This window comes from Nicotiana tabacum, chromosome 2, assembly GCF_000715075.1.
Source record: "Nicotiana tabacum cultivar K326 chromosome 2, ASM71507v2, whole genome shotgun sequence".
Taxonomy (NCBI): Eukaryota; Viridiplantae; Streptophyta; class Magnoliopsida; order Solanales; family Solanaceae; genus Nicotiana; species Nicotiana tabacum.
Window position 1 is genome coordinate 69353490 of NC_134081.1, and position 72089 is coordinate 69425578.

At 38.3% G+C, this 72089-nt stretch overlaps 2 protein-coding genes and 1 long non-coding RNA gene across 3 annotated transcripts; 1 reads left to right on the forward strand and 2 right to left on the reverse strand.

Moving 5' to 3' along the window:
* The first annotated feature begins 20597 nt into the window (after positions 1-20597).
* LOC107790688 (mitogen-activated protein kinase kinase kinase 20-like) lies at positions 20598-21835 on the forward strand. Its single transcript, XM_016612641.2, has one exon. The coding sequence runs from the start codon at positions 20603-20605 to the stop codon at positions 21566-21568; it is 966 nt and encodes a 321-aa protein (XP_016468127.2). The 5' UTR covers positions 20598-20602; the 3' UTR covers positions 21569-21835.
* A 1106-nt stretch (positions 21836-22941) lies between these two features.
* On the reverse strand, positions 22942-39790 carry LOC107790687 (coatomer subunit delta-like). Its single transcript, XM_075233769.1, has 12 exons — positions 39608-39790; positions 39161-39219; positions 38884-38923; positions 35574-35797; positions 35093-35335; positions 34805-34985; positions 27277-27581; positions 25209-25401; positions 24951-25104; positions 23957-24019; positions 23766-23862; positions 22942-23390 (listed from the first exon to the last, which is right to left on the reverse strand). The coding sequence occupies exons 2-12, from the start codon at positions 39161-39163 to the stop codon at positions 23301-23303; spliced, it is 1593 nt and encodes a 530-aa protein (XP_075089870.1). The 5' UTR covers positions 39164-39219; positions 39608-39790; the 3' UTR covers positions 22942-23300.
* A 10667-nt stretch (positions 39791-50457) lies between these two features.
* Positions 50458-52937, reverse strand: LOC107798200 (uncharacterized). Its single transcript, XR_012700977.1, has 3 exons — positions 52589-52937; positions 51461-51796; positions 50458-50934 (listed from the first exon to the last, which is right to left on the reverse strand). It is a non-coding gene; the product is annotated as an uncharacterized LOC107798200 (long non-coding RNA).
* Positions 52938-72089: the final 19152 nt, after the last annotated feature.

The following is a 72089-nucleotide window of genomic DNA, read 5'->3' on the forward strand; positions in this document are numbered from 1 at the left end:
TCTTTTTAGTTATTTACTGTTACTGTCTTTAATATTATGAGTTGTTATTGATTTTTGGTGTTGGACACTCACTTTCTTCCAAGTTCGTTACTGCTTTTAGACCAAGGTTAGGTTTGTTACATATTAAGTACATGGGATCGGTTGTACTCATACTATACTTTGTACTTTATATGTTGATCCAGGTACTTCCGGACGTGGTGATTGCTAGAGTTCGCACTGGTACCATCTTGTGGAGACTATGAGGTGGCTGTTATGTCGCTCGCACACCTTGAAGTTCTCTTTTGATTATTTCTATTATCACTGTTCTATCATTCAGACAGTTTGCATTGAGGATTTAACTATGTATTTTGAGATTCTGTAATGCTCATATACTCATTGACACCAGATCTTTGGAATGGTTGTAGTTGTGTTATTGTTGATTTTCTTAGATATTTTATGATATTACAGTTGTTGAGATTATTAAGTTCTGTTGTTCGAGTTTATTGCTATTGTGAAATTATTGGCTTGCCTAGCAAGCAGTGTTAGGTGTTGTCACGGTTCCAGTGGGAGTTTGGGTCGTGGCAGTTGCATTGGCATACCCAAAGAACCATAAGTGGAATGCACATACATAGAAGGACCAACATCAACCATCATAATATAAACACCATCTTCCCCTTTCCTTTTGAACTTAAAGTCGGGCGGACATCTCACTATCTTATAGCAATTTTTCTTACTGTGAAATTTTATCTTACAAAACTCACGTTGATGATTATAGTTATTTTGTGTTTCTGATGCACACCTAGATAAGAGTTATATAAAGGAGTAGATTCATAGGTTTTGATATTAACAGTAAGAGCAAAAATGGGTGCAACTCTCTGACTTTCATCATTCATAAGCATAGCATAAGCATACTTCACCATTGGTAAAGGTTTCACCATAAGAATTTGACTGCGAGCTTAAGAATAATAATCATTCAAGCCCATGAGAAACTGGCATAAATTCTTATGATGATCCAATCGGTCGTCTTGTGTATTGTAGCCTCGTTCCCCTTGTTTATTGCTTATTATATGCTCACTTGTGGTTGCGTGACTTACCGGGATGATTGGTTTTATCGATATCGAGGTCAAATTTTTGTTTCGGAAGTTTGAATAGGTCTGTTGTGTCATTTATGACTTGTGTGCAAAATTTGAGGTCATTTGGAATTTGTTTGGTATGATTCGGCAAGTTTTAGAAGTTGGAAGTTCCTTAGTTCATTAGGCTTGAATTGGGGTGTGATTCATGATTTCAATGTTGTTTAACATGATTTGAGGCTTCGACTAAGTTCGTATCGTGATTTACGAACGTGATTTGAGGCTTCAACTAAGTTCGTATCGTGATTTATGACTTTTTGGTATGTTTGGTTAAGGTCCCGGGGGGATCGGGTGTATTACGGATGGTTAATAGATTGAGAGTTGGACTTAAAGCATTGCTGAAGATTTTTGGTTGCTGGTGTAATCGCATCTGCAGTGGGCTTGGCCGCAGATGCAAAGCCGCAGGTGCGGCTGGAGGGTCACAGTTGGGGAATAGGGCCTGGCTTAGAGAATCTCGGAGATGTGTGCAAAGGCTCTACATAAGGGAAGTCGCTTCTATGATGGGAGTTCCGCAGAAGTGGATTTTGGACTTGAGGGGCTGGGACCGCAGATGCGGGAAGGGCTTGTTAGCGGAGTGATTTGGTTGTCTTGATATAAGTATCTTATCTAAACTTGGTTAAGGCACTAGTTGCCTGATTTATTCGTGATAGCTACGTGCTATAGGTGCATGCATATGTGGGGTTTGAACCCATGTGCTAAAACTGGGGTATTTATCTATGCCCGGGTTGTGCTAAGGCTATGATATGCCTAGAATTGACTGTTAAGCTTTAAGCTATGATGTTTCTCATGTTTGTAACATTGTTGTAAAATATTTGAGTCATGTTTGAGGCTACATGGAGGTTTAATCCCTGAAAGAACTTGATAAATTCTACTTCTGTGATGAAATTGCTGATTTGTGCTATGATAGTACACTCTGCACATGCCTACACTTTAGCATGTCATTTATACCAGTCCAGGAGCATGAGATATGTTATTCATTCATCACATACATATATTCTTATTTATTTTCTCGTGTGATATGATTAGACTGAATGATTGTGACCACGTCGGGCGGATTGTATTGTTATGCATGTGACCACGCCGGGCGAATTGTATTTGTTATGCATGTGACCATGCCGGGGGGATTGTATTGTTATACATGTGACCATGCCGGGCGAGTATGGATCCATCCCCCTCGGGTCACCCTCTCATATTTCTCTCTTGATGGTGTATACGTGGATATTGAGGAAAACTGATCAGTGGTTTGGTACGGATATGGAAAGGTTGAGGAAATCTGGCCAGTGGTTGTTTGGATTTTGCATTTCATCTTTACTTGCAATTTCCATGATTAGTTACCTAATTTAAATGTATATCATCTATATATGATGAATATTGATTGAACAGAGTATTTGAGTAACTATACACATATACATAGATGCTTCTTCTTGTGCTTTATGACTTGATTTCATTATTGTTTTGTACTTGTTAAATGATGAAAATGTACAGGTTATAGCTAGTATCATTTATAATTCGTGCTTCTTTTACCTCGCCGGGGTTAGTTACGATACTTATTGAGTACATTGGGTCGGTTGTACTCATACTACACTTTGCACTTAATTGTACAAATCCAGGTATGGGGACTAGTTATCAGTAGTAGATTTATCTGTTGGACCCACCTTCGAGAGGCGAGGTAAAGCTGCATCCTTGGCCACAATTTTGACTTGTTTTTTCTTCTGTACTATTGTTTCAGTTCAAACAGCATTGTTATTTTATTTTCCAGACTTATTCTCTATTGTAGGAGCTCATGACTCCGTATTTACCAGCTTTTGGTGGATTTACCTTGTATTGGCAGTATTTTGTTAAATTGCCGTTTTAGAATTATGCTATTTCTATAATTTATGTGTTCGGGTTCTTTGTTGTTTTGTTTCGGCTTGCCTAGATAGAGTGTTAGGCGCCATCACGTCCGGTTGGGATTTTGGGTTGTGACAAGTAGGTATCAGATCCCTAGGTTCATAGGTATCACGAGTCATGAGAAAGTTTAGTAGAGCCTTGCGGATCGGTACGGAGATGTCTGTACTTATCTTCGAGAGGCTACCGAACTGTTATGAAACTTCACTTTCTTGTATTCTTGTCGTGCAAATTTGTTATTTCCGAAATTTGAACTTGACACTTCTATTCTCTCACAGATTGTGAGGACACGTGCGATCGGATCAGGCGAACGACCACCAATACCACTAGCTAGGGCCACGAGAGGTTAGGGTCGCGGTAGAGGTCGAGGCGTGGCTCATACTACAGCCAGAGCAGCACCTATGCAGTCACCAATTGCTCTAGCTTAGGAGAAGGTACCAGATGTGGTTGAGATGGTGGGACCAGCTCAGGTACCAGCAGTGCCCATTGTGATTCCTGGCCTTTAGGAGGCCTTAGCCTAGATTTTGACTGTGTGCACGAGTCTGGCTCAGACAGTCTCAGTTCCAGCTGCACCAGCCATTTCTCAGGCCGGGGGATGTGCTCAGACTCGCCCGTACCCCAGAGCAAGTAGCTGGGGGGCTCCAGACACCGGGTGTATTGCAGTTCAACCGGTTTCTACTTCTATGGCCGAGGTTGATCCTCATATGAGTGATGAGGAGCAGAAGAGACTTGAGCGATTTAGGAGCCTTAAGCCTCCAGAGTTCAGTGGAGGAGAGTCGGAGGATGCTTAGGATTTTATAGACATGTCAGTGGATTCTTCGCACAACGGATATTTTGGACACCAGTGGAGTTTCATTCACTATTTTTCAGCTGACGGGGGCAGCTTATTGATGGTGGCAGGCTTATGAGTTGAGTAGGCTAGCCGATGCAGTGCCACTTACTTGGCATGAGTTCTCATTTCTTATTTTAGAGAAGTTTATTCCACAGACTCGCATAGAGGAGTTGCTTAGGCAGTTTGAGCAGTTACGCCATGAGGGTATGATAGAGATTTAGTATGAGATGAGGTTTTCAGAGTTGGCTCGTCATGTGGTATGGTTGGTTTGCACTGAGAGAGATAAGATTAGAAGGTTTATTGATGGCCTCAACTATGGATTGCGCTTCATTATGGCTCGAAAGGTTGCGACGGGTGCGAGATTTGACGAGGTGGTTGATATTGCCAGAAACTTAGAGTTGGTTCACAGGTAGGAGCATGAGGAGTGGAAGGCTAAGAGGCCTCATAATTCAGGTGGTTTCAGTATTGCCTTATCTGGACCAGAAGTCATTCTTCTAGACCAGTTTAGGGAGCTCGCCATGTTCCTCGTGGTTCTTCAGTTAGCCATTGTTCCTATAGTGCCCGCTCAGCTCAGTCATCATTCAGTGCATTGACGACATAGAGTTCTCTAACGTGCCCTATTTGCTCAGGTTTCCACATGTAGTGCTTTGGGCTATAAAGGTCAGCAGCATGTCATGAGGGGTTGCTATGAGTGCGGAGACTTAAGTCATCTCAAGAGAGATTGCCCTAGACTATTAAGTAGGGTCCATAGCAGAGCTCTCAGCCTATGATTCCAACATCATCAACTACACCACCCGTACAGCCAGCCCGGGATGGAGCCTAGTCAACTCGAGGTAGCCTTAGAGGGGGAGGTTGATCAGGTAGTGGTTAGGCCCGTTGTTACGCATTTCCAGCTAGGCCAGAGGCAGTTGCCTTCGATGTCATAATCACAAGTATTGTTTTAGTATAACACAGGGATGCTTTGGTATTATTTGATCATGTTTCCACTTATTTATATGTGCCATCATACTTTGCTCATTATTTGGATATGCCCTGTGATTCTTTAGTTAGGCATGTGCATGTATCTACGCCGGTGGGTGATTCTATTATTGTGGATCGTGTGAACCGGTCGTGTGTAGTGACTATTGGGGGATTAGAGACAAGAGTTGATATTTTACTGCTTAGCATGGTTGATTTTGACGTGATTTTAGGCATGGATTGGTTGTCACCATGTCACGTTATTCTGGATTATCACGGACGTTGGCAATGTCGGGATTGCCTAGGGTTGAGTGGAGAGGTTCTCTGGACTATGTTTCCAGTAGAGTGATTTCATATTTGAAGGCCCAACAGATGGTTGGGAAGGGATTTCTGGCATATTTGGCCTTTGTGAGGAATGTTAGTATTGATTCTCCTATCGTTGAGTCAGTTCCGGTAGTGAGATCCTTTCCGGATGTGTTTCCTGCAGACCTGTCGGGTATGCCACCCCACAGGGATATTGATTTTGGTATTGACTTGGTGCCGGGCACTCAACCCATCTCTATTCTTTCGTATCGTGTGACACCAGCAGAGTTGAAAGAACAACTTCAGGATTTACTTGATAAGGGATTTATTAGTCCTAGTGTGTTTCCTTGGGGTGCACCAGTTCTATTTGTGAAGAAGAAGGATGGTACTATGTAGATGTGGATTGATTACAGGCAATTGAACAAAGATACAATTAAGAACAAGTACCCACTACCACGTATTGATGACATATTTGACCAGCTTGAGGGTGCTAGAGTGTTCTCTAAGATTGATATGAGGTGTAAGTATCACCAGTTGAAGATTTGGGATTCTGATATTCTGAAGACGGCATTCAAAACTCGCTATCATCACTACGAGTTTCTTGTGATGTCTTTGGGCTGACCAATGCCCCAACAACCTGTATTCACCTGATGAACGGTGTATTTGAGCCATATTTTGATTCTTTTGTCATAGTATTCGTTGATGATATATTGGTGTACTCCCATAGCCAGAAGGAACATGAGCAGCATCTGAGGATTGTACTCTAGACGTTGAGGGAGAAGAAGCTATATGCAAAATTCACCAAGTATGAGTTTTGGCTTGATTCTGTAGCGTTCTTGGGGCACGTGGTGTCTAGTGAGGGGATCAAGGTATATCCGTAGATTTGGCCCAGATCGTCTTCAACTAATGAGATTCAGAGTTTTCTTGGTTTGGTCGAATATTATCGCTGTTTCATGGAAGGTTTCTAGTCCATTGTTGCACCTTTGACCAAATTGAACCAGAAGGGTACCCCATTCAGGTGGTCCGATGAGTGTGAGGAGAGATTTCAGAAGCTCAAGACTTCCTTGACCACAGCTTCAGTTCTAGTTTTACCTTCAACATCGGGTTCATATACGATTTATTGTGATGCTTCTCGGATTGGTATTGGGTGTGTATTGATGCAGGAGGGTAGGGTGATTGCCTATGGTTCACGCCAGTTGAAGCCCCGTGAGAAGAAATACCACGTTCATGATCTAGAGTTGGCAGCCATTGTCCATGCATTGAAGATTTGGACGCATTATCTCTACGGCATGTCTTTGAGGTATTTACAGATCATCGGAGTCTACATCACTTTTTTAAGCAAAAGGATATAAATTTGCGGAAGCGGAGGTGGTTATAGTTGTTAAAAGACTATGATATCACTATTTTGTATTATCCCGGGAAGGTCAATATAGTGGTCGACGCCTTGAGTAGAAAGGCTGAGAGTATGGGAAGCCTTGCATATATTCCAGTTGCTGAGAGGTTGCTAGCGTTGGATTTTCAGGCTTTGGCCAATCAGTTTGTGAGATTAGATGTTTCGGAGCCTAGTTGAATTCTTGCTTATATGGTTTCTCAGTCTTCTTTGTATGAGAGCATCAGAAAGCGTCAGTATGACGACCCGCATTTTCTGGTCCTTAAGGACACGGTGCAGCACGAGGATGCCAAGGAGGTTTCTATTGGAGATGATGGGGTGTTGCGGATGCAGGGTCGGATTGCCTGCCCAATGTGGATGAGTTGATTCTTGAGGAGGCCCACAGTTCGCGGTATTCCATTCATCTAGTTGCCGCTAAGATGTATCAGGATTTGAGGCAGCACTATTGGTAGAGAAGAATGAAGAAATATATAGTAGAATATGTGGCTCGGTGCTTGAACTATCAGTAGGTGAAGTACGAGTTGTTGCACTCTATTTTGCACTAGTCAAGACGGGATTCAACTTGTGATTTCTCTGTTGTTGATGAAAGAGAGTCACCACCTAATATTTAAAGGTATACTAGGGTACCTATTTAATTACTAAGTTATGTTCATTAAAGGTCTGCAAACTGGTGAGATTATGGGTAAGTGTTTTTGTTCTTCTAAGGGAAAGGTTTTAGGCACCCCTTAAAATCTACCTGAGGTAGCTCCATAAGACTTAGACTAATTTTTAAGGATTTAGTTATTTACACTACGCTTTGATTATCACTACGGTAGGGCTCGTCATATACTAAAGGAAATGTGTGTGTAAGACTTAAGAAGGGGATAAGATTACAAAAGAGTTATTGGAGGCTATGAAAGTTTTGAAAGTAGTTTATATTTTAAAACTTGAATTGTTAAGTTAGGAAAAGTGATTATTTTTTAAGAATAAATGCTAGAGTAATCTTAAGAGTTGTTTGTAAGAAAACTCCTGTAACAATATGATATGAGACTTCTGTTTCTCTTCTATATGTCAGCCCCCTTTAGGTTTACCTGATATGTATTCTTTATTTGGTATCAAAGGTAGTCTGTGTTCTCTTATATTTTTCTATTAGGAAAGAAAGTATATTTTTTGTGGTAAGTAATAATCTAATTTACATTGGAAGGGCCTCATTGGCATTTAAACCAGTAAGGAAAATATTTCGTTAGTGTTTAAGGGTATTTGGGAGTGGAGTTCGACTCTAGGTTGGGCTGCCCTCCCCGGCACAAGCATTGCCCTAGGGCTTGAGTCCCTTGGGAACTTTGAAGTTTCGGGGGATCCAAAAGGAGCATCGACCTCGAGTGGAGCTCCCTCCTTAGCTCTTAATTCATTGACACATTCAGTTATTTAAGGGTTTAGTATTTAATGACAAAGAAAGGTTTCCAATGTGAATTATCTGCTAAGTAAAACCACCACATTAATATATATAATATCCCTACAATATTAATCATATCCTTGTTTCAACTATCTATTTGTATACCTGTCGTGTACATTAGAATGTGACTTGTTATGTGTATTAGAGTATGTTGAGAACATGAAGTATATTTCTAATGACTTTCTTTCTCTTTTGGACATGTACATCGGCTTGGGCCGTTGAGTTCCTGATGAACTCAAGCCCAATCCTAGCCTTGTTGCATTTCGCCGGGAAGTTCAAAATCAGTTGTATTCGCATCTCTTTACTGCTGGGCCTGCCTTCTTGAGGCCCAATTACCAGAGTCCATTCTTTTTTCCCTCAACTCCTTTATCATTGTTATTGTCTCGTTAATTCAGTTTATTATTTTTGCTCGTTTAGTTTACTGCTGATTGCATTTGTTATGTCTTTGTTGTTATTTTATCTCTCATGTATTAACACTCATATATTAGATCATGTGTTTTTATTTTATGCTTTAGTATAACATAAAACTTAGGCAAACCTTAATTAATATAGGATTTAAAAGGAAATAGCTAGTAATTGATTCTCCGCCTCCATTTAATTTCAATCTGTTGCACTCATAATTTCAATCTGTTGCACTCACTCTTCTTTAAGGTTTTGAAGCTCAGGTCTTTAATCAGAATGGCCACCAGTTTTCAAAGAAAATTAGGAAAAGAATCACTGACTTTTCATCAACTGGGAATGAAATCAGATTTTTCATAAAAAGGGAAACGACTGTAACGAACAGTCTCAAATGAATTTCCAAAGACTCGCTTCTTCAGAGTTTTTGAAAACCAAGGTACATTTAGAGAAACACATTCAAAGAGAAAGTGGGGGATACATAAATCATATGGACAACATTACAAGAGATGTAGATACCCCTGCCCAGGCAAACTAACTGTGAACTGCTTAGTTTGTTATTAACACATGCAGGGATTGATAACACTACTTAGCACCATAAAGGTCATCAGTAAAGATTCAGACAAACAGTCATGGCTAACCATTTTTACATGGGGGTTATCAACGATATCAAGAATATGATTAAACTCTCAACATGACTACAAATTCAGAGATTCAAATATGGGATTCCTAAGGACTCAGCAGAGTCATGCTCCTAACAGTATTAACAGGTCATCATGTTCAGATAATATCAACAAAGGACTACATAAGGTTTAAGAATCATATTTAGTTTCAAATTATCAATAGGGGAAGGACTGAGCGCAATTGAAGACAATAACATGGTATTATAGAGTCAAACAGGGATACTTATAATATTCAGTCAACTATACATAAGCAGGGTAAGTGAGGTAGTGACCTCATATAAGCAGGGGAACTTTGCACATTACAGGATCAAGTTAAACATGTCATTGAAGAGGGGAATTACAGGTAAAGGAAGCATTATATCAAAACAAGTTTAACTCAAACATAAGTCTAGCTTAGTATCTAAGTATGAAGTGGTCATGCTTCAGCTTCTAAAAATTGTCACTTGATTATAGCATAATAACTAAGTCTTACTTTATGGAAGATAATTTAATGATAGATGCATGTATGCTTCACAAAATCAACAGTAGTTCAAAGAGATTAAGGACAAGGAAATACTACACAAGCAAGTTTTGAATTAAATATGTATCTGAAGATATCAACCAATCATGAGACAACCAAGTTCAGTTATACAGCAATTACCAATTGGCTATAACCAGACATGATCATGACCTGTTCTATGAAGAGGAAGATAGCTTAATTTTAACAGAATATGTACATTAAAGGCTTACGAAAAGAAGACAGTCTAACTCAAACAAAATGGTTTCTTGCAAATGCATCCAACAATTAGGTATACCATGAGAATGTCATAGTGATAGCCTTGAAGTTGCCCTCAGAGCTAGCAGATATAGACATAGAGAAGGAGAACATCTAAACACTTAGATTTTTATACCTTAGTTAAGTGATATAAGCTTATGAACTTTCAGGCTCACCCCAGTTAAGATTATCAGATAATAAACACGACCATAAGACAAATAGGATGCAGGGAAAACAATATGTAGAGGTGAAGATCACATCAGAATCATCGGTGAAAGAAAAACATGAAGTTTAGGTAAACAAGATTAGATTAACAGAAATAATAGTAACTAACAGAGTAAAAAATAGTCTAACAAATATAAGCAGAGAAGAAAGCATTTAGACACTTAAAGTTCATGCTTAAGGTTAAAAGACATGAGATATAAACTTAAACAATTTCAGATTCATCTTAGTTATAATTATCAGGTAGTAAACTCAACTTCAAAGCTCACAAGACTACAGAGATACAACAAGATAGAGATAAGCTTACTGCAAGTCAATGAAAGCTATATTCATGTTGAACATAAACATATAATAACATATGCATGGAGACTGTTGGAAAACGCAGAACAAAGATCAACATGTATTAATTATGGTTTAATCAACCATCACTTAAGGGCTCATATCAGAACAAGCTAATCGCAAGGAGTCGTTAAACTAACATAGCATAAGTATTAACATGTTAAACACATATAGAATAGTTGCAATATACAGAACATATCTTGTCATACTTGTATTATTCAGAGAAACAAACAAAAGAGAAAAGTGAGAGAGGTGCTGGCCATTTTGAGAGCAGCATACCAAACGAGCTCTTTTCAGTTGCTCAAAATCCCAGAACCTTCAAGTTTAGACCAGCAATAGAACTCAGCAAAAGAAGAGAAAATCAGTAAGAAACCTAAGGCTTGGAACCCCAAATCTCTCAATATTTGTGTATGTCTTTCTCTTAGATAGTAGGATCGTGATTTTCTCTTGTTAGGTGGTGGTTGGTGTGTTTTTAGAGCATTTAAGACTAATATTTATAGTAGCCATTGAGGCTCTAAGGTTCAGAGAGTTTGAATTGAATAGTGGAGAGTTATATCATGGTAATGATGATACCAAGTCGAATGAAAATCAAAAGACTGGGGGGAAAATCAGCATTGAGTTTACCTGAGTGAAGGGAGATTGATCGCAGAAGGCAGAGGACCATCGGTTAAACTTAAAACCCATAGGTCACTGTGTTTGACCTCTGGGTAAAGAATCCTCATGACGAACCCTCTGAAAATCTTTATGCATGCTCCGATTTGACGAAGCGAGAGAGGATTTAGACGATTTGAAGTTACATCTTCAAGCTAGGGTTTTCAGACTCGAAGGGTTTTAAATTTTATGATTAAAAAAGGAATTTTCAGCAGGAATCGTGGTGTAGTAGGGACAGGGAGATGATTTCAGGCTTTGATTTGAAGGATTGTAATAGAGCTCAGGCGATTTGAGCTTTCACCTTTGAGCCTGGGGTTTCAGAATTTGGGTGCTTTGAATTTGTGATTGAAAAAGGGAATGTTATGTGAGAATCATGGATAAAGGAAGACAGGATGGATGATTTATTGATGGGTTCATGGCCTTGCACGAATTTGTGCAAGGCTTGGTGATTGATGGGTCTGTAAGTTCAAGTGAGAAGAGAGAAGAAGAGGAAAGGGGGAGGTGAGGCGGCTGAGTGATGTGAGAATGATTTAGGGTTTCAGGGTATTGGGGGTAGTCTCTAGTTTTAAGGGTGGAAGATAGGATATGGACCGTTGGATCTAATTATCAATGACCCTGATAATTCAATCATTTAGGATTTTTAGGGAAATTTTTGGTGGCCGTTGGATTAAAAGATTTTGGACGGTTAAGATTGAGTCTTTGGGGACGGGTATTTGAATTAAAATAGGAATTAGAGAATAAACGTGAGATGTTGATCAGATGTATCAACGGCTCAGAGGAGGGTGTGTTTGTTCTGTGAGTTGAGAGTGAGGGTGGAGTGGCGCGTTATGATTGTTGCAAATGGGATCACTTGGATTGCCAACAGAGATGAGATGGGGTTTTTGGACTAGGTTATTTCCGTTTGGGCTTGCACATTTGGGCCAAAAATGATTTAAAAGGTGGCCATTTTGCATTTAAGTGAGAATTGCAATTGTAGCCTTTTGGTTTTTAATCCCTTTTGAAATTAAGTTAAATAGACTTAATAATTTTTTAATAAAATGTAGTAAAAATTATAGTTGTTAAATACTACTTAATTATCGTAATTAATTGATTGTTTGAAAAAATACTTCATAGGACATTAATTTTGAATTATTGAAATGGTAAACTAATTAACTATATTAAGGAATTAATTATGAAACTTACGTATAGAAACTATTTTTTACAAACCTAAAATAGTAAATATATTTATAATTACATAATACTAATGCTAAATGATTAATTTTGAAACTAACACTGAATTAATTTGTAGAAATAGGTATTATATTTTCTACAAATTATTAAGTATAAATAAATTAATTTTAAAAGGGGAGGGCCAAAATTGGCCATCAACAAGAGCATCAGAGGTCGGGCGGTTTTGCTTCAGAGACTTGAGATTTTCGAGTGGAAATGAGAGCATGTTACCATGGATTTTGTTGTTGGGCTCCCACATACTTTGAAGAAATTTGATGCAGTTTGGGTGATTGTGGATCGGTTGACTAAGTCCGCATATTTCATTTCGATTGTGACTACCTATTCATCAGAGCGGCTGGCTCAGATCTATATCCGTGAGATTTTTCAACTTCATGGTGTGCCGATTTCCATTATTTCTAATCGAGGCACACAATTTACATCGCAGTTTTGGATAGCAGTGCAGCGAGAGTTGGGCACACGGGTTGAGTTGAGTACAATATTCTACCACTAGACGGACGGACAGTCCGAGCGCACCATTCCGATTTTGGAGGATATGCTACGCACTTATGTTATGGATTTAGGGGGTTCATGGGATTAGTTTCTACTGCTTGTAGAGTTTTCCTACAACAACATCTACCAATCGAGTATTTAGATGGCTCCTTATGAGGCCTTATATGGGAGGCAGTATCGATCTCCAATTGGTTGGTTTGAGCCGGGGGAGGCTAGGTTGTTGGGTACTAATTTGGTTCGGGATGCCTTGGAGAAATCCAAGTTGATTTAGGATCGTCTTCATATAGCACGGTCTAGATAGAAGAGTTACACTGATCGAAAGGTTCGTGATGTTGCATATATGGTGGGAATGAAGGTTTTGCTTAGAGCTTCACCCATGAAGGGTGTGATGAGGTTCGGGAAGAAGCGCAAGTTGAGCCCTCGGTATATTGGCCCTTTTGAGGTGCTTGAGAAAATTGGAGAGGTGGCCTACAAGCTTGCATTGCCACCTAGTCTATCAGTTTTTCTCCAGTGTTTCATGTTTTAATGCTCCGGAAATATTATGGTGATCCATCACATGCTTTGGATTTCATCACGGTTCAGTTAGATGGAGATTTGACTTATGATGTGGAATCGGTGGCCATCTTGGATCGGCAGGTTTGAAAGTTGAGATCAAAGAATATAACTTCAGTAAAAGTAAAGTTGAGAGGTCAGCTAGTCGAGGAGGCTACTTGGGAGACCAAGCGGGATATGCGGAGCAGATATCCACACCTATTTGAGACTCAAGGTATGATTCTAGACTCATTCGAGGACGAACATTTGTTTAAGAGGGGGAGAATGTGATGACCCAGCTGATTATCTTGTGTATTGTAGTCTCGTTCCCTTATTTATTGATTATTCTATATTCATTTATGGTTACATGACTTGCCGGGGTGGTTGGTTAAGTTCGGGGAATGTTTCGGAGTGAATTGGGACACTTAATCCCAAGGTTGGAAGCTTAAGTTGAAAGAGTTGATCGGAGTTTGGCTTTTGTGTAGACGACTCAAGAATGGAGTTTTGATGGTTCTGATAACTTTGTATGGTGATTTTGCACTTAGGAGTATGTCCGAATGTTGATTTGGAGTTTCGTAGGTTGGTTTGATGCTTTTTGGCGAAAGTTGGAAAGTTGAAGATTTAAAAGGTTGAGAGGTCTAACCGAGAGTTGACTTTGTCGATATCGGTGTCAGATTTTGGTTTCAGAAGTTTGAATAGGTCTGTTGTGTCATTTATGACTTGTGTGCAAAATTTGAGGTCATTCGGAATTGGTTTTGTATGATTCGACATTAGTTTTAGAAGGTGAAAGTTCCTTAGTTCATTAGGCTTGAATTGGGATGTGATTCATGATTTCGATGGTGTTTGACGTGATTTGAGGCTTTGACTAAGCTCGAATCATGATTTAGGACCTGTTGGTATATTTGGTTGAGGTCCCAGGGGCCTCGGGTGAATTACGGATGGTTAACGGATTGAGAGTTGGACTTAAAGCATTGCTGAAGATTTTTGGTTGCTGGTGTAATCGCATTTGCGGTGGGTTTGGCTGTAGGTGCAAAGTCGCAGGTGCGGATGGAGGGTCGCAGGTGCATAATAGGGCCTGCCTTAGAGAGTTTCGCGGTTGTGTGCAGAGACTCCACAGAGGCGAAGTCGCTTCTGCGATGGGTATTCCGCAGAAGCGGATTTTGGACTTGAGGGGCTGGGACCGCAGATGCGGATAGCTTTCGCAAGATCGGACTTGCAGAAGCGCGAGTAGGACCGCAGAAGCGGACCCACAAAATTGGGGTTTTGGCCGCAGAAGCGGTAGGTCGGGATTTTAGTTGTTTTCGCAGAAGCAAGACTTTTTTCGCAAAAGCGGAACCGCAGGTTCGTGAATTGAGCCCGCAGAAGCGAGATCGCTGGGCAGTGTTTTTAATCGAATGGTTAGTTGATTTCTCATTGTTAAGACTCTGAAGTTTAGACTGGGGCGATTTTTGGAGAAGTTTCTACCTAGATTGAAGAAGTAAGTGACTTTTAATCACTTTTGTCCATGATTATTGAATACCCATTGATTATTACACCTAATTTTCATGAATCCGAATTGGAATTTGGGAATTTTTGGACTATGTTATTGGAGAGTGAAATTTGAGGATTTGAGAAGCAATTTGTTGTTGGAATTGGATGATTTTGGTATGGTTGGACTCGTAATTGAATGCGTGTTCGGAATTTATGAATTTTGTCGGGTTCCGAGGTGCGAGCCCGGGGTTGACTTTTTGACTTGAGTTAAATATCTTAGCTTTATCTTTTGGAATCACTTCATATGCCTCTTATTGATAGTATTGTGTTATTTTGGCTAGATTCGAGCCTTCCGAAAGTTGATACGCATGGGAAGGGCTTGCTAGCGGAGTGAGCTTGAGGTAAATATCTTATCTAAACTTGGCTGAGGCACTAGTTGCCTGAATTGTTCATGATAGCTACGTGTTATAGGTGCGCACATGTGTGGGTTTGAACCCATGTGCAAACACCGTGGTATTTATCCATGCTCGGGTTGTGCTTGGGCTATGATATGCCTAGAATTGACTGTTAAGCTTTAAGTTATGATATTTCTCATATTTGTAACATTGTTGTGAACTATTTGAGCCATTTTTTAGGCTACATAGAGGTTTAGTCCCCGAATGAACTTGATAAATGCTACTTCTGTGATGAAATTACCGATTTGAGCTATGATAGCACACTTTGCACATGCCTACACTTTAGCATGTCATTTATACCAGTCCAGGAGCATGAGATCTGTTATTCATTCATCACATATATCCATTCTTGTTTACTTGTTCCTGTGTGATATGATTGGACTGGATGTCTGTGACCACGCCGGGCGGATTGTGTTGTTATGCATGTGACCATGTCAGGTAGATTGTGTTGTTATGCATGTGACCATGCCTGGCGGATTATGATATTGAGCATACGACCACGCCGGGCTGGTCGCATGTTGAATTAGTCGTGCTTACATGTGGATATGGATCTATCCCCTTCGGGTCACCCTCTCATGTTTCTCTCTTGATGGTGTACATGCAGATATTGAGGAAAACTGATAAGTGGTTTGGTATGGATATGGAAAGGTTGAGGAAATCTGGCCAGTGTTTGTTTGAATTTTGCATTTTATCTTTACTTGCAATTTCCGTGATTAATTACCTAATTTAACTGTATATCATCTCTATATATTGAATATTGACTTAACAGGGTATTTGAGTAATTGTACATATACACACACAGGTGCTTCTTCTTGTGCTTTATGACTTGATTTTATTATTGTTCTGTACTTGTTAAATGATAAAAATCTACAGGTTATAGCTAGTATCATTTATAATCCATGCTTCTTTTACCTCGTCGAGGTTAGTTACGATACTTATTGAGTATATTGGGTCGGTTGTACTCATACAAGACTCTGCACTCAATTATGCAGATCCAGGTGTGGGGACCAGTTATCAGCAGTAGATTTATTTGTTGGACCTAGCTTCGAGAGGCGAGGTAGAGCTGCATCCTTCGCCGCAGTTTTGACTTGTCTTTTCTTCTGTATTGTTATTTTAGTTCAAACAGTAATGTTATTTAGTTTTTCATACTTGTTCTCCGTTGTAGAGCTCATGACTCTGTATTTACCAGTTTCTAGGGAATTTACCTTGTATTGGCAGTATTTTGTTACATTGAGGTTTTAGATTTATGCTATTTCTATAATTTATTATGTGTTCGGGTTCTTTATTGTTTTGTTTCGGCTTGTCTAGCCGGTGTGTTAGGCGCCATCATGGCGGGTTGGAATTTTGGGTCGTGACAATTCTGGTGTCGCAGATACCCTACAAAATCATTGGATTTTGCACAGTCACACCCAGATGTGAGCACTAAAGACTCAGACTCATCCCAAAGGTCTTTAATATTGGAGTAATACACTGAGATAGAAGAAGTACATTGACTTAAGGTTGTAATTTTCTTGTGTAAGTTGAAGCTACGAGTATCATTCACCTTGTCAAACTGCCCATGTAGATCCATCTATACAGTGTGAGCATTAGAGGCATATGCAGTGCCACTAATGAGAGCGAGCAAATAAATTCATCAATCAAGAAAATACAATCATGTTTCACCTTTCCCACTTATACTAATATTTCTTATTAAATTGCTCATTTTTCCTTCTGTCATCGACCAGCCCAAGCTTATTGCAACCAAGTAAAGCAATTCACATAGATCGATATCACAATAAAAAATTAATACCATTCAACTCAAATAAAATCATAGAAACTCCACTAGTATCACCGAGCCTAAATACAATGGATGAGTGACTGCAATAATGACTCATTTAGATTTATCATCAGATGACACTTGTGAGGCAACATCAGTAGTAGCAATCGTATTCCCCTATCTAAATTGTCACCCGCCATTAGTGAACAACTCTAAATTTTAGAGTGAGAATTGAGAAAAATTAAGACGAAGAGGATGAACAAAAATGAGAAAAGAGGTAGAAGAGAAGAATCGGATCAATCCACGAGCTAGAATGCGAAGCTCGTGGCTCTGATACCATGCTGAAACTTAGAGATTGAGGAGAATAGAACCCTAATCATGGGTAAGAAGAAAGAAAATGAGAGTTGTCATCTATTAGAAATGGAGAGGCAAAATAAATATTATTTTGATCCACTAACTTTTACATCACTTACACACACACATACACTAATCCACTATCATGTGTTAGCTAACTACCAATCAGCTACAGGATTAACTAACTGCTAACCACCTAACTAATTCAAATGTACATTAAATAGATAAAAATATTCCCACGCTCAAGTCACTCTTTTTGTCTTAACAAGCAGAACTTGCAGAAGTGAGCTATACATTTTTGTGAGGAAGAGAAACTTAACTCAGAAGGAAAAAAGAGAGATTTCAGAAAATTCATAAATGGTAATATTGAGGTAAGAAATTGTATATTGATTTTCCTCTTCTAAAAACTTGCATGAGTATGTGTTGTTCCACAACTACTCGTATTACGTCATCATATATAGAGGTGCAACTCATATTAAAGCATATTTTGACTTACTATCCATTTAAAACCCTTTTGTGAAGGATGAGATTAAACGAATTGATTATGGCGCTTAATTAGGCTTGATTTGGATTAATTTTATTAAAGTTACATTTGTAGTAGTGAAGTAATGGATGAAGAGGGAAAGAGAGGAGTTACCACTTACCAAGCCATCTAATTAATATTAGTAATACAAAATATAAGAATTTTGTGTTTATGATGGAAGCTCGTGTAACAAAAAGTTCACATATGAGTACATAATAATTTCTGAAGTCTTTTACACATCTTAATGATTATGAACAATATGTAAATAAATTCCACCAAACCAAAGGAAAATTAAATAGTGATATCTAGAAGCAAAATAACCACCTCTTTTTTAGGAAGAAAAAGGAACCCTTAGATTTTAATTTGTGCCGAGATCCATAAGGATTTACGTTATATGCAGTGTTTTAAAAGGCGTTTTTGGGGTGAGCCCTGGGGCGAGGCGCACTAAAAACGCCTCGAGGTGATAGTGTGGGGCGAAAGTCTCAAGAGGCGTACGGCCAATAATTCGGAGCGTATGCCCGGGCGTTCAGGGCGTATGCCCGGGCGTTTGAGGTGCGTTTGTTTAGTGATGCGTAAGACCCAAAGACCTTTTCAAATTAAAATAAAATTTGTTGAATAAGTCCTTCATATAATACCCAAATTCTCAAAAGTCGGCTTGGTAATTACTCAAAAATTTTAAAAAGAAACTGAAATGTATTAAATTTAAAAGTCAAGACCTTTTTTTATTGATTGAAGCCCTAATTCATGGTCTTTTCCAATTTTTTATCTTGTCCGCTAGTCTGCTAATATCTCCCAAAAGCAACAAATATTCATTTTATTTTACAAATACAAATAGAACTCCATTCCCCTTCATAGCAGCAAGTTCAAAGTTCAAATTACAGGTTAGTCATTATTTTTGTTCCTCCATGTAGAAAACTTTATTCTTTTCGACTCAAGTTACTTGTGTTTCTATAAATAGCGTATAATAGATTGTTTTGACTAGTTTTTTGTGGGGTTAAAACATATCTCTCTCTCTCTCTCTCTCTCTCTCTCTCTCTCTCCATATATATATATATATATATATATATATTTCACATATTTATAGTTTTCTTTAATTTTTATGCAATTTTACCTGTTTATAAATATTTACTATAATTATATTATTTTATAAAATATTAAAAATTAAATACTTATGGGGATTACGCCCCGTGCCTCGGGGATTACGCCTCGCTGAGGCATATGTAAAATGTCTCGCCTTACGCCCACGCCTTTTAAAACACCGGTTATATACACTAATAACATTAGGTTAACTTAACTAATAGTAGTAGGCCACTTTTCTATTTTCCAGGCTATCATATCAAGTTTGCTATGAAGATTAACTATTGTTATAGTTAAACTTAACCGGATATTTTTAAAATTTTATACATTGACAATGCACATAACTTACTCATAAAAATCTCAAATTTCTGAAAATAAAAGTACTATACGGCAACAACACATATAGGAGTAAATTGCAATAAAAATTATTAACATTCAAAAGGTTTGGAACTTGTGGCATTTTTTAATCTTAAATATCTTTGTAATTAGAGAGCAAAACATATTGATATGACCAGAATTAAAGTTGAACGAGTTCCAGGCAGTGTTTTAAAGGGCGGGAGCCTGAGGCGGGGTGAGGCATAAGCAGAGGCGGACTCAGGATTTGAGCGCTACGGGGGCGCCACCGCCTTTAGATATGTCAACTATACCAGATCGCCTGCAGAACTTTCATGTTTTGAGCGGGCCAAGTAAAATATATTAGGGGTCCTCACTTTATATATACATATACTATATAATAGATATATACAGGGTTTTTGCCTAGATTAACGGGGTCCCGTGACCTCTCAACTACTAGGGTAGGTCCGCCTCTGGACATAAGCCCGAGATAGGGACGCAAGCCTCATGGATAATAACATAAAAAATTTTAAAAAGTACATTAAATTTTTTAATAAAATTAAAGAAATAAAAAGAAAATAAAATATCTAGCATGTTGTTTACAAGTATAAATAATGCAATAATATTAAAGTTATTATGGGATACAAATCAACTATAACATCGTAACTTTTAAACAATTCAAAAAAATTACAATTTCTTAAAAAAACATTATCGAACTACACATTTTACTTCCCTAAAAAAATAATCAATATCAATATTATAATTTAAAACATTACTCCTTCATGAATAAATAGACCATTACTTTCAAGTATCAAAATAGTAAAAGTCTATAATTTTGAGAAATATATGAACTAAGACGTGACCCATTAAAGAGCTGATTCGGGCTTGAGTTCTAACTGGGTTATATTGTAGGACAGAGCTCGACTAAGCTCGGCTCAGTAGTGTAACAAGGTTGAGTTCGGCATAGGCTTGGGTCGGGTCGACGACCAAGCCACATGTACATCCATATATATTTATATTTTAATAATTTTAGGAAAGGTAACTGTAATTTGCCGTTTTGGAATCATGGCTGGAGACGGAATTAATTAACTAATGGAAAACAATACTTGGAGACCTTTTTTCGTAATTTGGAAACTTTCCTAAAACCTATCCTAGACCGTATGGGAAACAAAAATAACGAGTCACAGTTTTCATATTAAAAGAGGCCGTTGTTATTCTGCTCATAACCGGAGACAGAATTAATTAACGGAAAAAAAAAAAAAGAGTTTGGAAACTTTCCGATATTGTGAAAATATAGGAATCCTATACCGTCTAGGAAACAATTTTCCATATTAAAAAGCAGTTGTTATTCTGCTTATAAATAAAGGAGACAACCTGAAGCTTTGCATTTATACTTCGTTCTTGGAAAGTAGAAAATTCACAAATTCTAATGGCCGTTCTAATGGGCGAAGAAATGTTGTTGTGGAAGAGAGGCAAAACTGTGGGCAAAGGCAGCTTCGGTATTGTTTCATTAGCTTCCACGTCCAACTTGCATGATCATTTACTTAATGGGGTTCCTCTTCCTTTTCAGATTGCCGTAAAATCTTGCAAATTCAGTGGTTCTCGATATCTACGTGCAGAAAGTGAATTCCTACGCATGTTTCAAGAATCTCCTTACGTAATTCGCTCTTTCGGAGTTAATGTCACTCAAGAAAATGGCGTGATTCTTTACAACTTATTGCTCGAGTATGCCTCCGGCGGAAGTCTAGCGGATCGTCTTGAAGCGGACATGAATTCAAGAAAAGGGCTTGCAGAGTTTGAAGTTCAGAAGCACACGAAGAACGTCCTTTTGGGCCTAAGTCACGTTCACAGCAAAGGAGTTATCCACTGTGACATAAAGCCACACAATATTCTTGTTGTGGGCACCGATAGAATTGCCAAGATCGCAGATTTTGGACTTGCCATGACTTTGGAAGAGAGGAGGAAAAAAAAGCACGGAATCAGGGGAACATACAGGTATATGGCACCAGAATCCGTGATTTACCACGAGTACGGAACAGAGGTTGATATTTGGGCTCTTGGCTGCACTGTCTATGAGTTGCTTACAGGGACACCGCTGTGGGAAACAAGTTCAGACATCAATGATGTAAACGCTGATGTGTTATATAAAATTGAGTTTGAGAAACCCAAATTTCAGAATGCAAAGTTGTCAAAAGAAGCACAAGATTTTCTGAAAAGGTGTCTAGTCAAGAATCCTAGGTCACGTTGGACTGCCGAGATGCTCTTGAATCATCCTTTTCTGAAGTCTTCCTATGTCCAGCTAACAAAGAAGCAAAGTGACATGTCCCTTTTACGCAGAATATTTAAGACACTGCCACACATTCGTGATTTGATTAAAGCAAGATTGATACAATAATGAGAATGTATCTGAAGAAATTAGAGAGGAAACGGCTACTAGGTAGGGACAATAGATAGATTGATGAATTGAAAACTGATTTGTAATATATGTAAATAACTAAGTCTGGACTAGATCACTCTTAAGGATTTGTTGGGGGGCACCTAGGGAGCCTGTGACCAAAATGATCAGGGTGTAACCCCTTGTTAGTTTAGTAAAAAGTACTGTATATATGTTTATAGTTGATCAACTCTCCCTACAAAGATAGGTGACTTATTGTGTGTTGTTCTTGGCCATCAATCAATTTTGCAATTCATGCCTCAGTAAACTGATATGTTGAGCTATATTCTACTTCTTTGATTATGTAAGTATGTCTTGCGGTCCTTTGCCTGCATATGAGGTTTCCAGTGCATCGATATAATCCACTAAATTAGGAGCATTATCTTAATGCACGAATCTCAGGTAGAATGTTAATACTTGAGCATGGAACTTACACTTTCAATCTCTTACTGCCAATTAGCAGCATACCCTTCTTATTTTATTCAAAACGCCTACTTGATTTTTCTTTTTCTTTTTTGGGGGGGTTGGGGGTGGGTGGGTTTGGGGGGGGGGGGGGGTTCAAAAGTAAAATGGTCCTGATTCCTTATTTACTCAATCTTTGTAAATGTTTTCCTTCAATTAGTAAAATGCTATTGCTTGGAACATATGAGTAAGTGATAGTTTAAATTTTAGAGGACGAAACATTTCTCAAGCTCTTTGACATTGACATCCTCATTGCTTTGTAGAGCTCACTGTTATCACTCCGAAACTCTTTGATATTCATGGCTTTGCGGTCCTAATGATTTGTTTTTTCTATTATGCTGCTTCGACTACCCCTGTTCAGATCAGCTGTAAAATGTGATCAAACTGGTGGGTTATGCATCATATTATTTGGAGCTTGCTGACTGCTGAGACGTATTGCTGAACATTTCACAACGCTGTTTTGACTAAGGAGATTTTGCACATTAATCGATCAAAAAAGGACAAATGAGGCTTGCTCAGTTGGTAAAAAGCACCTCCACCCACGACCGTTAGGTCCTGGGTTCGAGTCACAGTGGAGGGGAAGTGTGAAAACACTATAGATCCTCCTAATTTGGGAGGGGTTAAAAAAAAATACCCATATCTTGTAATCTTTTCAGATTACTGTTACTTATAGACTTGAAAGTGTGCATTATTGCCAGAGCTCATTTGTATAGGCAGGAGAACTTCGCGAGGTTGAGTTTTGAAACTGAGCGTGTTTTATATATCTGTTTTTCGTTCTCTTGATTTCACTTTTACGCGCTCTACTTTGCTGGTTTACTGGAGATCTGGGGCTAAGTTCGATGATTATTTTGGCAAATGCTAACACAAGAATATGAACCGGGGAGAAAGGGAATTCTGATGTAATAGAAGAAACAGTATTTCATCAAAAGACATTGTTAGCAATAGAAATTTATCTAACATAGTGAAATTGGTGTTAAAATCAATTGGCCTAACCTTTATTCTCTGGAGCCCAGGTAAATACTCTTAAAATCGATTGGTCAACGTTTATTATCCTTAAGCTATGAATGCACAAGAACTTAACGTCATTTCTATCTCTCAGCATGACCACGTTCCAAAATTTTCCTAAGGACAAAAGGAGACGTCGTACAAACCCCTCTTTCCCCATACACTGCGCCAAAAAATAAAATCCTATACGGGAAACAAACATCATTTGTCCATACCACCATTATGGTTACACGACATGGTAATTCTCGGTAGCCAGCAGCATTCTTTGAGAAAACTTGGGAGCAGACCCACCTTTCAATGGCAGAATGTTGGCAACCTGAAAATTACAATGAATCAACATATCAACCAACTTTGATGGACAATATTTAGTAACCTATTGGAGATAACTTTGGGCAACATCAATTGCATAAATTCACAGTAAACTCCCTCAACATTGTAACTGCATTCCACCCACAACCACAGGATTTCTTTGGGAAAATACACAAGAATGATCCTTGAACAGACATAAGAAGGCTCATGCAAAGAAATCAAAATAGGAAAGAACATGAATCTGAAGTATAAAAGAATATTGATAAGTATCAAATTATCCAGACACAAATAGCCCAAGCAGGTAAGCAGAAATAGTGCATATATTCAGCAACCTAACAGCTGAAAAAGGAGCGTCACAATATGTGTAGAAACAGGTGCAAACCTTCAGGTCACTGAATGTTCTTGAGGCAGTAAAACGGGCAGAAATTGGGAAGAAGACATCAGGATCTGCTGCTGGAACAACAAATTCCAGTGATCCACTGCAAAGTTTCCATTTCCACATTAAAGTTACAAATAAGTACTAGAGATCAATCGCATGCTTCAGTACAAAAACAAGTTTCGACATAAGCTAACCTGCGATTAGAATTGTCAATGAGAACTATAGACCACTCCAGAACAGAATTTCTGGAATCATACCTGCAATTAATGGGAGAAATTATTGAATCTTAATAGAACACTTGATCATAGGAACAGAAGTCCCCAGCAGTTCTCTCAATCAATTGCAATACTTATACAGTTTTGGTCATATTCACTGGATTGGGTTTGCCACTACTAGGTACAAACTACAAACCATGGATAGCAGTTACAGAGTCTGGTTGCCAATTTTGACTATATGTGTTTATATTGCACTTCTTTCATTCACATTTTGTTCTAAAAGTGTAATCATGCCACTCCAATACAGCTTTAGCTGCATAACTTCACTAAAGGAAAAATACATCTGCAACTGGTGCACCTACTACAATAAATTCACTATTTCAGTTCTCTGTACAACTCAAATTCACTAATGAAGCTTAACAATTCGATACTCAAAACCAATATTCACACCAAAATTGCCTTTTTTATCATCCGTAGATAGTTTATACACAGTGCAACAAGATAGATACAGAATACCGTTTCTTCATCGAGGAAAGAAAGGGGAATTGATGTTCGGAATTGAACAAGAATAACCAAATCACACCCATCCCTCCCATTAAAGAACCACAATAAGTGGGAATTTTCCAATCTCCAAAAATCTTCTCCCAGTAACCTAGGGAAACAGCCTAACCAAAATTGGGGAAAGCAGCAGGTGATACACTATGTACGCACCACACAATTAAATTAAACATGAAACCACTTCCTTGTCTTGACCGTATGATACAACTGACTTAAAAGGCACTACAGAATTTGCAAGCACTCAGATATATATTTACAGCTTTGTGTAAAACCATTTCAGCCTTAAAAGCTCTATTACATTGAGATCTGTTCAAGCATTGGTCCTAATATCCACAAGAATTTATCTTTGATATGAAAGGGTACTACTTTTAATAACAACCGAGTGGTAGAGTAATGTGTGAAGTTAAAATCTCACCTCCACTCTCCATCAATCTGCTGTATACGTGGGGCCTCCCTGAGAGCTGGGAGAGGTACAGAAATCACGGCATTCTGTAGATCAATCTGTGCTGGGGTTTCATACTCAATATTCACATAGGTTTCATTCCCAGAAACTGAAGGCCAGCAGTTAACTGAAAAAAGTTGAAATTAATTATAAAAGATTAAACATGATTGAATTGTAAAAGATGAAAAAACAGAGATGTAGACAAGAACAACCAAATATCACGATGCTTACTAGTTAAAGGTAAAATCGACTCATCTGCACTTTGCATTCTCCACTTCAAGAGATTAACACCGTCACCAGATTGATTAGCAGGAAAAGGCCTATTAGGATCTTTGAGGCCTAGAATATTTTCATTAGAAAATAACTCCTTATTGATATTTGGGTGTGTTTTGAAGAGGATGGCTGGATTACCACTGGTTTCAACCTGAACATATAGAATCAGATGACAAAAACATTAAGTAAGTTACCACAAGCAAAACCATCAAGATTATCCCTGCCTTCTGAGATCAGATAGGCCTGCAAACTGGGAGCTACAGAGTCATGTTTAAACACACATTTCAAATTGATATGGGCCTAGTTGAGTCTTCATCTTTGTTGGCAAGTGTTAAGCCTAGAAAAGGCATTGCCACTGCTCCTTAATGAAGAAGAAGTCATTCAAAAGAAAGAAGCACATGCAAACTTCACTTGGCTTTACACCCTCCAATTGCTTCTTAGTCCCATGTCTGATGCAAACGATTCAGAAATATGAGAACCGTTGGTTAGCTTCAGAAGGAACATACAATAAATTTATTTTCCCAAAGAGGTAAAAATGGAAGGGGCAGACAAAAATCTAATGTTGACACTACACATTCTGCCTGTAAAATATGCCATAAGCTGTCTAAAGATGACTATGGAAAGAAAACCAGAGAGAATTGGTATGCAAATGAAGATACACAAATGGAAGGGGCAGTCAAAAATCTAATGTTGACACTATACATTCTACCTGTAAAATATGACACAAACTGTCTAAAGATGACTATGGAAAGAAAACCAGAGAGAATTAGGATGCAAATGAAGATACACAAATGACACATACTTGGTACGCAAAGGACTTTTATCATCAGCATTAACGCTCCCGATGAAAAATATGAGAAAGAAAAGGCAGACAAATGCGTGGTCAGGAATCATGAATTCCATCTAGACTAATCAAAATAACAATCCGATCCAAAACCATGACGGCCTGTAACTATATTCTGAGTTCACTTGATTCAAGTAGAAACTTAATAGATAACTTAAGTACCCTGCCTTCTATAGAAGTTCTATTTACAAACTACAAAAAGCAAGGTACTGACCAGGGAATGAGGATACAAATCAAAGGAACTCATGGACAAAGTATTTTACAAAAGAACAGGACACAATACATTAGGGCACAGTAAGATGTAAATAATATAACATCAATACACTTTATAATATTACAGGGCATCATGAATATATGTAATAATTCTTAACTTCTACAAAACACTATACCGTTCACAATAGAACTCAGAAGAATGCATCTACAGCAATTTCATTATATCCTTCAATACAACCATTATTTGACACACAATTCTTAGAAAGAAATACTTTCTCATAAAAAATAAAATAAAAAATTAAAGTAAGCAGTTTCCTAGATGGATCAAGAAGCAATAAGTAATACTTTCTCATAAACTTATATTACATTAAACTTCGTTCCAGTACATCAGAAGAAGTAAGCATAACTATGTTACTCCCTCCGTTTCAATTTAAATGATGTAATTTGACTTGGCACAAAGTTTAAGAAAAAAAAAGAGACTTTTGAAACATGTGGTCCTAAAAGTTTAAGGGGCAAAAGCTTTGTGGGGCCATGACATTTTTGTGGCTATAAAAGCTTATCATTAAGGGTAACATTGGTAAGATGAAAAGTTTAAAGTTAAATTGTTTCCAAATATAGAAATATGTTATTCTTTTTGGAACGGACTAATAAGGAAAGTGTGTCATTTAAATTGAAACAGAGGGAGAGATATTGCCATAGCCTGATCGTGCTTGCCAGGTGCCAATATCCAGCAATTCAAGAATTTTTAACTTCCTCTTTGTTTGGATCTAATGAAGACTAGTGGAAATGTGACTAATGGTGCCTAGTGTGTGGCTGTGTGCCACATGACCACATCCATTGCCGAACAGGTGCCATTGCCTTCAAGAGGATGTGCAGTATTACCATTATGGGCCTTTAAAGTAGATCCACAGATGGGGGAAAAAATCAAACTTAAAGGGATGCTTACACATGCTCAGAGAGAGAGAGTACCTGAACTTGGATAAGTCCATCTTCTTGGTTCAGAATTTGGAGAGACAAGGTACCCTGCACATCAAAGTTGCCGATACCGCCATCACGCTTTAATGTTACATTAATCTTCTCTTCAACAGTCAGTGTGACTGGATCAGTTGGTGGTGGAGCAGCTGGCTTGGACTGACCAATGCTTGGTCTGACATCTTCGACAATGACCTCACCCTCAGCTTTCAGGGATTCCAAAAATTGGTTAGCCCTTTGTGTTTTACCTAGCTGCATACCAAGACCTTTCGGGGGAGCTGTAGCAGATGCAGCTGGACGACCTGATCACATAATTGTGATGAGCTAATTATTCCAAATTGGTTTTCAACCACCTACTCGATGTTTCTCCAAAAAGTATGTGCTTTTTCCATAAGTAAAATAACATGTTTATTTATAGGATAGAAAAGAAAAACTGCTTAAGAACCATGAGAGAAGTAATACAATGTAGATGCACAAATTTTTCCGGCCCACCAACTGATTCCAGGATTTGAATTATGCACATATGATGAAGATTTTAGGGGCATGTCTCAAGTAGAGCTCACCTCCTAAAAACAAGAAGTATTGGGTAAAGAGTAAGCACAAAGCTGTATGATATCATTTGCCGATTATTTTTTTGGATTGTCTGTGTGTGTTGTGGGGGGGGGGGGGAAGTAAAAAGAGGAAGAAACACAACAATGTCATGTTCTTCCCCAACCTCGTTTCCTCATCTCGCAAGTTTTTTGCATACTTTATGTATATCTAATTGAAGAAAAATCTAAGTAATTAAGAAAATAGTAGAGTAAATTTTCAGCATGACTCATGCAAGACAGAAACAATGCTAAATAGAGAGTAGAAGCCCCACAACCAGCTGGCGACAAAGCTCAAGGGGATATTAGACATAAAACATTGCAGCCAGCTTAAACTCAGAAATTTGTTTCGAAGCTTTAAACGCATAAGCATGTGTATCTTGGGGTTCTTTTGTTCACCCAGATTAAACCAACAGTTAGAACTTTTTAAAGCTTAGAGATGGTACACCAATACAGTAACAAACCCTGGTCCAAAGAAATGTAAAATATCAGGTTGCACATAGTACATAAGGCAGAATGTGTACATTAAGAACTTCCATTGATCGACTTTATATAGGTCAAATAGGAATTTACAGATTGCTGTTCTTGATTCAGATGAAACTTATGCAACTGTCGCAGGAATGTTTAGGATATTATTCATGCGAAATTTCTCAGATGTACAGAAGGAGCAAAAATTAGAAAAATAAAGGACTTGCAAGTTTTTGTTAAAGGTCCTTGAATATTTGATTCATTTCATTGGGTGTTCAAGTTTATGAATGTTATTTAGCAAGATTCAAGGAGATTTGATTTAGGAGTGTTGATTAGCATGATTTTAGGAGATTTGATTATATTTAGGAGATTTGATTTTATTTTATTTGATAGCTGGATTGATTGTATAGATTTATTTTATTTCCTTAATTAACATTAGGAGCTTTGTATAAATTCCCTTGATCTTGGGATGTAAACGCACACAGAAATATAAGAAGCATTTTCTTCTTCTCAAAATCTACATAGTATCAGAGTCATTGCTGCCTTTTTGAGATGAGTTATCTCCCTCGCAACACTATGGTTCCGTTTTTATCAAAGAGGTCGAGTTTTCTCTCTCTTGGTGGTTGTCCGCAACACAAACTCCTTCTGGTCATTTTTGTTTTTGGAATTTTCTTTTCTATTAGAGTCGCTGGAACATTCCGCGCCTATCTCTACCAGTTTTGATTTTTCCATTCACCGGAGCTAAAGTTCGCTAGAGACAGATTAGGTTTCCAGCGAGGCAGATTATTTTTTTCAGATTTCCTTCTGATTAGGCAAAAATATGGAGACATTCAAGGAGACAGTTTCTGGAGAAATCTGGTCTTCGGATGAAATTCAGCTTCTCCGTCGCCTCCTAGCCAAACTTGACTCCGCTAATGTTGCCACGTCCAATCATGTGCAATCAGGTACTGCCTTTGTTGCTCACCTTAATTCTTGGATTGTTGATTCTGGTGCAAATAGACACATGGCAGGCTCTTCTAAAGGCATTCAAAACTATTCTTCGTATCCCAAAGGACATAATATTAAAATAGCCAATGATTCTTAAGCACCTATCTCTGGAACAAGTTCTGTCGTTTGTACTCCTAATATTAAACTATCATTTGTGTTTCATGTCCCTGAGTTACCTGTCAACCTTTTATCTGTTAGTGGCATCACCAAGGCTCTAAACTGCAAAATCGAGTTCTTTCCCGATCATTGTACTTTTCAGGATCTTCAAACAGGGAAAAGGATTGGCAGTGGTAGATTGCGTGATGACTTGTATATATTAGATGGAATTCAAAACTCCAGTCAAGCCTTTTTTTGGGGAAAGTAAGGATGTCAACCAAGAAATAATACAGCAGCATAGACGGTTAGGACACTCATCATTCTTTGTTTTGAAGAAGTTATATCCCGATTTATTTTCAAGGACTCGATTTGAATATTTGTTCTGTGATGCGTGTGAATATGCCAAGCATACTAGAAACTCTTATCTTGTTAGTGATAATAGAAGCACAACTCCGCTTATGACTATTCATTCTAATGTATGGGGTCCAACCCGAACTGTTTCTTTGTCGGGTAGTCGATGGTTTGTTACTTTCATTGATTGCTGCACTAGGATGACTTGGGTATATTTGTTAAAAGCCAAAAGTGAAGTTTTCTCTTGTTTTCAGTCATTTCATAAGATGATTTGTATTCAATTTGATGCCAAAATAAAAATCTTGAGAACTGACAATGACAGCGAATACATGGATAAAAGATTTGGTGCTTATTTGGAGTCCAATGGGATAGTCTATCAGACTAGTTGTCCTTGCACTAGTGCACAAAATGGGGTCGCTGAAAGAAAAAATAGGCATCTGTTAGAAGTAACAAGATCTCTTATACTCACCATGCATCTACCAAAACCTTACTGGGGGATGTTATTCTAGCGGCTGCCTATCTTATCAACAAAATGCCCACTTAAAACCCTCAATTTTCAAAGTCCTCTGGAAGCTTTAAAGGGTAGGAATGAATATATTGTTCGTGTGTTTGCCTTGTCCACGCTAGAAATTATGGGAAATTTGATCCTAGAGCTATAAAGTGTATTTTTATTGGGTATTCTCCGACACAGAACGGTTATAAATGTTATCATCCTCCCTCTAGGAGATCTTTTGTTAGCATGGATGTTACCTTTCGAGAATCTGAGCCCTATTTCAGTATTACCTCATCACCTCATCAGGGGGAGAGTAGTAAACAGAAAGACGTGATTCTACCTAGTTCCATTACTGGACCTTTTGATGATACTGTCACAGGGGAAAGTGAAATTGCAGGAAGAATTCAAGGGGAAACTATTGGGCGCCTGATTTGAAAACTTACTCAACAAGAAATAGATCATGTAATCTACCGAAGCTGAACCTTCTTCTACCAGTGAGTTATCTACATTTCCTAATGAGTTAGATGTGCCCAAAGGCGGATCCAGAATTTGATTGCTACGGGTGCCACTATTTTAATGTAAAACGACCACTAGTGAAGAAGATTGAATTAGGGTGTACATTCAGTCGATTCGATCCGTTTTGGATTACTTCGATTCGGTTCGATCCATTTTGAATTTATTCAATCCAATTAAAAATTTATTTTATGCATAAACGAATATGTGATACACCCCTTCCATCTACATGTAGCCGATTAATATTATATTATGTCTTTGATGCATCACTATAAAAAAAAAAATTATAATTAATAAATAACATTATATGGATAAAAAGAAAATTATTAGATTACATCCATCCAAATAAAATACGAACATCCAGAAAAAGACAAAGAAAGCAAATATACAATATAAATAAATAATAAAATTGGAATTGTATAAGAAAAGTGAAGAAAATAAGAGAAATTAACAAAAAGAATATAAATAAAAAAATTGGAATTGTATAAGAAAAGTGAATATTTAAGATGAAGAAAATAAGAGAAATTAACAAAAAGAACATAAAGAAAAGAAAGGCTAAAAGGGAATAACGAGAGCATCTGGAGAGTCTCGAACCCGGGTGTTGTGCATGGAATTTCAGCACTACAACCATGACACCTTCAGTCATTTTATGACTTGGGGTGACACTTGTTCCTTATGTAGGCGTTTTTGTGGAAAATACTAGTATGTATATAAAACTTTATCCGAGCGACCGGGTGGCGTGCCACTCCCAATTCCATACATAAATTCGCCCCTGGATGTGCCTATTGCTCACAGAAAAGGAATCAGATCTTGAACCACCAAACACCGTTTATCTAATTTTGTCTCCTATAATTCTTTGTCTCCCTCCTACAGAGCCTTTGTCTTGTCTATTTCTTCTGTGTCTATTCCCAAGCATTGGAGGGAAGCTTTTGCAGATCCTAAATGGAAGCAACCTATGATAGAAGAAATGAAGGCCTTGTCAAAAAAAGACTTGGGAACTTGTCACTTCACCACCAGACAAGAAGTTGGCTGGCTGCAAATGAGTTGTGAAGCACAAAGCTGATGGCTCAATTGAAAGATTCAAAGCAAGATTGGTGGCTAAGGGATTCACTTGGCCTCATTTGTTTTTTTTAAAGATTAAGACGTCTGAATCTGAATACATGTCTGAATATCAAGATGTGTATTAAGATTAAGACATCTGAATCTGAATATACATCTGAATATTAAGATGTGTTTTAAGATCTGAATACCAAATGATTAAGACTGTTTGTTTTTTAAACATCTGAATATATAGAATTTATCTTTATTTAAAAATTAATAAACATACATTTAAATAAAATACTAATTAATCTAATATTCTATCAATAATATATATAAATGTAGTTGGTCGTGGTGATGGCTAACGAAGGTGCTTGTGAGTTTTTTTTAACGGAGGTGCTTGTGAGTGCCGATTAGAGGCGGTGATTGGTGGTGATTTTGGTTGATGGTGGTGGTTCTGGGTAGTAGCTAGTGGTGATTGGTAGCGATAGTGATTATGGTTGAGGATGGTGGTGGTGGGTGGTAATAGTTAATAATGGTGGGTTGTGGTGGTGGTTGTGGTTGTGATTGAGGAAGGTGATGGTGGGTGGTGCCGGCTATGGTTATTGATTGTAGTGGGGTGGTTGGTGGTGGTAGTTGAGGTGGGTGAGTGTGTGGTTATGGTTGAGGATGATGGTGGTGGGGTGGTGGTTGGTGGTAGTGGTTGAGGATGGTGGTGGTGGTGGTAGTTGATAATGGTAGGCGGTGGCGGTAGTTAGTAATGAATGTGGATGATAGTATCTTAATGAAATTAAGTTTTTGTTATAGATCTTAGTCATAAAGACCTATTCAGACCCATTAAGTGGTTATGAAATAAAAAAAAAACTCCTTTAATGATTAAGATCTAAATGATTAAGATTCAGACTTTGAAAACAAACGTACTTAATGTCTAAGATCTGAATGATTAAGATTCAAATGTCCATTGAGTGCAAACAAATGAGGCCTTAGACTTATTGAGTGGATTATCAAGAGATATTTGTTCTTGTTGCTAAGATGAACACTATTAGAATTCTTTTGTCTTGTGCAGCTAATCTTTATTGGGACTTGCAATAGTTTGATGTGAAGAAAGCAATTTATTCATGGAGATTTACAAGAAAAGGTGTATATGGAGATTCCTCCTGGATTTGATACTGCACAGAGTTAAGGAAAGGTATGCAGATTGTAAAAAGCCTTGTACAGACTGAAGCAATCCCCCAGAGCTTGGTTTGACAAATTCAGCAAAGCAATGATCTCCTTCGGTTACCAACAAAGCAATGTTGATCACACCCTCTTCATAAGACATCAAACGGAGAAACTCACTCTTCTCATAGTTTATGTTGATAACATAGTAATGACAGGAGATGACAAAGAGGAGATGGCCCGACTGAAGAAGTTGTTGGCACATGAATTTGAGATCAAGGATCTAGGAAAATTGCAGTACTTCATAATTGAGGTTGCTAGATCCAAAAGAGGAATCTTTATTTCTCAAAGAAAGTATATTCTGGATCGCTTGAAAGAAACTGGTATGACAGGTTGCAGACCCGCAGAATCGCCCATTGAAAGCAATCACAAGTTATAAAGCAGAGTTAGAGAGTCAGTTGATAAGGAGAGATATCAGAAGTTGGATGGAGGAGTCATTTATCTCTCCCACACTAGACCAGACATAGCATATTCAGTTAGCCTGGTGAGTCAGTTCATGCATGATCCCTGAGATCCTCCTATGCAAGTTGTTTTTCACATTTTGCAATATCTGAAGTCTGCTCCAGGGAAAGGTCTACTTTTCTCCAAACATGATCACCTCCAAACAGAAGCCTTTATAGAAGCGGATTGGGTTGGATCTCTAGATAACAGAAGATCAACTTACGGTTATTGTACGCACGTAGGAGAAAACTTGGTTACTTGGAAAAGCAAGAAGAAAAGTATAGTTGCTAGATCAAGATAGAGCTATGGCCCAGGGTGTTTGTGAACTGCTTTGGCTACAAAAGCTACTACAGGAATTGAGACTGTCTGAACAAACTGTGACAATAAGGCTGCCAACAGTATAGCTCGTAATCCAGTCCAGCCTGACCGAACAAAGCATGTGGAAATTGATCGACACTTCATCAAAGAAAAAGTTACAATTGGTGTCTTGAGTTTGTTTCATGTGCCATCGGGAAAACAGCTAGTTGATTTGTTTACCAAAGGTCTCAACAAGCGAACTTTCCATACTTTGAGTTGCAAGTTGGGCAAGTGTGATATCTTTGCACCAACTTGAGGGGGCGTGTTGATTAGCATGACTCAAGAAGATTTGATTTAGGAGTGTTGATTAGCATGATTTCAGGAGATTTGATTATATTTAGGAAATGTGATTTTATTTGATTTGATTTGATAGCTAGATTGATTGTATAGATTTATGTTATTTCCTTAATTAGCCGAGGGTCTATCGGAAACAGTCTCTCTGCCCTTCCAGGGTAGGGGTAAGGCTGCGTACATCCTACCCTCCCCATACCCCACTTGTGGGATTACACTGGATTGTTGTTGTTGTTGTAATTAGCATTAAGAACTTTGTATAAATTCCCTTGCTCATAGGATGTAAACACACACGGAAATATAAGAAGCCTTTTCTTCTTCTCAAAATCTACAATGAACCTTCCACATTTTGAAAGTAAACTTAGGCAGTAAACTTATGCAATTTTGATTCCTCCCAATCATCTTAACGAAGCATTTATTTTCCTTCAATTAGTATTCCCTATAGACTTCCTGTGCATTCATCACATTGGTGCCTTATGTTTTCCTCACCAATATAATTCTACTGCTTTCCTCCCAATATACAGACATGTAATACTAATTAGAATTGAAAAAGTTCCACATCCTATGCTCAAGAATATAAGAAGCCATGCGGGAAAAGTATGCAAAACTCAGTGATGCACTGCCTCGACAAGGTGTGTTGAGCTAAAGACACATAGCATATTGATTAGGTACAACAAATACAAACCCTTGGATTTGGTGGAAAATGAATCCAAATCGGTGCTTGGTCCAAGTCCAGAACCACTGCCAAAACCACCACCTCCTAAGCTAGATAAGTTTGTATTGCTGCCAAAGCCAGTGTCAATTCTTCCAGAACCCATAGATTGCAGAGACATGAAACCTCCTTTCTCACCTCTATTCTTCTCAATCTGCAAAGCAGTTGCCACATGTTGATTCTTCTAATAGAACTCAAAGGACCCAAGATAAAAGAAACGTTAAAAGTTACGGCACAGGTAGCACTGGCGTCCTGAACTACCTTGCTTTTATCAATCTCACTGGCTTTCCGCTTCATGACATCCTTAGTTTCATTAATCTTGCTCTGTAAGACTAACTTATGCAATTTCTCTTCATGGCTCTCCATTTCACCATACTGCTTGACTTGTGCCACGGTAACATTTTCCTTGTGCCCAAGAGAGATTACTTCATCAAATGCAAAAATAAGCTCAAAAGCTGTCTGCGAGATTCCCTCCTCATCTAAACAATGACAGTATTCAGGCACCTAATAACAGTCAAGGAATCAACCCAAATCCTTTCCATGTGACAAACAATCTTGGAAAGCAACAAGCATAAAAAAGCTATGGGAGATATATTTTGCAGCTTGATGAAAATTTGAACTTAGATGAGGACAAGCACTTCTTATGAAAAGCATCAAAACTCAATGAACAGAGTTGGGCAGAATAACCTAGAGCTGATAAGAAATGAATCGTAAATATGTATCAGAAAAACAGAAAGGATACAAGTTTAGACAGCAGCCTCAGTGTCTCCAAATCTTCAAGAATGTTGCTCTGTTTGTTTGTCACAAGCAGCAAGTATAGAGATTCAATCGGCTGATAAACATAACGCACGTTTTCAGTCTCCACATAGGTATGTTGCTTTCCTGTTCCAACCAATTTGGGGAAGGCTGCAAGATACCCTTCAATTCTTATACGAGACATATCAACAAACTGCCTCGAGACAAGTGCTGCAGAAGAGGTGAAATGATACAGTCAATGGTGGTTTGTGGCAAATGTGTCTGATTATAACTAGAGAAGAAGAATATTGAGCATCCCAGATGCAAGAACTTATTGAATAAACATCCCACCACGATCAAATAAAAGAAGCTTCTTCTGTTCCTTTTCTTTTTTTCTATGCAAGAGCAAAAAATCTGTAGAACTATTTACCAGAAAGCATCAAAGGCCAGTTGACCCACTACAAGAGGGAATCATCAGAGGAAACAGAAACTCTTTTCTTTCAAATGTCAATAATAGAAACCATTGCAAGCTAAAACAAATACAGAACTAGACCCTATAGGATTAGATGATGGAAACACAGGTATGTGTGCAAACCAAATAGTGGCAGTAGACACCATAATAGTTCCAATATATTTCTCCCTCCCCCTTTTTCATCACTATACCACTAGCGTCATTGAATCAACCATTGATGCTTGCGTCAAGGTAGGTTGTCTATATTATACCCCTTGGGGTGCGGCCCTTCCCCGGACACTGCATGAACGCGGGATGCTTTGTGCACCTGGCTGTCCCTTTATACCACTAGCCTCTTTACATAATAGATATGAAAAACAAATAATTTTTTCTGTCTATCCAAAAGTTTCTCATTTTACAGGTAGATGGTTACAAATTTGTGTATCATTTACCTTTTCTCTCCTTTGAGTATGTGTTCCGTGATTTAATCCTTTCCTTTGCATAAACTTTACATTCCTTTTTACCCTGTTCCGAAAGATATTAATTCCTTATACTTTGTCGCATCTATTACTAATAAATAATAAAAGAGAATCAAGTAGGTATGGACAACTATAATGTGAAGCCTGTCATTTTCTTTCAAATAATAATCTTATAACTTCCTCACATATATAGCAAGACTTCTTTTACTCTCTTCCTATACTACTACTTTCCTCCACCCACCGATTTACCCTTTTATCTACCATCTCATGGTATTAGTTGCACTTATCTCCACCATTCCTCTCCACGTTTCTCCCAACCCAAAATGTATTTTTTTTGGCTAACATGTTCAATCTTTTCTATTTTGCTTAAGAATTGCTCAGAGACATTAGCTCACTAAATATAAATGTAAGGATAAAAAGGTATTTCCATATTTACATAAACACCTAGAATGTGCCACAGTTTCTAGCGCTTTATTGTATCACTTAGTATCCCTAAGGGTATTAGAATTTTGTTCTCTCATTCTGACCAAAACAAATGTCGTAATGGGTAAGCAACATATAACCAGATGTATCCATGCAGTATTAGCATGCCTAATCTCTTCTTTCAATGAAAAAGGGGATCTATTTGCAAACACAAATACCTCGTTTGAGGATATGTTGTCAGCTATGAAACAAGAAAAGAACTGAGTAAAGATCTCCAAATGTTCACAAGTCAAACCAGTAAAGTACATTCTTTATATATTGCAATGTCAGTCAATGATGATTAGCAGTAGATAGCCCTAGCCCTTTGCAGATTACTTTAAACTACTTTATTCATGTTGCTCTATGCCTTCTGTCTTTATACGAGGTTGGCATCTTGATATTCAATCCAGTGTTTTTGAAAGCGAGAAGCGCAAAAAAGCGACAGGGGCTCGCCTCGCTTCAAAAGCGAAGCGCAAAGTGAAGCGCACGCTTCATTGAAGTGAAGCGCAATTCTTAATAATTAATTTTATAAACTGAAATACACATTAAAAAAATTAAATAAACTAAAATATAACATATCATATAAAATTAATCAAATAAACTGAAAATATAACATATATATAATAATTTTATAAACTGAAATACATATAAAATTAATCAAATAAACTGAAAATATAACATATATATAATAATTAATTTTATAAAGAACTACACATTAAAAAAATCAAATAAACTGAAAAATATAACATATATATATAATAGTAATTAATTTTATAAACTAAAATACATATTAAAATTAATAAATTAATAAATAAGAAGAATAAAAGGGAAAAAAAAAGAAGAAAACCCTGCCCTAGCTGTGCAGACGCTGGACGAAAAAAACTGAAAAGAGAAGAGAAGAAGAAGAAGAAGGAAGAAAGAAGGAAGAAGAAAGAAAAAAAGATAAAATGCCTTAGGGTGAGCAGACGCCTGGATGGGAACAAGAAGGTGAAAGAAGGAAGAAGAAAGAAGAAAGAAAAAAAGGAGAAGAAGAAAGGACAAGAAGAAGAAAGAAGAAAAATTACCTGGAGGAAGTCTCTGGCGAATGAAACCCTAGCAGCAGCAATTGATTTTGGGAAGAAGAGAGAAATGGTCGATCAATTTGGTCTTAGGGGTCGGTTTTGTATAATAAAAAAACAGACCCAAACTTTTTTTTTAAACAAACTGACCCCTTTCGACTGAAGCGAGCGCTTCTGCGCTTCACGCTTCAAAGTCGCTTCGCGCTTTTTCGACTGAAGCGAGCGCTTCATCTGGTCGAGTCACCTCAGGCATGGAAAAGCGAGCAGCCATCGCTTCGCGTCGCTTCTCGCTTAAAGCGACGAAGCGATCGCTTTTTAAAACACTGATTCAATCACACATGACTTAGAGATTTCCACTCTTGTACCAAGTTGGCATCTTCCATTTTCAATCACACATGAATTAGAGATCATTTACTCTTGTGCCTCCAGCTATACCTATGGAATTTTCTTTTTCTCCATTAATTGCAATTGTTACATTTCTCCACCATAATAATTAAACTAACTTATACTATCAAATGCTTTCCTAAATCTTATTTGTAATGTTCGAGCTCTTGACTGCTAACAGTGTTCACATTTCTCAACGATAATAACTGAACAAACTTTTCTTAGTTAAGTGCTTTTCTAATGCCCTTTTATAACGTTCAGTCTGTAAACTTCAGAAAAGGAACGAGACACATAGTTTTGCAAATCAGAATGCAGAATAATAGATCTTACTAGTTCATTCTCACAGTTTTGTCAAAAGAACAAATCAATTAATTGGCAGATGCCAAATTTGTGTAGAATTGCACCACAAAAATTATTCAACTGACTTCACATTTACTATCAAGAAATTAGAGATTCCAAAAACAGTTGTAGTAAAGATAGTACCTTTGCCTGACTTAGAAATAATGGACGCAGCTAGAACAACCTGCAGCACATAGAACAGTTTGCAATTATTATCACAACGATTCTTTTTCAAAATCAACAAACTCCATATATTTCCTAGAAAATTCCTGATTTTTTCTAAAGAGGCCCTAAAATGTTCAGCAAAAGATTAATCTTTAAAGATATTTAGTTACAAGCTCATCAACAACCAAAATCACGTGGGAAAAAAAAGTTGTCAGCCGGAAAAATTCATTGGAAAGATAAGCCAGTGGAATATTACCATCTTCGCAGCTTAGAAGATCTTCTGTTTCAGACCTTAATCAATAGATCGTGTATCACCTGGAATTTAAACACAAATTCCTTCTGGTAAGAATAAATTACTCCAATTTATTGGCATCACCAAGGAAATTAGAGTTACAAAATAAACAAAGTAATGTAGAGCGCATATCAATCAATGAATTATGCCTTATTCTCAAGCTAGTTAAGGCCGCCTGTATCAATTAGGCGGATTTTAATGTAAACTGTATGAATTAACTCAATTATACGTTTAACCGAGATCAACGGCCTATGACTGTGCAAAATGTATGAATCCTAGCATAGATTTAACGACGACGCTAACTGAAAAACAGATCGGATAGTGATAAAACCCTAGGATCAACAACTAAAATTGGAAGGAGAGGACATCGGACGACGAACACTAGCCATTTCGAGAGAGATCAGCAGTTACCTAAGTGGAACGATCGGATCAGTATGCAAATGCAAATGCGGGACGGAAGAAGGAAATAAGGCGCTCAAGAGCCGGAGTGGAAGATCTTAACAGTGTTTGAATACTTCTGTTTCGGTTGAAAGTTTTCTTCTCACTTTATTTTAGTAGAAATACGGAATGAACCCTCTCAAAAGAAAATTTGTCAATCTACCCCATAGTTTTTCATTCTTAAAAGTTACGTTTAACCATATAACAGTATTAATTAATATATTAAATTTTAAATGAACTGATATTTAGGATTTTTAAAGTCAATTATGAATTTTGTTGAATCAGTTGTGCATAGTAGTTTGTAAATATACATATTGTATAACATAAGATACCACCTCACATGATCTCTTTATGCATACATGCTATCCTACTTGGGTTAGAAAAAAAAAAAATATATATATATATATATATAAATCGTATTAGTAATAATCATACAAAATTTATTCTTATTTGGAGTACCACTAATAGCCTGTTTGGCTAAGCTTTTCCAATCCTAAAAATACTTTTTTTTCAAAGCTGAAGTGTTTGGCCAAGTTTTGGAAGAAAAAAAATGTTTTTAAGGATAAGGAGAAGCAGTTTTGGAGAAACAGAAAAAAGTAGCTTCTCTCCGAAAGCGTTTTTGAGAAAAATACACTTAGAAGCAGTTTTTAAAAGTTTGGTCAAACACTAATTGCTACTCAGAAGTGTTTTTCAAATTTATTAGTCAAACACAAATTGTCTCTCACTCAAAGAACTTTTGAGAAAAACACTTTTGAGAAAAAATACTTATCAAAATAAATAGATTTTTGCAGATTGGCCAAACGGGCTATAAAACCTCGTGCAGGGAAGATATATAGTATCCTAAGCAGAACACTGCTTCATCAAAGTTTTTATTAAACTAATTTTAGTTCAATTAAAAATAAATATCATTGACGTTAAAATAAAATACAATATTGAAACGATTGGTGAATTCAATATCTTCTTAATATGCAAAGATGGCTTCATCAAAGTTTTTATTAAACTAATTTTAGTTCAATTAAAAATAAATATCATTGACGTTAAAATAAAATATAATATTGAAACGATTGGTGAATTCAATATCTTCTTAATATGCAAAGATGAATTTAGTCAAATTAGTTGTATGGTGATTTATAACTATATGTACTCTATAACATGAAGATACTTTAGTTGAATTGGTTGTGTATAGTAGTTTGTAATTATACATATTGTATAATATAAGATACAAAAATGTTAAGTTGTATCACCTCACATGATATCTCTTTATCAATACATTTTGTTTTTTAATATTTTATCCTCGTCTCTTCAAGATTGCATTTTAATCAATTTAATTCTTATTACTGTATTATAATCATTTTTTTTAGAGTTTTCTTATTTCTTTCTTTGCCAATGGTCTTTTACGGGAAAAAAAAGTATGTACTCTAAAACTTGTGTAAGCTTGAAAAATACTTTTACATATATGATGAATTTGGAAAAGAATAAAATTTGATTATTTTGCTAATAGGTTAATTTAAATACTTACTTATATGTTCTAAACATTACAAGAAATAATTTTATTTAAGGATTCAAATTCTTAATTAATATTAGATCATACATGTTTTTAATGTTTAATTATAACATATTTTTATCCACGAAAAATCTATTTTCAAATGATAAACGAATCGAACTTTTGCACTTTGTATGTGTCAAGGCGTTAGCGTTAATGATTTTGCCCAATCTCTTTTCTTTCTCTCTTTCTCTTTTATATTACTACATATTTTCGTAACTATTTGTTTTAATTGTGTTTTAAATATATATCAATATTTATATTAAAGTAAATTATTGATCGACGAATAAAATGAATAGTCAGTGGTCCAATCTTACATAGGTTATACATAATTATATTTGAAGGGAAATTTCCAAATTGAGATAATGGACAAAGCAAAATATTTCATCTTTTTGTAATCTTTTTCTTTATTTTATTTTGTTTACATCACAAACAACAACAACAGCCACCCAGTAAAATCTCACTAGTGGGGTCTGGGAAGGGTAGTATGTACGCAGACCTTACCCCTACCCCGAAGGAGTAGAGAGGTTGTTTCCGAAAGACCATCGGCTCAAAAAAACAAAAAGACAAAAGGACAAAAAGGAGACAATATTAGTATCACAACAACAATCATAGGAAAAATAGGAACACCATGAAATCCACAAGAAAGATGTAAAGCAAAGGGAGACAATATTAGTAAATATTAGTATCACCACAACAATTATAAGAAAAATAGGAACATCATGAAATCTAGAAGAAAGATGCAAAGCAAAAGCGATAACTAGTAAATAGGACATGCACTGAAAAGCGAAATAGTAAGACACAACATTGCCACTAGCTATCTTAGACAAAAACCCTACATGGCTAGTCCCACAATGGTACGAAGTAAGGCACGACTCGACTACCTCCTAACCTACAACCCTAATACTCGACCTCCATATCTTCCTATCAAGTGTTATGTCCTCGGAAATCTGGAGCCTCGCCATATCCTGCCTGATCACCTCTCCCCAATACTTCTTAGGCCGCTCTCTACCTCTTCTCGTGCCCTCCATAACCAGCCGCTCACACCTCCATACCGGAGCATCTGGGCTTTTCCTCTAAATATGTCCGAACCATCTAAGCCTTGCTTCCCGCATCTTGTTATCAATAGGAGCCACATGCACCTTCTCCCGAATATCATCATTCCTAATCTTATCTATCCTAGTGTGCCCACACATCCACCGCAACATCCTCATTTCTGCTACTTTCATCTTCTGGATATGTGAGTTTTTAACGGGCCAACACTCAGCCACATACATCATGGCCGGTCTAACCACCGCTTTATAGAACTTACCTTTGAGTATCAGTGGCACTCTCTTGTCACACAGGACTCCAGATGCTAACCTCTACTTCATCCATCTTGCCCCAATACGGTGTGTGACATCCTTGTCGATCTCCCCTCCCCCTGGATAACTGAACCAAGGTACTTGAAGCTGCCTCTACTCAGGATGACCTGCGAATCAAGCCTCACATCCACACCCACTTCCCTTGGCTCAGCGCTGAACTTACACTTCAGGTATTCCGTCTTCGTCCTGCTCAGCTTGAAACCCTTAGACTCAAGAGCCTGTCTCTAAACCTCCAGCCTCTCGTTAACACCGGCTCGCGACTCATCAATCAGAACTATGTCATCAGCGAATAGAATGTACCATGGCACATCCCCTTGAATATGGTGTGTTAACGCGTCCATCACCAGGGCGAATAAGAACGGACTGAGCGCAGAACCTTGGTGTAACCCCATTATAACCGGAAAATGCTTAGAATCGTCTCCTACTGTCCTAACCTGAGTCTTAGCCCCATTATACATGTCCTTAATTGCCATAATGTAGGGAACCGGCATACCTTTTGCCTCCAGACATCTCCAGAGAACTTCTCTAGGAACCTTGTCATACGTTTTCTCTAGGTCAATAAACACTATGTGAAGATCCTTCTTCCTCTCTCTGTACAGTTCCACCAACCTTCTAACAAGGTGTATAGCTTATGTAGTCGAACGACCCGGCATGAACCCGAACTGGTTAGATTTATCTTAGGAGCTATAAAATAATGACCCTCTCCCATACTTTCATGGTATGACTCAATAATTTGATATCCCTATAATTATTACAACTCTAGATATCACCTTTGTTCTTATACAATGGAATCACCGTACTCCACCTCCACTTATCTGGCATCCTCTTCGCCTTAAAAATAACATTAAACAACCTAGTCAATTACTCCAAACCTACTCTCCCCACACACTTCCAAAATTCCACCGGAATCTCGTCTGGCCCGGTCGCTCTGCCCCTACTCATATTATACATAGCTCCCATGACCTCCTCAACCTCGATACGCCTGCATTACCCAAAGTCACGGTGACTCCCGGAATGCTCTAATTTGCCTAGCATAATATCCGGATCCCCTTCTTCATTCAGAAGTTTATGAAAGTAAGTCTGACATCTCCTCTTAATCTGGGCATCTTCCATCAATACTCTACCATCTTCGTCCTTGATGCATCTCACTTGGTCCAAATCCCGAGCCTTCTTCTCTCTCAACTTGGCCAGCCGGAATAACTTCTTCTCCCTACCTTTTTTTCCCAATTCCTTGTACATATGACCATAAGCTGCAGTCTTAGCCTCCGTGACCGCCAACTTAGCCTCCTTCCTAGCTGCCTTATACCTCTCCATGCACACTCATCTCTCCTCCTCACCTCTGCTCCCCACTAACTTCAGGTACGCCGCCTTCTTTGCTTCCACTTTACCTTAGACCACTTCATTCCACCACCATTCTCTTTTGTGCCCACTAGAGACGCCCGTTGAGACCCCTAACACCTCTCTCGCAGCCTCCCTAATACAGTCTGTTGTCGCTGACCACATAGTGCTCGCGTCACCATTGCTCTTCCAAGCTGCCATAGCCGACAACCGCCCCTCCAACGCTTGGGCTTTATCCTTAGTTAAGGCTCCCCACCTGATTCTCGGTCTTCCTCGAGTAGACCTTTTCCTCCTCTTTAACATAATACCGACGTCCATCACCAAGAGTCTATGTTGTGTCGCAAGTATCTCACCCGGAATCACCTTGCAATCCTTGCACAACCCTCTGTCACACCTCCTGAGGAGGAGATAGTCAATCTGAGTCTTTGCCACCGTATTTTGAAAAGTAACCAAATGCCCCTCCCTCTTACGAAAGCTAGAGTTCGCAATCACCAACCCAAAAGCCTTAGCGAAGTCCAACAACGATGTACCTCTTCCATTCCTCTCCCCAAAATCGAAGCCTTCGTGCACCTCGCCATAACCACCTGCGGTCGACCCAATATGCCTATTGAAATCCCCTCATATGAATAACGTCTCAGCAGGCGGAACCTGGCACACAATATCATTTAACCCTTCCCAGAAGTGTCATTTAACCTCCTCATCTAGGCCCACATGCGGCGCATAGGCGCTAACGACGTTTAGGGTGAACTCTCCAACCACCAACTTAATAATCATCAATCTATCATTCACTCGTCTAACCTCAATAACAGACTCTCTAAGTTACCTATCCACCAAGATACCCACTCCATTCTTACCTTTTTGGACTCCTGAGTACCAAAGTTTATACCCATCTGCATCCCTCGCCCTCGACCCTACCCACTTTGTCTCCTGTACACACGCTATATTGACCCTCCTCTTCTGGAGGATCTTCGCCAACTCTATAGATTTACCCGTCAATGTACCTACGTTCCATGACCCAATTCTCAACCTACAAACACCCTTGTTCCCTTTACCTTCCTTTCCTCCTGCCCCATCCCCTAAACCCTGCCCTACCTCCCGTCCCACCCCCCGTTCCCCCCGAGGACATGACCTCACTCGACCATCCCAAACCACAGCCACTATACCTACAGTAGAGTAAGGGGAATCACTATCACACACAAGGCAACAGACCAAACCAGAAGAAGACAAGTTGCAACAACAGGCACACTAATATGGTGAATAAACTAGTACGAAGCAAGATGACAATAATTTAACTCACACAACAAAGGGAAACTGGAAAACGGGAGGTACCAACTCCCGCGAGTAACATAGTAAATTCGAAGCAAGAATAATAGAACCTGAAGTCACCACGAGTGCCGAGAAAGGTGCTGTCCACAACAACTATATTTTGGAAGTTCCCGCCAGCTTCGCCCGAGGCTCGCCGAAAAATTGTCTCAGGCGCCACCACCACCGCCGCTAGGCTAGATCAGTGCGCCAGAAAATAGGGGGAACGGGGGTGGAAGAGACGAGGTATAGGGGAGAGAAAGAAAGGAGAAGAAGAAAAGGGAAATATAAAAAAGGGGGAGGGGAGGAAAAAAAGGGGGGAGGGGAGTAATGGGGAAGAAGAAGAAAGCAGGAGAGAGAGAGAGAGAGAGGAAAAGAAGACATGGGTGGGGTGGGTGGTGGTGGAGTGGAGTGGGGGTCTTACCTGGTCCGGTGGTCGCCGGAAGTCCGGTGAATGGTATCAGAGAGAGACGTTAGAGCTTCTCGTTGAAAAGAATGCTTCTCGCTCGCTCATTGGCCACTTTATAGTTCTGAAGACTAAAAAGTCCAATTAAAGACAACTCATATGGCATAAACATTTACTATTATTTAATCATAATTTAGTTGTAAGATTTATATAAGGTAAAATTTTAATGATTTTAAAGTCCTTAATATAAAGATTTCTTACTTAATTCAAATAAGGAAAGATTTGAGTTAATTTTAAACTCTTAAATATTAAAGAAAATAATCAAATTACTATTTTGTCCAATGTGAACTCTAGCGTAAAAGTGTAAAAAGATGAACGATATTTCGCAAAAGGACCTTCCTAATTTTAATATAAAACTAGTTTCGGGCGACACGTGATGCGCATGTATCTCGTCTTAATGAATACGACATAAAGCTTATTTGCACCGAATATTTGCATTATGAATATATAATTATATCTTTTGACAACTATAGTTATCACTAAATCATAATTAATACTTATCCGTTGAGTGAGAGAGGAAGAAGGCTCACAGGATAATCTACAGCATTGACGTAAATATAAAACCTATAATCCTTCCCTATTCGTATTTAAATATAAATCCATAATGCATGCACGAAGCATATCCTCCAATATCTGAATGATGCACTTGGATTGTCCATCCGTTTGGGATGAAATGATGTACTCAACTCAACCCATGTGCCTAGCTCACGCTGCACAGCTCTCCAAAAACGCGATGTGAACTGCGTGCCCCGGTCAGAGATGATAGATACCGCCATACCGACACACCATGAAGTCGGACAATCTCGCGGACATAGATATGAGCCAGCTGTTTTGAAGAATAGGTAGCCACTACCGTAATAAAATGAACCGACTTGGTCAACATGTCCATAATCACCCATACCGAGGTACCGCCTCGTATTCATAATTCACAATCTCAATCACAATCTTTTCTTATATCACCACGTGAGCCTTACATTTAAATAGTTTTGAAAACAGTTTTCCCGAAATAGCTACACGCACTTTAGCTCACTTTATGACACCACATGGCTTTACATAATTCCTTTACAAGCAACACGCACATAAGTCACACTTTATGCCGCCGCATGCGTGTCAATATCACATCACAATAATAACTCACACCACAAGTGCTCATATGTCACAACTTGCTAATAATCAACAATATCAATATTTTTCGACAACAATAACTCATGGCCCCACCACAATGTATACAAGAATATCAACAACAACAATGAATGTAAATTCTCAACAATTAACAACTCTGCATCAACGTGGTAACGACTTTCACAACTTCAACACCAATAATTCAACAAACCTCAAATAAGGATTGTCAATAATGTAAGAGATAACATACAACGAATGACTTCAAATAATGATAATCAACAATGAAAGAGATAACATCTATACAAATACAAAGTCTAATACACTGTCTAAGAAAGCAGAAACTAAACAAGTAAACCGAGGGATAGGGGAGGAGAGTCTAGGTCTGCGGACGCCAGGGTAGCTACCTCGATAATCTCTGGATGACTAAAAACTCTGGGAATCAACAACCGCCATTCTCGGAAACACCTGGATCTGCACACGAAGTGCAGGGTGTAACGTGAGTACAACCAACTCAATAAGTAACAGATTTAACCTTTGGACTGAAAGTAGTGACGAATTCGAACATTACAACCCACATACAGAATTAACAATACGAAATTTTATAGGAAATATGATAGTAGTATCTCAGAAATTCATAATCTACAGGTAACAGTATAAGAATTTAGACATGCTTCCAGGTTTAGCAATTAAACTAAGAATGGATAAAATATGTCAAGTCTAAATAATATGAGGAATATGACATATCTATATCTACATGCCAATATGCATATCGTATATGATGCAACACAATGAAAGCCTCGCGTACTCACACTCTTTGAGTACTCAACCTGACTGTCTCGATTCTCACTTATCACACTCATTCACTCAGCACTGTACAGGACTGATCCAGCCCAAATGCAATAAATCCAGGGCCGATCCAGCCCAATGCAAATAAATCCAGGTCAGATCCAGCCCAATACAAATAAATTCAGGGTAGATCTAGCCCAATGCAAATGAATCAATAACAACTACGCTCACTGTGGGTGTGCACAATCCGGAGGGCCAGATTCAGCCCAAGCGCTATAATAAGCCAAATTATGGCATGAATCAATAAAGTCTGTTGCGGCATGCAACCCGATCCCATAAATGTCACTCACAAACAGGCCATTGGCCCCACTCAGTCATCAATCTCTCTAGTCTCTCGGGCTCACATCACTCATGCTAAGCAGCCCAAATCAATGATACAAAGTGTGACAATGTACAGTAACGGAGATTAAGATATGATGTGCAATGAGGAATGCGACTGATTACATAACAACAATTAAGAAAATAATTCAACAGCAACGATCGACCAATGTAGGTCCCAATAGTACCGACATATAGCCTAAACATGTTTTCTAGCATAAATCACAGCTCAAGTGCTCTAACACTTAGAGTACAGTAATAATGTTCAGATAAGATAACTACACAGTTCAATGGAATTGACTAAATCATAATTACTACGGTGCAAGCCCACACGCCCGTCACCTTGCATGCGCGTCACCTCAACACCAATCACATAATACAAAATTCGGGTTTTCATACCCTCAGAACCAAGTCTAAAAGTGTTACTTACCTCAAACTGTGCGAATCTCTATTCCAATAAGCCTTTGCCTCACGAATCGGACTCTGAATGCCTCGAATCTAGCCACAAAAAATTCGATACAATCAACACGAGCTAAATGAATCAATTCTATATGAAAATACTAAGTTCTTAATCAAAAGTCAAAAAGTCAACTCAAAAGTCGATCCCCGGGCCCACGTCTCGAAATCCGATAAAAGTCACAAAATTTGGAAGCTCATTCAACCATGAGTCCAACCATACCAAATTTACCAAATTCCAATACTAATTCATCACTCAAATCCCCCAAATTAACTCTCCAAATCCCTAGCCTCAAACTCCCAAAATTCCACCTAAAAAACACACAAACTAGGTGGGATATTCAATGGGGAAACAAGATTATTGAATAAAAATGATCACAAGTGACTTACCTCAAAAAACCCCTCGAATTTCCTCTCAAAAATCGCCTTAGTCTGAGTTTGCAAAGTCCAAAATAAGAAAAATCACGAAACCCTTCGGATTTAACACTGCGGTGCTTTCGTACCTGCGACCCACTTAACCGCATCTGTGGTCTCGCAGGTGCGGACACTTTCTCCACTTCTGCGATTATACTTGAAGGTCACTGCCTTCGCTTCTGCGATCACACACGCGCAGATACGAGTCCGCATCTGCGGAACTTCCTCCACACCTGCACTCTACAGCCTTCTCACTGAGCTCCGCTTCTGCGCCCATACGCCCCATCTGCGACCATGCAGGTGCGAAAATACCCTCGCACTTGCGACTACTTCACACCCCTTTCCAGGCCTCTTCTGCGCTCCTCGCGTCGCTTCTGCGGTAACGCACCTGCGACCAATTCCATCACAGGTGCGATCGCACCAGACTTGGTGCACTTCAGCAATCCTTCAATTCCAAACTTCGATCCGTTAACCATCCGAACTCCACTCGAGGCCCCCAAGGCCTCAAGAAAATATACTAACAAGTCCTAAAACGCAATATAAACTTAGTCGAGACTTCAAATCACATCAAACAACATCAAAAACATGAATCGCACCTCAATTCAAGCCTAATAAAAACTAGGAAATTTTAACTTTTATAATCGATGCCGAAACCTATCAAATCAAGTCCGATTAACCTCAAATTTTGCACACAAGTCATAAATAACACAACGGACCTACTCCAACTCCTGTAACCAAATCTGAGTCTGGTATCCACAAAGTCAACTCTCGGTCAAACTTCTAAATTTTTAAAATTTCTAATTTTCCAACTTTCGCCATTTCAAGCCTAAATTAACTACGGACCTCCAAATCACTATCCAGACACACTCCTGAGTCTGAAATCACCAAACGGAGCTGTCAGAACCATCAAAACTCCATTCTAGAGCCATTTACACATAAGTCAACATCCGATCAACATTTTCAACTTAAGCTTCCAACCTTGAGATTAAGTGTCTCAATTCATTCTGAAATCCCCGGAATCGAACCAACTACCCCGACAAGTCACATAATGGTAATTAAGCATAAAAATGAGCAGTAAATGGGAAAACATGGCTACAACACTCAAAACGACCGACCGAGTCGTTACACTTCCATACCTTTTAGTTGGACTGGTTCAATAATTCAATCCCCAGTCCATTAGCACGAATACTCAAATCTATTTAGGGAGACTAGTTAAATCAATCACTAACCCGACCTTAAAATCCAGAAGCCAACATATGGTTCTAATATCATGTAAAGAATAGAATAAGAAAAGTATTATTGGAGATCTTCTGCTGGCCCAAGATCGATAACCAAGATTGAAAGATTCAACTAAAGAAGAGAAAACTTGAAAAGAGAAGAAAGATTTTAGATAAGAGAACTTGTATAGGAAAGAAAGGCTTTCTTGATTTTGGGTTGGTTACAAATGCCTAAAGCTATCCCTATTTATACTTCTCTAGGGATGGTTCTAGATGTTGTCTAGTTAACCTTATCTTCTAATTAGACTCTAGAACATCTAGATATGTCTACTACATAAATATCAAAGATATTACACTAGCTCATTCTAAAAAAATCTAAATTTTCCAAAAGATGAAACTTTACCTAATTTCAAAGGGATTTGACCTGCGGATCTCAATTATATAGAACAAGCTTCATGCCATGGAGTAGAATGATATAGCACAAGCTTAATTACAATAACTATGCAAAGCACTAGATGGTATCAGTTCAGACCACACTCCAAGATAACTTAGTCCCAAAACAACAAACTTAAATTTTAAAGCTCAGCCTAGGGGAGTTTTGTTGACATCAAAGATTTTTCCTTGTATTCATTTGCTTCTCTACATTGCAAAATTCAGTTTTCCTTCTGTGGCTTCCCTTTCCGATCAGAGTAGCGTGCTACATCATTGATCGGATGAAGAATTCGACGACTACTTGATCATTCGTATGAAATAACAATGATAGTCCTTTAGGGGAAGGCAAAACTATGTTCATGGGAAGGCCAATAAACTGCTTCCCTTGGACAAGGCAGTGGAGCAGGCTGGGCAATGAAGGTTGGATATTGCTGTCCTGGCATCAATACAGTGTAATCCGATGCATATGATGTTGTTGATACCTGAAAGAGATGATATAGTAATCAGTCAAATAATACGACTTCAGAAGCATATCTTTTTAATTTACTTGTGGGAAATTTCTTGCTGTATTTCATGTTCAGTATTACTTACAAGTTACAAGGTATTCAGTTCATCCTAGAGGACCTAGAATTTTACACGTGTGTATACTAGCACTACATGCACTTATATGTTTTCACAATTCACTTGATTCTCATTCTTAAGAAAGAATACTCTTTACATCTCACTTATATATGATGATAATTGATAAAAAATGAACAAAAGATCACTATTTATAGACCAAGTTGGCGACTTGATTAACTTGGAATGATAGACCTGAGTTCATTCCAAGTCTCAAAACTGACTAACTCCAAGTTGCCAGCCAACTTACTCCAATTTCTAATCATGCTACAAGCCAGCTTAATTACTCTAAGCAACTTGGCAAATTTGAATAGACAAAATTCAAGACATTTTTGTAATAACATAGGATTGGCATTTATGAAACAGAGTAATTCCTAGTGAGAAACTTACTCTTTGGGAACTTGCAAGTTTCTGAAGTGGCCCTGATTCCAAGGAATTCTCTACGCTATCTTGATCAGGTGAAGAAGTGGGCTTAAAGAGATGCTCAAAGAGAGCCATGATAAGAAACATGGATATGAGAATAGCTGTAGCTACAAATCCAAATGAAATGGCATTCGCCGATGACCCTAAATTCTTCCCTTGTGCTTGTGATTCTGAACTTGTGTGTATATTCCATGGCCTTGGACTTTCTGAACCAAACTCACTCATTACCTCTTACTTCACTGATCAAACCTCTAGAAATGGAGTCAAAGGGCTCTATCTCTGACTACTAGCTTAAGGCTTGTGCTGGTGGGAAAAAATGGAGCAGTTGTTAAGTAGCAGAAGATCATTTAAGCTCTATTGCATATAATGTCTTTTATGTCATCAGTAAGTAACTTTTCACAGCAAATTAATATGATATGCTAACTAGAGAACTAACATGCTACAAATGTTTGAATTGTACAGGTAGACGGTAGTGGCAAATTGTTTTTAAACATATCAGTGCCCTAACAAAATATGGAAATAACGCGTGTACTCTGCACTTCTCTGCTTATGTTATAGCCTATAATGGATTTTCTTTTTTGTACACTTTATAGAGAAAAGCTACTCATTTTATCATGAGGATGTAGAACTTTATATCTGTACACAATTTATAGTAGAGAAAGATCAGTTTTTAACTTTGAAGTCAAGAGATTTCAATAAGTTTAATTCATTTCTGAAAATAATTATCAGCTTCTGTTCCTTTTCCCTTCTTTCTATATCCAAATGATGATTCCCAGAGAAGGTATTTAGCATAATTATGAATACCTTTTTCCTTTCGAACACAAACAATCTACACTACATCATCAAGTACCAGTAGTGGTATCCACTTTGGCCTGTTTATGCTGTATATGTATCAGTTCCATCATAAAATATTTCCCATTTTTTAACACTCTTAACACAATGGTACAGTGCAAAATTTTGAATTTTGATACCAAGAAAAGAACCATATTGAGACGATAGCATGAAAGTTTGCAGAAAATAAAAAAAAAGGAAAACAAAGGGAATATTTAAGTTGAATAGAAGAATCAAGAAATGTGATAAAATTCAGACTATCACCTTGAAGAAGGATCAAAGGGATCTCAGGATTTCCCAATTTAGAAAGTGAAGAACCAATCTGTTTTTTTGCAGGAAAAATTGCAGAGAGAAGGGGTGAAATTTAATCCTGAGAAACAGGAAGAGTTAATATAATGTCAGAGAGTTCATATTGTGTGATTGGAAGAAAAAGCCAAACAGATGACTCCAAATGAATTATTGAAGACTGCAGCATCAAGCTTAGCAGCAGAAAGAAAATATAGAGACAAAGTTGTATGATAAAATATTAGATACTACATTTTTGTTTTGTGTTTTTTCTTTTCCTTTCCCTGTTCTTTGATGTTCACAATTCTGATGCCTAACTTAATCAATACTACTACTATACTATCTTTGGACATTTGAGGAAGCAAACTTTAATGAAAGAAAAAGTGTTGGCCCTCTTGTCCAAAGAAGACAGACAGAGGGTGACCCTCTTGATGCTTGCAATAGAATTCACTACTCTTTACATAATCATTATTAATGACATTCCCTTAGCTAAATTCAACACAAATTTTCATCTATAGAATAGTAAGATTAGTTACGTTTCATTGCCCATGCTTGCAAAAGAATTCACTACTCTTTACATAATCATTATTAATGACATTCCCTTAGCTAAATTCAACACAATTTTTCATCTATAGAATTGTAAGATTAGTTACGTTTCATTGCCCCCCCCCCCCCCCCAAAAGGATGCCTTTAAGGTTCTTTTCTTTTAAAAACAAAATTATTATTTTGGGGTTTGATGGATCCACGAATAGTGCGGAAAAAAGATGAACCACCATGTTATAATTAAACACTATGCTCCAATGCGCCTATTAAGGTTTTTTCCACTATTATATTACAGAAAATGGAAAAAGGTCGATGACAATTGAGCATACACTTATTATGTGAAGGACTTCCATTCACGTCACTCCACTATAAACCTCGTTGGCTTAACTTTTTAACTTAGAAGTTCAAGTTTTCCCATCCTTCCATCCGTAATGATTCTTGTTAACTCTCCAAGCATTTCTAGCTAGTCATTATTAACATTTGATTCGTTTTCTTGAAAAATTAAAAAATATGTATATTTAGAAAAAGAGAAGTTAAGTGTGTATAAAGAATAATATAGGGTCAAAGGAGTAAGAGTATGCAATTCTTTATCAAAAAGATATTGCCTTAACGAACATTCAAATGAAGTTCCCGTAAAAATAGATGGTCAAAATGCCAAAAACAAAAAGTATTCATCATTCAGAGCTGGCAAAACATACAAAATGATCTTCCACTAGAGGAAGCATATAAAAGAAAAGCTGCCAAATAAAACTTTAAAAAATACAAAAAAGGCTGCTGCAGGTAGAATTTTAATACAAATATAATGTCAGTAAACTTTAATGGTGCAACGCATTACTGAGCAGTCGAATCACCTCACGTCACAAGAAAAAAGGGCAAAAAGAAGCATGCAGGTAGAGGAATTTCTAAAAGAGAATACTCCCTCCGATTCCTCCGATTCAATTTATGTGAACCCATTTGACTGGACACAAAATTTAAGAAAAGAGAAAAGACTTTTGAACTTGTGGTATAAAATGAGGCAAATATATTTTGTGTGGCTATAAATTATTGCATAAAAGTAAATTATTTTCAAATAAGGAAAGTGGTCATTCTTTTTGGCACGGACTAAAAAGAAAATAGATTCACATAAATTGAAACGGAGGAAGTATCTGTTTTTGATTGGTAAGCTTGTAGGTTATTTTTTTCTAGACTCACACACTTAACAATCCTATGTTCTTATGTCTAGAATCATATCGACACTCTGATATCACTTGTTGATTTTACTAGCTCGTACCTATATACTTTTTTATTTTTATTTTTTATTACTTCTCTTAATTTTTTATAATGGTGGTGTTCAATGGCGAAATCAGAAATTTCTCCAAGGGTTTTCAAGCTTGAAAGAAAGTGAAAAACTTTCCTGACAAAGGGTGTTCAATATATGTTATTATATACCTCTAAAATCTAATATTTTACCTATATACACAATGTAATTTTTCGACGAAGGGTGGTCAATTGATCACTTGACCACCCTTAGGAAGGGGCGGACCCACGTGTATCAAAGAGGGTTCAAATGAACCCGTTTCGTCGAAAAAATATAATGTTTATACATGTAATTATCATCTAACACAAGGAATACAAATATTTAAATAATTAATGAACCCACTCGACACAACACAATTTTCGTGGCGTAGTGGTCAAGCGGGTTCAAACGCTCTTCGTGGTCCGAAGTTCGATTACAACACTCGCTCTCTGTCATTTGACAATTATTGATTATGTTTGTATGTATTTTTGGAACGATCAATAGCTTTAAAGTTTAAGTTGATTGTATCAATATGAGAAAAATATTTAAATATGTTTATACATTTTAAAGTTTAATATACATTTTAATATGTTAAATAGAATTTGTTAGCAAATCTTTAAATTTGTTAAAATGAGTAGATAATTTATTCTATGATTAAATTTAAATAGAATTTGTAATACTTTTATTTAAAAAAACTTGCTCATCTGATAAAGCAAAAAAAGTTAACTTAAATTTGATGACTTCATTTTGTGGTAGTGAATAAAAAAGAAGAGAAAAGTATAATTGAGCAAATCTCACTTGTTATAACTGATGTCGTTTCAATTACTAATATTGTATTTAATGAACCCATTTGTACAAAATTCTGGGTTTGCCACTGCCCTTAGGACAGTGTGGCTTCGCCCCTGGTGGTGCCCGGAAAGCTTGTACACACTCAACTATTTTACTTGGTATATGCTTTTTTCCGCGAGGCGCATACACGTAACTCTATACCCCAAGACTTAGTAGCTATATGGAAAGAATTACTTAGTACTACATCTGTTTTAATTTAAATGACACACTTTCCTTATTAGTACGATCGAAAAAGAATGACACATTTATATATTTGAAAATAATTTAACTTTAAATTTTTTATTTTACCACTTTACCCTTATTGAGAAGTTTTTGTAATCACAAAAATCGCAAAGCTTTTGCTCCTTAAGCTTTTAGTACCATATGTTTCAAAAATCTTTCTTTTTGTTTTTCTTAAACTTTGTGCCAAGTCAAACTACGTGGATCTAAATTAAAACGGAACCGAGGGAGTACCTTTTTGTCTAATGCTGATCTCTCACAGTTATCATTCACCATTAGTCACAACCTTGTTTACCTATGCTTAACATGTATACTTCAGACGTTGTTTGATATATTTTAAATATTACTGATTTAGGATCCCATAGAAGTTATCCACTCCTTTAGGCAACATTGTTGGACATCGTTAGTCTCCAGCTCTCCGCCAGACTTATCTTAATAATTCACTTATCGTAAAGCTACAAGGGAAGAATTAAAACTAAAGGTTCTCAAATTAACGTAAAGAAAGCCAGAAAAAAGGAGCTGACGGTGACCATTTACTTCCTCAGAAGAATTTTTATTAGGAAGAGACCATTTGCTTCATTTAGCTCTCAGTTTTCCTTTAAAAACTCTCCCAACCTCCACAACTTGTGGCAGAAGCACTAGCATTAGTAGCTGAATAATTTTCATAAAAGTTTAAGTTCTGTTCATTGTAGTTAATGTAGGTTAAATCCAGAAAGCCTATTTCATTTAAAAAAATAAAAAGATAATCAATGGATGTAAATTATGATAATTTTCTTTTAACAAGCAATGAGGCTATTATGAATATGTAATATATGATCCACAAGGTAATCACAGGAAGAGAGAGGAAGGAACCATTTCTTTTTCTCCTTCTCATTGATTGAGGCTTTTTCAACAAGATAATGACCATTGTCTCTGAAAAGCTATGGGAACAATTAACATACTATTCAGAGTTAGTTTTATCAATCGTGTGTACTTGATGTTGAATGCCGATAACATTCAGTCGCCCAACCCTCTTTAACCCCCTCCCCACACTTTGACCGAAAAAACTTACTCGCATCGAGCATCTAAGGGTGTGACCTAGCAATCAAGGTATCCCATGAAATTAGTCGAGGTGCGCACAAACTGATTCGGACACCACGGTTATTAAAAAAAATTACTCCCATCGAATATTAACCTTCCAAATTAATATAAGAAATGTCTTATCGTAATGGTAGGAGTATGCATTTTCACCTACTCTCGTCCCCCCCTAACCCCCCCCCCCCCCCCCCAAAAAAAAAGAAGAAGAGAAAATTAAAAGAATAAAAAATAAAGCAAAATTCATAAAAAAGTAGCATAATCAGCTAATTTATTCCACTAACATTTGAAAGAAAAATAACTTTTGCACTTGTCGATGCTGTAAATTTATTATCAGAATTTTAAATTGAGAAAAAGATAGGGAAGAAAAGTAGAATTGGAAGTGACATTACCTTTTGAAGATTTCACTTATTGTTCCCTCTGTCTGGTTTTACTAGGTATAGAGAGACTAAGATATTTGTTTTACTTATATATTTAATCTCTACATTCTATATGACAATTAGACTGAAAATATAAGATATTACATATTATATTAGTAGTAATATAAGAAAATATTAAAGTAACATTGAATTATAAAAATTGAATGAAATAATATTATTAATAAAATGATCTCAAATCGTTCTAAGACAATCGTTCAAATGAAATGATATCTTTTTTTCTAACTCGAAGAAGCCCCAAAAGAAAAATAAACACGTATATGGATGTGTTTCTCTTTCCATTTGTCACTGGTTTATTTTATTTTGCCTTTTATTTGGTTCAACTCAAAGAAAGAGTAAACCATAATTCTATTCTACTGTATAATTCTTAGAGAAAAGGAGGGTCCATGATATGAAAGAACAATAAAGCAAAAGTTGAAATATTTTTCTTTTCAAAAACTGAATCATACTCTACTTTTTTTCTTCCTTTTCTCTTGTTTAAGTCTCTCCAACAGAAGCAAAGCTTTCACTTCCCAGTTCCAAAGCTTGTTTCTAGTCTCCAGAAGTCTTGGGCGTATCCTGGTTCAAGGACGTGGGTTAAGGTGAACCCATACTTCTCACCCTAAATCATAGAGTATATAATAATAGTATATTTTTTTAAAATTATTTAAATATATGTGTGTGCACACATGCTCAAAGACACTTATGGTGTAATTATGATTGAGTGCACATTTACAAGTGAAATTGGCGGTTCAAATCTCACTCCGAACCTTCTTGTTTTCAGCATGGAGTATAAATATATGTGAAAATTACTAAAATTTTAAAAAGAATATAATTTTGAACCTATAATTTCAAAAGTGTAATAGATTCATGGTAAGTGATTAAATGTAAATTCTAGATACACCTCTTTACAATAGTGCACTCATACTCTTGAAATCATGGATCCGCTTCTGTTCATAAGTTTTTTTGACATAAGTTTTTTTGACAATGACCCTCCTTTCCCTCTTACTCTCTTCGAAAATTGGTTGATTTCTGGTTTATATGTTGGTGAGTGAAATGATAAAACATTCATGATTCAGTAAAGTTTTAAAAGTAAATAGAGTGCTGTTAGTTTGTTACTACTACTATTTGTAAAACAGTAACTCCATGTGTTTCCCTTTGTGTCAGTTGTCACGATAATGTTAGTTTCTTTGTTATTCTTTCTGCCCTAATTTATAGGATGGAGTTCGAATTTGGAGAATCAAATGAGATTTTTAAAAAATATTTTTTCACACGTTATTTAAATATTTTAAATTGTCAATTATTGTAATTTATATTAATTTTTATATAATTTTTAAATATATATATGCTTTCTATTTTAAAAACTTTAAAAATTTTATATCTAAATTACCTGAACTTCTTTCATTGATCTTAGAATTCCAACTTCATCACATAAATTAAAACAGGGGAGTACTAGTTAAAAGGGCAACTAGAGCCCCACATGTCATTCTGCTATCTCCTTTTTCTCATATTCTTTATCTTCAAAATCTTGCTTTCCCATGTGGAAATGATGTCTTTTTGTCCCCATTTTAAGTACATTGGACATAAGACTCCTGTTTGTTCTTCTCGTGCACGCATTGCTTCTTTCTTCCTAAAACGATTCATGTCCTTTTCTTTTTCTTTTCTTTTCTTTTTTAGTAGTTTTTAAAGATGGAATAGATTCGTAATAGCGACTAGTGAGGAATAGGAAAATAGAATTGGGAGTGATACACACGATAATAGCCCGAGAAGGAGGATGAAACCCGAAAAAATACCTAAAGACACGTATAGAGATGAACTGTGATTGCAATTTGTTGATTGAAAACAACAATTATATAAAGGTTATTTGCGCAAAATTATAAGGCATGTAGTCACATGGGCGGCTTTTCGGCCATGTCCCATGACGTCTTGGATGCGTCCCATGGCGTTCTGACAAGCCTCCCAATGCCTAGCGCCATGGACGATCCCGTAGTCTTGGTTGCGGCAAGTGACAAGTGCGTCTGTGCTTGTGTCGCCCCATCAATAGCCTCCGTCAGCACCCATCCGCAGGCAGATGCCAACAACACCCCTCGGTGCCGCACCCCAGCGTGCGCCCGTTGTCAGTGCAATCGACCTATGCCCTACGGCCAACGCCAAGCGCGCAGACCCTGATGATAAAGACAAGGTTGCGGCCCCCTCTAGTGCCGCCAATGGACTAGCTTTTACATTGTAGGAATCTAGGTCCTTTTTGTTGTATATATAAAGTAACTTTACTTCCTGTATTTCCATTATGACTTTCTAGCTTATTCATGTCAAGTCCTATAACTTTGATTTATTTTTTTTAAAGCATTATTAGGGGGATCAAGTAGTCAAATTTTCAAGCAAGCAAATAATTCTCTGTATTGGTGTCTCTCCCCCACGACACTGTGTTGCCTTTCTGTAATAGCTTTTATTAAAGCAATCAAGCTTTCTTTCATTCTCATTCTCATTTATGTTCTCTCAATTGCTCTTGACATCAGTTTTTCCGTTGCCAAACATTGACCAAATAATTGATGCTACAGCCGAGCACGAGTTAATGAGTTTCCTTGATGCTTATTCCGGATATAATCAGATTAGGATGAACCCGAAAGATAAAAAAAAAACTTTTTTTATCACAAACTTTGGCACATATTGCTACAATGTGATGCCTTTGGGGCTCAAAAATATCGGAGCCACGTATTAGAGGCTCGTTAATAAGATGTTTGAAAAATAGATAGGTAAGACGATGGAGGTATATATTGATGTCATGTTAGTTAAGTCTTTAAATGCAGGAGATCATATGAAACATCTCCAAGAGATGTTCGACATTATGAGGAAGTACAACATGAAACTCAACCCGGAGAAATGCGCCTGCGGGGTTGGCTCCGATAAATTTTTGGGTTTTCTGGTCTCGCAAAGAGGGATCGAGGTAAACACGGACAAAATCAAAGCCATCAAGGATATCCTGGACCAGTTAACAAGTGTGAAGAAGTACATAGGCGACTGGCAGGTTGGCAGCTCACAGTAGATTCATCTCAAGTTCCTCGAAAAAATGCCACCACTTCTTCTCACTTTTGAAAAAGAAGAACGACTTCGTATGGACTCCGAAACTCCAGCAGGCACTGAAGGACCTAAAATGGTACCTATCCAACCCTCATTTGTTGTCAAAACTGGGGGAAGGTGAACAACTGCTAATTTATTTAGTGATCTCGGAAGTAGGGGTAAGTGCCATTTTGGTCCGAGAAGAAGAAGGTACGCAATTTTCTGTTTATTACATTAGTAAAATATTATCATGAGTGGAGACTCATTATCCGCACCTTGAAAAGCTAGCCTTAGCTCTCGTAGTTGCCTCTCAAAAGCTTAGGTCTTATTTTCAGTATCACCTAATAGACGTTGTGACAACCTTTCCCTTAAGGAATGTCCTTCATAGGCTTGAATTGTCAGGTCGTTTAGCTAAATGGGCAGTCGAAGTTAGCGAGTTTGACATTGAATATAAACTGAGGACTGCGATTAAGTCACAGATTTTGGCCGATTTTGTGGCTGATTTTAGTCTGGGATTAATGACTTTAGTTGCTAAGGAAGTAGTGTTGGTGTCGGAAATGATATCAGGAGTTTGGACCTTATTTAGGGACGAAGCCTCCAACGTAAAAGGGCCCGGTCTCGAAATAGTTCTAATCACCCCTTCGGGGGAAACCCTAAGACATGCAATCAAAACTGTACCGTTAACTAACAAGCTAAGTACGAGGCTTGGTTGCAGGACTTGAACTAGCTCGGGGACTAGGTTTCGAGGTCATCGAGATAAAGTGCGACTCCCAACTGGTGGTAAACCAAGTGTATGGAATTTTTGACATAAAGGAGGAGCGTATGCAACAGTACTTGAAGAAGGTTCAAGCATTACTTACACGATTTTGAGAGTGGTCAATCAACCATATTTCGAGGGAGGAAATGTGAAGGCAGACGCATTGGCTAATTTGGGATCATCCACAGAGATGAGAAGATCGGATTCCGGTACGGTAGTCCAACTGCTGCATTCAGTGTTGGATGTGGACGACTACTGCAAATTAAATTCAACCAACTTAATTTGGGATTGAAGGAATGAGTTCATTGAATATATCAGGCATGGTAAATTACCCGAGGACCCAAAGGCATCCCGGGTAAGAACTAGAGCAACTCGTTACTACCTCGTTGATGGATAGATATAAGGACTATTGGCTCGGTGCCTAGGGACCTTGGAGGCAGACTACATGATGAGAGAAGTCCATGAAGGAGTTTGCGTAAACCACTCTGGTGTAGACTCGTTAGTTCTCAAGTTAGTCAGGGTTGGCTATTATTGGCCTTGGATGGAACATGATGCAAAGGTATTCGTGCAAAAGTGCGACAAATGTCAATGACATGCACAGTTAGTGCACCAACAAGCAGAACTTTTGCATTAGGTGGTGTCCCCATGGCCATTCATGAAATGAGGGATGGACATAATTGGCCCCTTACCGCAAGGGTCCGGGAAGGTAAGATTTCTTTTAGTTTTTACTGATTATTTTACTAAATGGGTTGAAGCAGGTGCTTACCAAAAAATTGAAGAACAAGAAGTGATTGACTTCATTTGGGACAACATAATCTGCCGATTTGGAATACCAAAGGATATTGCTTGTGACAACGGTCCACAGTTTCTAGGTTCTAAGGCCACAGTTTCTGGAAGGACTAAAGATCAAACGGATCACTTCTTCTCCGTACCAACCGAGTGCTAACGGATAGGCGGAGTCAACCAATAAGATAATTCTTCAAAACCTTAAAAAGAAGTTAGAAGATGCCAAGGGCAAGTCTCTCGATCAATGTTCCATTAGATGAAACTTTAAAATAAATGCCCGGTTATGCAAAGTTTATGAAGGATTTGGTGACAAAGAAGCGGTCAATGAATTTTGAAACTATCAAATTAGTGAGTGAAATTGTGCATTCAATGGCTCCTAAATTGGAAGATCCCGGCGCTTTTAGAATCCCTTATACTATTAGAAGTGCCGAGTTTGCTAAAGCTCTTTGTGATCTTAGGGCAAGTATCAATTTGATGCCCTATTCGGTTTTCAAGACTTTGGCAATTGGGCAACCAAGACCCACATCTATGAGATTACAAATGGTCGATCGTACCATGAAGAGACCATTGGGAGTGATTGAAGATGTATTGGTTCGTGTTGATAAATTCATTCTTCCGGCATATTTTGTCATTCTTAATTGTGAAGTGGACTATGAGGTGCCGATTATTCTTGGAAGACCTTTCCTTGCTATGGGGAAGGCTCTTGTTGATGTGGAAGCCGGAGAACTCACTTTCTGGGTGGGTGACAAAAAAGTGGTATTCCACGTGTGCAAATCTATGCGGCAACCTAATAGCAATGAAGTGTGTTCTTTTGTGGACTTGGTGACCGATGTGATTGTTGATGATAAAAGTGCCACGATCAACGTGGGTGATATGTTTTAGGCCGTCTTGCTCAACTTTGATGGTGACGAGATGGATGGCTTCATAGAATGTGTGAATTCTTTGCAAGGAATGGGTTCGTACAACTATGCACCCCGGAAACTCTCCTTAGATCTTGAAAATAAGAAAACTCCTCCTACAAAGCCTTTAATTGAAGAGCCTCCGACCTTGGAGTTGAAGCCATTGCCTCCACATCTTTGGTATGAATTTCTTGGCCCTTGTTCTACTTTACCGGTTATTCTTTCCTCTTGTTTGATTAACGTGCAGGTTGACTCCACATTGGATGTGCTACATAAGAGGAGGAAGGCTATTGGATTGACATTGGCGGATATTCAGGGAATAAGCCCCGCATTTTGCATGCACAAGATCAACTTGGAGGAAGACGCCAAACCATCTATTGAACATCAAAGGAGACTCAATGAGGCTATGCAAGAAGTGGTCAAAAAAGAGATTATCAAGTGGTTGGATGCCGGGGTTGTCGACCCCATTTCCGATAGTTCATGGACTTCTCCGGTGCAATGTGTCCCAAAGAAGGGCGGCATGACGGTGGTCACCAATGATAAGAATGAGTTGATTCCCACAAGAACGGTGACCGGGTGGAAAGTATGTATGGACTATCGCAAGCTCAACAAAGTCACAAGGAAGGATCATTTTCCACTTCCCTTCCTTGACCAAATGCTTGATAGGTTGGCCGGACGTGCTTTCTATTGCTTTCTAGATGGATATTCGGACTATAACCAAATCCTTATTGCTCCGGAAGATCAAGAGAAAATAACTTTTACATGTCCATATGGTACTTTCACATTCAAGTAGATGCCATTCGGTTTATGTAATGCACCAGTGACTTTTCAAAGGTGTATGATGGCTATCTTCACGGACATGGTGGAGGACTACCTTGAAATTTTCATGTATGACTTATCGGTGGTTGGGGAATCCTTTGATGATTGTTTGGCAAATTTGGATAAAGTATTGGCAAGATGTGAAGAAATGAATTTGGTGCTAAATTGGGAGAAGTGTCATTTTATGGTCGAGGAGGGCATTGTACTTGGCCACAAGATCTCTAAGAATGGCATTGAAGTCGACAAGGCAAAGATTGAGGTGATTTCTAAACTTCCACATCCAACTTCGGTGAAAGGCGTGCGGAGTTTCTTAGGCCACGCAGGGTTTTACCTACGTTTCATCAAAGATTTCTCTAAAGTGGTGAACCCGTTATGCAAACTTTTAGAGAAATATGCTAAGTTTCACTTCAATGATGATTGAATGAGAGCCTTTGAATTGTTAAAGTTCAAGTTGACAACCACTCCCGTTATCACTGCTCCTAATTAGAGTATACTTTTTGAGCTCATGTGCGATGCTAGTGACGTGTTGGAGCTGTTTTGGGGTAATGCATCAACAAGATTTTTCATTCTGTCTACTATGCTAGTAAGACCATGAATGGTACCCAAGTCAACTAAACCGTTACGGAGAAAGAGCTCCTTGCCATTGTGTTTGTAATTGAGAAGTTTAGCCCGTACTTGATGGGCGTGAAAGTTATTGTCCACATGGATCATGCGGCACTTCGCTATCTTATGTGCAAGAAAGATTCCAAATACCGATTGATGAGATGGGTGCTTTTGTTGCAAGAGTTTGATATTGACATCCAAGATCGAAGAGGGAGTGGAAATCAAGTGAAGGACCACTTGTCTCATTTGGAGGAGGAGGGGAGGATGCATGATGGCCTTGAAATCAATGACTCATTCCCCAATGAGCAACTCTTGGCTATTTCAATGAAGGAAGTGCCACGGTTCATGGATCTAGCAAATTTCTTTGTGTGTGAAATTATCCCAGATGAGTTCTCTTCAAATCAAAATCAAAGGAAGAAGCTCAAACGGTATTGTCAAGATTATTATTGGGATGAGCCATACCTTTTTCGAATTTGTACGGATGGGGTAATTAGAAGATGTGTACCGGAAGAAGAGCAAAGTGATATTCTTGGGGCTTGTCATTCTTTGCCATATGGTGGTCACCATGGTGAAGAGCAAGAATGACGGCCAAAGTGCTAATTTGCGATTTCTACTGTCCCACTCTTTACAAGGATGCAAGTGATTTAATGAAAAGATATGATGGATGTCAAAGGGCAGGTGGAATCTCGAAGAAGAATGAAATGCCTCTCACTACTATTTTAGAGATTGATATCTTTGATGTGTGGGGTATTGATTTCATGGGTCCTTTTGTGAGTTATTGTGGAAACACCTACATATTGGTCGCGGTTGATTATGTGTCTAAATGGGTTGAGGCCATTGCTCTACCCAACAATGAAGCGAGAAGTGTGGTGACGTTCTTGAAGAAGAATATTTTCACAAGGTTTGGTACGCCGCGGGCTATCATAAGCGATAGGGGGTCGTATTTTTGCAACAGGGCTTTTGACATTTTACTTAGAAAGTATGGTGTTACTCATAAAGTTACGACTTCCTATCATCCACAAGCTAGCAGTCAAGTGGAAGTCTCCAATGGGAGATAAAGAGTATCTTATCCAAAATAGTGAATGCTAACCGAACGGATTGGTCAACGAAGCTCGATGATTCATTATGGGCTTATCAGACTACTTTCAAAACTCCTATCGGAATGTCTCCATACCGGCTGGTGTTCGGCAAAGCTTGTCATCTTCCGGTGGAACTTGAGCACAAAGCCATGTTGGCTCTAAAGAAGTTGAATCTTGATTGGGATGTAGCCGCTAATTTGAGGGTTGCATGTTTGAATGAATTGGATGAGTTCCGATACCATGCTTATGCAAGTTTGTCCTTGTACAAAGAAAAGATGAAATATCTGCATGGCAAATACATTTGAAACAAAGAGTTCAAAGTGGGTGATCTTGTTCTGTTGTTCAACTCACGATTGAGGATGTTTCCCGGAAAGCTAAAGTCTAAATGGAGTGGTCCCTTTGAAATTGTAGGTGTGACGCCTTTTGGTACATTGGACTTGAAGAACAAAAATAATGAGGTATGCCGAGTTAATGGTCACCGGGTGAAGCACTATTTGAGAACAATTGATGATGGCCACGTTATGGCAGTGATTCATTTCAAATGATGGTAATCTGCGGCGTGCCGCAATGTTAAATCAGGCGCTTCTTGGGAGGAAACCCATGTTTCTTTTTCTTTTATTTTCTTCATTTGTAGTTAAGTGTTATTTTTCATGCTAACTAGATTTGTAGTGTGTTGCAGGGATGAGTGTACTTTACAGGAATTGTGCCCAGAAAATTGGTTAAATTTGGAAAGAATTACGGACCGTACAATTACGGTTGCTGCAACAAAGGGTGATCTGCGGCCGCACAATTACATTGTGGACCGCACAAATTGAAGGTGAAAAATGATAACTCTCTGAAGTTGGTCTGTCAGAAAAATAGCCAATTTGCGGCCGCAAGATGAATTATACGGTCTGCAACAAAATATGCGGCCGCACACCAAATGTTGCGGACCGCAAAATGCAAGGGCAACTAGGCCCTCAGGTAACAGAGTGCGGACCATAATTGGAATTTTGTGGCCGCACTCACGTCTCTTTCCATTGGGAGAAACCAACGAGTATAAATAGAGGTCTTAGGGCTACTATTACCTTTTTCCATCTATGAGCTTACAAATTGCACAAATTTGAAATTTCTTCTTGAATCATCTGTCCACGTGCCTAGCAACTATGATCACTCATTTCTTGCACTCATTCACATCTGGTATACTTCATAATCTTGTTAATTTCTTTTAATTTTTAGATTTTTAGTGAAAATTTAGACCATTTGTCTGTTGAATCTATTTGAACAATCATGTGGTGTAAATATGTAGTGGGTAGACTGGAAAATGCTCTAAGAGGAAAGGGTAAATAGATTTTCATGCTTAGATGTTGTTTCCATGTCAAAAGTGTGCAAAAATTTCAAGCCATAGGTGAAAATGACGGTCTGTTCATAATTGGTTCAAATTTGCGGTTGCACAAGAAATTGTGCGGTCCGCAGAAGCTTAGTTTAGGGTACTTTAGTAAGGCATGGTTCTGCGGCCGTAATAAAAAATGTGCGGACCGCAGAAATCACATTGCGGCTGCAGAACACCCTATTTCCTGTGATCAGAGAGTTGTCAAATTGGTGGCTCTCATGTGCGGCCGTAAGACACTTTGTGCGGACCGCAGAAAACTGGTTGCGTCCGTAAAATAGCCAATTCTCTATCATCAAAGAGTTGGCATATTGGTGCTATGTGAGTTACGGCCGCAATGAGAAATGTGCGGACCGCAATCCATTTCCGCGACTATAATGGAAAATTGTGTGGTCCGCAATGCCCATTCTACAGCCGTAATGAAAATTCTACGGACCGCAACTTCCTACCCTGCAAGCATGTTTCTACTGTGTTTTACACTGGATCTTCTACTATGTCCTTACATTCCTTCTGTGCTTGAACTTGAACTGCAACTAACAATTTCCTTTGCTTGGTACAAAAAATGGTTCGATCTAGAGGCTGAGGCGACACTTCGAAAGGAAGGGGTGACTCTTCTCGGGGACGAGGGAAGAGACCCTTGCCTAGTGCCCAACAACAATAAACCAGAAAGAAGACAACAACCGGCAGAGGGAGATGTGCAAACCTCTCGGAGACTAGTTATGTCCCATATATGGACATATCAGAGGGCAACTCAGCCTCTGTACATGAGCAGCCGACTGTCCAATCAAGGCCTCCAGGGAGGTATCAGCTCAGGGATGAGCCGTCATCATCACATAGTACCTCTGAGGGTTCGGAGAGTACCAGTCAGGTTTCTGAGCCTTCCACTACACCTGTCCCCCAAGCACCAGAGACATCAGTTCAAGACATCCCCGATGATGACAGAGGAGGAGATGCTACTGTTACCGGCCTCGAGAGGTCAAAGAAAAAGGAGGTGTGGGAGGACCGGTTTGTCAGTTTGGCTGCCTTCACTAGTTTCCGGCAATGGTGGCAGTGAGGTCGCTCACTCTTGAGCGGCAGTTTCAGTTGAAAGATCTCGAGAGGTATAACCCTGCAGTATTTAGACAGTTTCGAGAGCGTAAAGGGTGGATGTGGTTTACCCAGAGCGTGGTGGATGTAAAGGAATACCTTGTCCGAGAATTGTACGCCAATGTGGCACACATCAAGAAAGGGACAAAGGTGACTAAAGTGAGGAACCTCAAGGTGCGATTTGATCAGCACACATTGAACACTTACTTGGGTTTTGATGATGTCGAGCCCACTGAGTACTTAGAGAAATGTGCGCTTGGGAATGCAGCTCAGCTTGGCTAGCTGAGATCTTAGCAGCTCCTGGGCCACCACCACCATGGATCACAGCAGGGGTGTCTATTCACAGAAGTACGCTGAGCTTTGATTCAAAGGGGTGGCAGACCTTTGTATGCAACCGACTAGACCTGAGCCAGAATGAGACATATCTTCCTATCCCCCGGGCAGCCCCATTAATGTGGGAGCCGTGATGTCGGCCAATATCTCTGTGGTCGCTCGGCAAGCTGACACATCCTACCCGTATCCCAACACCATTATAGAGTATCTTACGAATGCGAAGGTAGAGCCGTGTGACTTTGATACGAAGGTGTTGGCGAAGAAGCCCTTCTCATGGTACTCATTAATGGATACACACAACCCTAAGAAAAAGGGTCAGCCATCTACAACAACAAGCCAGTCTAATGAGCCATCTGTGGAAGCTGTAGAGGTAGTTGACATTCCATCCACTTCAGCCGAGCCTTCATCTAGTGCTGCAGCTATGCCTTCACTACCACCCTCAGTGCCTACAACAGTCCCTATCATAGGTTCCACTTCGTCTTTGAAGCCGGTGCTGATGCCTACTGCTCCACGCTCTACGCTGGAAGTCTCCCAGACATTGGCGAGCCTCAACAACTAGATGCAGACAGCTACTGCAAAGTTGTCTAATTTATCGAGTACTACTGCAACACAGTCCTCTATGCCGGCACCTCAGATGCCCCCATCAGTGGAAGACACTCTGAAGAAGCTCAGGGGATAACCAGAACACGATCATGGCTACATTGGTACAGCATGGGTCAGTGATCGAAGAGGTAGGAAAAGAAGTTAAGAAAATGAGAAATTCCCAGGCCTCCCAGAAGTTAGTGGACAAGTTCCGGAGACAAGTTACCAAGCTTGAGGCAGCCGGATATATTCCATTTGATATGCTGATTGACCTACACCATCCAGGCCCAGATCTTACAGCACCTACAACACTAGTTGGCCAGTCTGAGGAGCCAGACTCTGCTGTTGATACTACTGAGGCAGTGCGTCAGATGTTCACCAACCCAGTCACTCCCAGAGTTGAGGATGATGAGATCCAGTTGGAGGAGACTGAGGGTGGTGACACTGCTGTGGACACAGAGATGGCCAAGGAGCCATAGGGAGTTTTCTTCAATCTTACCCTTCCTTTACTCCTATTTTGTTAAGCATTGTGGACAATGCTTATTTTTATTCGGGGAGGGGGAGGAGGGGGGGGATGGAGTTTATTTGATCTGATTTGATGATTCTGAGACAATTGGTTTGTAATAACTTGACAATATTTTCTTCTTTTTCCCTATTCTGTATATATACTCTATTTTCTTCTCTCGTTATGTATATTCGTCATGCTTTCAATAGTTTTTGTTTTGTAGCTTCTTTATGTTTATTTTCTTATTAGTTAGTGTTTAAATTAGTAGCTTCCTTTTGATTTAGTAGCTTTTTTTTTTTTTTTTTAATGTTTTAGCAGATAATAAGCCTTTGGTTTTCTTAATGCCACGGTTCTTTCCAAAGGTAGTTTTTGTGTGAACGGGATAACTCTTCCCAACGATGGATGGCGTGACAACCTTCTTAAGGGACCGAGTCCGCTTTTGGTGTTTAGATAATAATAGTAGTAGTAATGAATAAAAAAACTAATTAAGTCATGCTCGAAGAGTCAAACATGCTTCACTTGGTACCAACACACTTAACTATGTGATTATGGTGAGAAATAAGATTTTTGAAAGAAATAGCTCTAGTTAGTGACTTTGTGACTCTTGTATTGACTTAGGCAATCATCGAGTGGTTTAATCGAACTATAGTGATTTTCAATCTTGAATGTGGTCGTTGTGGGCCCTCGACTCTATCCTCTTTAACAATTCAGTTGTGTGAGGGGTGAGATATTTTGTTGCTAGTCCAAGTAACCGTGCGAATGGTCTAGAACTTGCCCTGAATGTGTTTCTAGGCAAAATATTAAGTTTTGCTTGGCTTGAAAAGTGATTGTAGGCTTTCCTTGACCCCCTTGAATTTTTCATTGCCTACCAATGTTTTTATGCCTAGTCAACCCATTCGAGCCTCGATCCTTTCTCATTTGATAACCATATTACAAGCCTTTATCCGTTTTGCCGTGACCCTCTCCTGGCAACCGAGCTTTTCTTAACACTCTTGTAAAACAATTGGCTAAAAATGTAAGTTTGGGGGGAGAGACGAGGAACTTGGAAGAAGTATCAAGGCACAAAAAGAGAAAAGAAATGATGAGAAAGAAAGGCAAGAAAAGGAAAGAACAAAAAGAAAAATGCAAAAGAAAGTGAATAAGTGGAAGAGTTGAAGGGATTCAAAGAAAGGTAATGATCCAAAACATGGAGAAATCAAAGAGGGAGAAAATGAATGTCATGATCAAGAAAGAGTGATGTTAAGTCTCTCTAGTTACCCAAGGAAAAGAAAGTGCCTCAAAGAATTGGCAAAGCATGAGCCGAGAACAAAAACAAATGGAGTGCTTAAGGAAAGGTGTAATCGCTCATCCATATTGTATCCAACCCTAACCCAAAATCCTTCATTACATCCCGAAAAAGCCCTAAGTGATTTCAAGCTGAATGAGCTTACATTAGTGGCGATTTACATGAGGGCAAGCCTATGGTACTTGAAGCCGTACTTGCGACATTCTCTTGAGAGGGATGAGTGAACCTTTCATAAGCCTTTGGATTGAGTGCTAAAATTCTTAAGTAAGCTATGCAAACGAAGAGTAGAGGAAAAGGAGTTTAGAATCCACAATGACCTACATGAGGGAGCGAGCTTCCTTGATGAATAAGGTCAACTCTTGATGCTCAAGTGTCACATTAGAACTATATGTGCATAAATGTTCAACTTGTCACCTTGTTGATAATACATAAGTAGTGTGGGTAATTGTTGGTCTCAACTGATGTGTGAATGACTCACCTTTGAAAGCTGAAATGACCCTCAACTTATGGAGGTGGGAACTATTTTGTCTGCTTGAGAACAAGCAAAGACTTAAGTTTGGGGGAGTTGATAAGTGAAAATTTTGACTACTTATTAGCGCCTTTTTGCTTTTGTTTTAGTTTAAAAGCATTGAATTGTGTTCCAAAAACTAATGAAAAGTGCAAAATTGCAGGAATGTTGGAAGTTGGACTCCCGAGATGAAATTCGACTCAAAAAGGAGTAGTCTGAGCTAAAGGCAACAAAAGGGTACAAAAACATACAAAGTGCGGTCCGCAGAAGAAATTGCGGTCCGCACAATTCTATCTGCGGCCACAGAAGAAATTGCGGTCCGCAGAATTTCATTTGCGGCCACAAACAATGAAGGAAATCCCAGCAGGCTTTCTAGCAAACTACGGACCGCACAAGAATTGTGCGGCCACAAACGAAGAGCTAGAGATCAACTTCAGAGGGTGTGCAAATTTCAAAGTTCCAAGTCCCTCAGAATTGCGGACCGCACAAGAATTGTGCGACCGTAGACATACAAGTGCGGACCGCAGAAAACTAGGTTGCGGCCGCAGTTACAAATCTGCGGACCGCAGAAATGTTTTCTCACGGCTGCAGTTCAGAATTGTGCGGTCGCAGAACCCCAGCTCCTGCAAGATAAAGAATTCTGCGGACTGCACATGGAATTGTGCGGCCGCAGAACCTCCCAAAGGGCATTTTTGTCTGAAATTGTCAGCCTTGTATAAATAGACGAGTTTCATAGAAATAGGTTAACTTTTGACATCAACAAGTCTTGTAGCCATTTTTCTTTGCCTCTTTTGGAAGTTTTCTATATTTTAGAGTATTTTACTGTAGATTTTATCATTATAACCTTAAAATATGAGTTTAATTAGCATTTCTTCTTCTATTTCTTCAATTTCAAGCATGAGTAAGCTAGATTTTTACTAGGGTTGTGACCCAATCCTAGTGTGTAAACCTTATGGGTATCTAATTTAGTGCTTGTTTATGATTGAGTATTTATTATTTAGCCTTGTGTATGCTTTCATTTATGGAATTAATGGTTGAAAACATTAATTCATGCTTATTTGACGTAGTCTCTACTTGGGAAAGAGAGACTTAGCCTAGGAAAACTTGGCTAACAAGAAATTGGGTCAATTGAGAGATTGATTAACCCCGTTAAAGGGTTCAACCTAGAGATAGTGATAACCTGACTTGAGCTTTTATCAACCATTTTGTGTGATACCCAGTTGGTCTTGAGAAATCCAAATTGGGCAAAACCACTCTCTGACCGAGAGGTATTGAGTGATTATTTAAGAGTTGATAGCTATAATACACCCCGATCAGCAACAAGTATTAAGGTTTTTATCCCATTAGGGGAGCACCTAGGTGATGGTCATAGCCCTAGGCTTTTTACAAACTTGACAAACAACAAAAACAAATATCTTAGTTTTATTTCTTTACT

Bases quoted from the DNA above. Each gene is read 5' to 3' on its own strand.
- LOC107790688 (XM_016612641.2), top strand. From the start codon at position 20,603: ATGGCCGTTCTAATGGGCGAAGAAATGTTGTTGTGGAAGAGAGGCAAA.
- LOC107790687 (XM_075233769.1), bottom strand. The intron at 35,798-38,883 runs GTACTATCTTTA...CCTCTTCTGCAG, and splicing joins TATTTCTAAGTCAGGCAAAG to CACTTGTCTCGAGGCAGTTT. The intron at 25,105-25,208 runs GTAAGCATCGTG...AACTTTTTTCAG, and splicing joins GTCGATTTTACCTTTAACTA to TTAACTGCTGGCCTTCAGTT.